This window comes from Coptis chinensis, chromosome 8, assembly GCF_015680905.1.
Source record: "Coptis chinensis isolate HL-2020 chromosome 8, ASM1568090v1, whole genome shotgun sequence".
NCBI lineage: Eukaryota > Viridiplantae > Streptophyta > Magnoliopsida > Ranunculales > Ranunculaceae > Coptis > Coptis chinensis.
In genome coordinates this window covers 36339170-36411258 of record NC_141463.1, presented here as the reverse complement: position 1 = coordinate 36411258, position 72089 = coordinate 36339170, and the positions used below count along the sequence as shown (strand labels likewise).

Genomic DNA, 72089 nt, shown 5'->3' with positions numbered 1-72089 from the left:
TATTACTTGCTATAAGATTATATACATGTTTTTTTTTGAAGCGTTGGATATGATGCTCCAGTTGGTTTTTGCTCCATTGAGCGTGAACTACCAATGCTTGTGAGAAAAATCTTGTTCAATTGTTCAGGTGTATTTTTGTGTCAATTGAGCAAATCATTAAAAAACACAGAACTAAGTTCCATGAAATGAAGGTTCTCATCACTCAAACGTTCAAAATCATAGTGTAGGATGCTCAAGTTTGTTGTGGCTTAACTAAGTTTGAGCATTAAAAATCGGTGAAATAATTCCAAAGTATATGTAGTGTATTGGGAAAGAAGGATCAAGGACTAGGAGAAGACTTAATGAAGGGTATAAAGCCCATAAGAAATAGGGTTTGAGGATGAGGGGTCGAGGAAAAAGGAGGCTAAGCCACAAGAAAGAAAGAGAAGAAAAGAGAGGAGAGAAAAGGAAAAACTACCGTGCGACTTGATTCCTCGGTAAGGGGGTACGTAGGTAAGAATGGAAGGGACGATCGGCTCGGCGGATCGCGGAAATTCACTTCTTTTCAACAAGAGATCCTTCAAAAGTGTGTTTTCTGCGATTATCAAGATGTTTGACGAAATAGTTGTGAGAGCGTGTTTACAAGTTGATTAGTTACTTTCAATCGTTATCACGGAGTAACAAAAGGTGTTCGAGCATATGTTTAAAAGGCCTTGGTCATGGATAGCCAATCATTTTTGTAGGAACCATTATGGTTTCGCCGAATGATTTACTACGAACCGCAAAACACCCTCGCGCAGCGGAATAAAGGGTGTCACGGTTTGGTTAGAAATTTACCTTTAGAATCGGCTTCTTGATATCTCTGAGAATCCAAGCTTTATGAAATCAACAACCTCTTGATCTTCTGTTGTATTCCTATGCACAGAGTGAACGTTGTGTGGGCAACGATCTTCCAACCTCGTTTTCTCTCTTGGCCTCTCTCTCTCTCTCTCACAACCTTATAACCGAATTTTGGATCTGTTTTTGCTTGAGTAAAATCTTGATAGCTAAGTGTAGAAAACGGCCAGAGAATGGAGGTTTCTATTTATAGGCTACAACAGAGACCATGAGGAGAAATTAGGGTTGGGCTTCCTGACGGGCTTGGGCTTCTCATGTTAAGCCCGAACAACACCTACGGCCAAGTCCGTCAACAAATGGCTTATTCCACTAAAGGCTATTGTTGCACTACCGCCCTAATCCTAAATTACGTGTTAGCGTTTATGGGCTCCATATTATATGCTCGTTGATCTCCTCGTGTTTAAGATATTGAATGTCCGTTGATTAAGTCAAGTTACTGACAACTACATTAATCAACTTCTTATGTCCTTGAGTAGTACCACTCAACCTCATTGTCATGTCGGATCAAATCCACCTGCAGGGTTTACATGACAATCCTTATGAGCTCCTCAAGGGGACATTATCAGCCCGACTTCTTGCGGGACACGGATTCCTTCTATAATCAACAACACACCTTACATACAATGTCATTATCCAATCCATCGAGTTTGTTGATTCACAAATGAATCTCACTCATTGATGATTTAAAGTAATATACTATGCACGTAAGTGCCAGTTATTATATCCGGATTAAGAGGACAAACATCCATAATAACAGAGGTGTTTGTTCTCTTATATAGTCAGTATAAAGATAAACAACCTCACTTGGTCTTGTTCAATACACACAAAGTGTACTAGTGTAATCATATGGTCAAGATAGACTAATACCAGATTATATTACAACCGTACCAATGGTTTGTCCAAATCCATCTAGGTTGTGAACGTTTATTTATATTTTATAAAGATCGATGATATATGATCTTACGTATTGTCACCACACACCATATCATCTACAACATAAAGTATTAGACAGATGCATATAACTAATAACATATATAATATGCATAACATTTGCCCATATGATTCTCATTCCAAATATAAAGAATTAGAGTTAATACAAAAGTAATGCTTTTAGTATATAACCCTATCAATTTTGTCACTACCTGGAATGTGTCGATGATTCAAGAATCCATGCCTGCCTCGAAACTAAGGTCAGTGCATAAAAGTGTTCGACGAAACGCACATGAAGAAGGTAACAATTTCTTTATTGAATGACAATCATTCTTTTTCATGTTTACTGATTTGTTTGCTTCTTTAGTTAACACTTGGGGCAAGCCTGAGGTACTATATACTCTATACCTCGAGATGGTGATGGTTGAAAACTGTTAATGATTAATATGTTGCACGCATCCAATCCATAGCGAATCTGGTCACTACATACACAAGGAGCTGTCTGCTCTAAGCCTTTGTTAGTCTGGCCAAGTTTAGGATTGGCCAAACTGGCCTGTAAGGAGTTAAGGACTAGCGGGGGTGGAAAGTAATGCAACAGTTAAATGGTTAATGGTTACAGTTGCCAATTAAAATTCTTGGGTGATTGTCTCCTTATCTGCCACTGTTAATCAGTAGGGATCTGCATATTAGTCTCGAAGATTTTGCTTCTGTCTATTGTTGACGTCACATGCGTCTTACTTGAATTAAAATTACATTAAATCTAGCATTGTGCAGCAACTTGTCACCTTGTAGTTGATATAAATTATAGGAGCAGTGTGATTACTGGGAGTGATATTATTTTGCCAAAGTTCCTCTTGTTGATAGGCCGGGTGATTCATTTTTTTACATATAAAGTGATAATCTGCATATGCCATCTTCTCTTTACTCCAAACTTAGTGAAGTTATGGATCATGAGTTGTAATGAAATGAGGTGCACATTGTTAGTCCGAGAACAAAATAGCTTAGATTATATATTATACTTTGTATTTGTATTACCTCTTTGTCAAGGATTTGAAGTTTGTCAGAGGTTTGGTGTTGTTTGAAATGGGCGGAAGCCTCTTATTGGCTAGCATGTATTCATTGGAAAACCCAAGGCGTGCACTTCTTGGTCATACATAATTAAAATCTGGCGTTACTTATATGTATGCTAGATCCATTAACTACCAATGCTTAATTAATTAGTATATTTTGTGCTTGCCACATGCAATCCTCGCAAGTGATTGATGTTGTACTACAACTGTTTGATTTTGATTTTACTCCCATTGTGGACTAGGAACTTTCCACTTTAGTTCCATAACATTTTTAGTCTTGCTGATTGCTAACCATTTGAAATGATCAAGGCCTAAATTTTGTTATATAGAAAATTATAAGATGTGATTATTCCTATTGGGTAGAATACTTTTGTTAACTTCGAAATTGCTAATCAGGTTATTGGAGTTATATTTTATCTATGATATTTAGATGATCAGATCCAATCATATATTCAACCTTCAACCAGAGTACTATTTAATCAACTTTGGAGCTTGAGCAAAGAAAGATGTTTTGATCGTTGATTGGCGTTATGCTGTTTAGTGTAAGTACTCTCCATTCTACACTACAGAGCACATGTCCACATGGCAGGACGTCTTACTTCAGCTCGTCCCACAACATCAGATCGTACCAACGACCCAGCATCCAGGTCGTCACCAGTAGCAGTTACAGCCATTCATGGAAAGATATAAACTAGCACAATCTTGGAGCTCAATCAACGCCACAATCAAGGAAACATTAATTTTGTAACAGCACATTAATGGCAAATCACCAAGATAGCACACAAGGTGGATCTGCAATCCATATCGGTTCAAGCACACATCTATAAATAGAAATAGATGAACTATGTAAGGCTGGATTCAAGTTTACCCCGAGAAACTTGATACGTAGGCAACTCTTATCCCAAGAAGAGTGCAGTCATTTCCTATCCAACAAATCATCAGGTCGTAGTTCCAAAGTAACCAACATCTACATTGGCGCCGTCTGCCGGTTCGTTTCCTTAAGAAAAGAACAACCACTCTTTTCTCAAGCCCACGAAACTGGTTAGAAAAACCACAATGGAGCCCAACCTACAAGCATTGGTAGACCAGATGAAGACACTCCAAGAAGTTTTCATCACTTTGCAACAAGAAAACCATACAATGCGAGCAGGCCAACTCCAACAATGGCACCACAGAAGTCGGGGAGCACAACACTGTTGTAGCCCTAACTAACATCTACACGAAGTATTGATCACAGGCCTCCGAATGGCACAGCAACTACAAGTCTCAAAGCTTAAAGCTTACAGCGATTCCCAACTAATCGTCAAGCAGATCACCAAAGAATATGTCACGAACGGAGCAAACTTGGCAAAGTATGCTCAAGTCATTTATAACATAATCAGCTCGTTCAAAACATTCTCCTTAGACCATATTCCTCGAGAGGACAACAGACATGCAAACAGCTTGGCTTTCCTAGCCTCCAAAATACAAGAGGCATGTCCGACCACAGTCTACATTGACATTCTGGAATGACCTGCTTACCAGAAAGAAAATATCAACAGCCTCACAGATTTCTAGCCCTCATCCGAAGAAGTGATCGATCAATCTTGGATGGGCCCATTCCTCAAGTTAATCTTACATGGTGAGATCCCATCAGAAACAAAGCATGCTCGTGCAATACAATTCCGAGCCCCAAGATATACAGTGATCAAAGGAAGACTGTTCCGCAAATCAGCAGGAGGACCCCTCCTAAGGTGCATAACTCCAAGGGAGGGACAACTCATTTTCAACGAAATCCACAAAGGTGAATGTGGCAACCACACAGGAGCAAGATCACTGGCACATAAAGCAATCGCCCAAGGGTATTATTGGTCAGGCATGCATATCGAGGCAGAAAGGTACGTTCTTAAATGCCTCCAATGTCAAACTTTTGGCCACAATCACCTAAGTCCAGCAAGGGAATTGATCAACATAGCCAGCCCATGGCCGTTCCACATGTGGGGGCTAGACATCATGGGACCGTTCATCCTACAAAAGAAATCAAGACTCAAATACGTCCTAGCAGCCACAGATTACTTCACCAAGTGGGTTGAAGCAATCCCACTAGTCCAAGTCAAGGAAGTCAACGTAATCAACTTCATCTGGACTAATATCATCACTAGATTTGGTCTACCCCACACCCTTGTCATGGACAATGGAACACAATTTGCTGGCACACAAGTCAAGGATTTTCTACAAAAATGGCACATCACTCAAGCATTTTCTACACCCAGATATGCACAAAGCAATGGCCAAGCAGATGCCACCAATAAGGCTATCAAAGAAAACCTCCAAAAGAAGCTGGAGAGCAAGAAAAACCAATGGCCAGAGCAACTCAAAAACATTCCATGGGCATACAGAACAACAACTAGATCCAGTACAAATGAGTCTCCTTTCACACTTTGCTTCGGAACGGAAGCAGTGATACCATCAGAACTCACAATCACAACTACACGGTCTGACATTGTTGAATCAGGAGCCAATGACAACATCTTAGCAAAAGAAGTTGTTCTCCTAGAAGATCGTAGAGAAACTGCCGCAATATCCCTCACTCAGTACCACCAAACAATCCAGCGTTCTTACAACAAGAAGGTCGTCCCAAGATCTTTCCAAGCTGGCGACCTAGTCCTCAAAAAGACTTTAGCACCAGCCAAGCTTGACCCAACATGGGAGGGCCCCTACATTGTTGACAAAGTCGTTGGAAATGGGCGATCTTGGATCAAAACCCAAATTCGGTGATAGGCTTCCCTGACCTTGGAATACAGCTCTCCTTAAACGCTTTTATCAATAAGTTTTTCTCCAAGTATATAAGTCAATATGAATCAAATCTCATCAACATTTTAAGTGCAGCTATCATTTTTGCATTACATGAGCACCTTGCATTTCACACTACGCAGCTCGACCTAAGACATCACAATGTCAGGTCGGATATCAAAGACGGAGTTCAGAACAACTCAACAACAACAGCCACATAGTGGTTAATTTTCAATCAATTCAAATCAAGGTCCCCCAAAAGAACTCTAAACCAACTTAACACCAACGCCAGGGTTAGGTATGGTTCAACTGTAATTGCCACTCAAAGGCCAATTATCAGACAAATTCAATCTAGGGGACCCCCAAAAGACAAATCAACTTACGACCTCACAAAGGGTTTAATACAGACTCAAATATAATGGCCACTCAAAGGCTAATTATATCAATCAGAAGTTCCTCCAAAAGGAACGAATCAGGGCGTACACCTAGGGACAAGACGAAGCTTAGGTGCCAATTGCGCAAATACATCAGGTCGTACTCAAACGCTCTACGACCTAGCAAAGGCAAGCAGTCCATCAGGACTAGTACTACGCAGCACAGGTCGTCAAACAACAAATCAATAAAAACAAAAGCAATCACATGCATACTTCAAGCCGACTTCAGCAAGTAAGTAATTTAAATATTTCTAATTACAAAGTCGGTTAGATACCGAGGCCCCTAGGTTATCCCGGGAAAACAACCTCAGTATTCCCATCAAAAATAATATTGTATCAGTATCAAGAACAAAGAGCTGTTTAAATATTGTTCAAAGACCTCCCAACCCAAGAACAAACACAAGACATTCAGAATCAATTCACACAAGAAAGATTATCCACATTCAAAGGGTCCAGATCACCACCCTCTACAACACCAGAACCGGTAACCTGATCAACAACAACTTCAGAAACATCCAAACCAGAAACAACAGAAGGAACAGTTGGAGCAACCGCTGGCACAACGACTTGGTTAGATGGCAGATCAGATAGTCTACTAGCATCAACACCAGCATCTGTAGCAGACATTGTTGCAGCCCCATTTTCAACAGACATCTTAAGGCGATCATACTTATCCAATGCCTCAATATAATCATCCATCAGCACGTAAATATCCCCACTCTCCACCGTGTCCACCAAGTCGTTATATGCAGTCTCAGCTCATTCAGCAATGGAGCGCATCCTCTTGCACTTATCGACCCATTGCTGAACCTCCAACTTTGCAGAATCCAGAGCAGGTTGCAACAGAGCCACTTTACCACCCAACTGTTGCACTTGATCCCTCAGCCCTGCAACCTCCGTTCTCTCCACTTGTTGTTCAGCCACCAGTCTGCTACAAGTTTCCTTGCTAACATCCAGCTCCTTCTTGTAACGGTCGGAGATAGACGTCATATCCTTCAGCTTCCTATACATTGCCAGAACCTAGCAAACGAGATAACAAATATAGACATTAGAGTGGATCAAAATCAACAAGACCCAAAAGGAGCAAGCTCAGAATGGAAGAATACTCACATAGCACAACGACCGTTCCATCTCCACCAAGTTCACTTCCAGGCCCTTATTATTCAGTTTGCGCCTATCCCCGACAAGCACAATACTCTCCAACAATGCCCCACCTACCAAAGGGGACCTGAAGCTACAGTCACCATTCACAACAAACTTCGGCAACAAAATGTAGGGGTCCTCATACGTAACCATTCTATCAAGGACAGCACTGTCACTCTTCTTACTTGGGTCCGTACTTCCTGACCCCTTGCCCCGCTTTCGATGAATGTGCTCGGCCTCACCAACTTTCTTCTTTCCACGGGCCTCAGCCGCCCGAGCATCAACAGCCAAATCAATCAGGTTCATCCTCTTGAGATGAACCCGACCTGAAGACGAACGACCTTCAACGGTGCATTCGATCTTGATCTTCGATTCGGGCCTTCTTAGCCCCCCGACTCAACCACTTCGAACGCCTTTCTAGATTAGGCTTTTCGGGCGAAGTAGAGCATCACCCTCCCCACCAAGATCGCCACTGCGGCACCACCAAAGACTTCCAAAGACCCGCATCTCCGGAGGGGAGAAGGTGGATCTGCGAAACGATCTGCATCACCAGAGAAGAAGCTGTTGGACGCAGAGCGCCCTCCACCACCCAACTCAGAACGTTGGGGTGTGAAACGATTTGCATCACCCAACTCAGAACGTTGGGATAACAAACGATTTGCGTCACCCAACTCAGGACGTCTAGAAGGCGTCACCCTCTAGTCATTCTCCTCACCGCGCGGAACGGCGTTCAAGAACCCCACCGGGCGCCCTAGTCGCACACTCGTGAGCGGTACCACCAACACCTCCACTCCTTTTCATTCCAGAAACAGGTGCTTTCTTTTGACTCTCCCTCTTCATGGCAAATTCCGAGCTAGAATTAGAAAGTTCAACCACTACCTTGCGAGCCCTAGCCTTTTGCTCCAGCCTCTTACGGTTGATTTTCTTCCCTCCACGCCTCTTAAAGTAATGTGCAACCTCCCCCAACAAAGCTTGCGTATCCTCCAAACTCAAACAAGCAAACCTTTCAATAACACCGTTCTTCGTATGAAAACGGATTGTAACCTCTGCAAAAACAAACCAAATAAATCAGAATGTCCAAATTATAATTTAAAACACACACACATTACGACCTACAACCAACAACCAACAACCTACCACGAGATTGTACAACACGTTTATCAATCTCTAAACTAGGCGGGCAATATCTACTTACATCCAACAACGGCTTACGCCCCCATTCCTCCTTACTCACCCCCATAATAATAGGAGACTTCCCTTTATAAACATGATAACTAAAGTTCACAGCACTCGACTTCCTCACAACAAAGTGCTCCATCACATCGTTTAAATAGATGTTGTAGCCCCTGTCATTCAATAAATCCAACACATGGAGAATCCTCCAACCGTTCCCCACGAGTTGACAGGGGGTTTTCCCCAAAAAGTTCAAAACCTCCACAGTAAGTCGGGAAAAGGGCAGCCTCATCCAAGCCTTCAACTGCCCATAACAAATAACTACTCCTCCACCCCAAAGAACGTAGTCGTTAGTATACAAATTTTTCTCCCCAGTCAGATCGTACACAGACAGATCAAATTTCACCCAACCAAACTCCTTCCTCAAAGCGGCATAACAATCCACCAACTTAGGCTTCCTCTCATCCACCGTCTCTAACAAAGAAGACGACGAAGCCTCATCACCACTACAAACCCTATCATCAACTTCTTCGTCACTTACCGTTCTCTCTCTCCATTTACCAACTTCAACCTTACCACTAAAACTATCACTAGTCATAGACATTGCACAATCAAAGAAAGAAGGAAAGCTCAAGTTTCTAAAGTTAAAAACACGAACCTGATGGCAAGGGATGAGAAGTTTTTTTTTTTTTTACTTTCTTTCCTTTTCTTTCGCTCTGGATTTTTTTCCTTTTTTCCTTTGGTTGAAAAGTAAACAAACAAAAAGCTTTTACAAGTCAAAAAACCTCTCAACTTCCCAGACACTTCGAGACAATCAAAGCGTTTCGTGTTCCCAAAACCTAAATCATTACTCGCCCACAAATCGTCGTAACTCTGGACCCACAAATCCAGCCCAACAGTTCCCACACATTCCCTAAAACCTAAATTCAAAACAAAACAGCTGTCAGACACGTGCTTTCCAACTTTACTTTTTAACCGTTCTCCTTCCACGCAATTGCTGTCCAATGAACGAATAAAAAATAAAGGGGGATGTGTAAGTACCCTCCGTTCTACACTACAGAGCACGTGTCCACATGGCAGGACGTCTTACTTCAGCTCGTCCCACAACATCATATCGTACCAACGACCCAGCATCTAGGTCGTCACCAGCAGCAGTTACAACCATTCATGGAAAGATATCAACTAGCACAATCTTGGAGCTCAATCAACGCCACAATCAAGGAAACATTAACTTTGTAACAGCACATTAATGGCGAATCACCAAGACAGCACATAAGATGGATTTTCAATCCATAACAGTTCAAGCACACATCTATAAATAAAGAGAGATGAACTACGTAAGGCTGGATTCAAGTTTACCCCAAGAAACTTGATACGTAGGCAACTCTTATCCCAAGAAGAGTGCAGCCATTTCCTATCCAACAAATCATCAGGTCGTAGTCCCAAAGTAACCAACATCTACATTTAGTAAGGACTATAAAATCAAACATTTGACTTTAGTTACACTACATATTATCCTTTATGTGTCATGGAATATTATAAGCTTGCCGTACTGACTAAGTTTATAAGTGAACTTGAGTACTACCTATGCATAACAATTGGCACTCGATAAACTCATTGTAAAATTATACACATCTCATGTATGGACATGAATTAGTAGAAATCAATGGCCATGAAGCTTGGATGTAGAGGAACAAGGATATCCAGAGTTTAGGACTGAGATCGACAGATTGGAGCGTCCGAATACGAATGGTAAGATGATTACAGAAGATATGTAGAGACATACCGTGACAGGTAACTTGTTTATTTGGTCATCATGAACATAATAGATGAACAAGTAGTAACTCAACCGTCAACCAGAGTTGCACTGGGGGCAGGCAAACCTTGTCCCCATCCTTGGCAGGGGTGTATGTGGTGGCAGAGTTGGGTGATAAGCACCCAAAAGTGTATTATGAAACCCCATTGAGACATATAAATTTGGTTAATTATGTGTTTAATAATCATGAAATAAATATGTTTTCATACTTTTGCGGGTATTTGCGAGAAACATGGAAATATTGGTTAAACTGCGATAAAGCACGAGGAATCGGCATATATATGAATTCTTCCAAATCCACACGTAAGCATCAAACTTCCAAAGCTCCTACCTCCCGGGACTCAGAATCGCGACAAGAGAGTTGCTTTCGGACAATCGTATGATGAACTCTACGCGATAGGCGGAAAGTTGTAAAAAAACGCCCCAATACCGGGACCGCCATCGATCGCATTATGGAGCCACTATCTTGCGGGCTACAAGATTGGATGAGTCATCAATCATGGAGCATGTCAACACAAAAATAACAAATTATTGGTGCAAAGTTGACACCTTGCATGTAATAAATTAGATTAGGTGTTAATAGTGAAAAAATGCAAGGTGTCACTTTGTTTTAATGTGGTGGATAAAAATGAATTAATGTGGTTTGATGATTCACGTGGGAGGAAATGAGATTTCTCTCAAATAGAAGAAAATTAGACAAGGGTGGGGACACTCCATTTACTCCCTTGACTTATTTTCCTTACATGGTATTATTTTTAGTTCCTTAGTGGAAAAAAAAAAAAAAGAGTTAGTTAGTTTTAGTTTTTATAAGAAAAGCTTGTAATAGTTTTAATGGAAGAAACACTTGTTTTCTTCTAGAAAATAAAAAAGCAAGTGAGTTTGATTGTTTATCTTCTTCCTCTTTCTCTCTTTTTTTTTTTCTAGTTGTAATTTCCTTGTCCCAAGGATCATGAGCTAACTTTCCTTTTGGGGAGTTAATCCAACTCATGTGAGGGAAAAACAATTGTTGTTGGTTTGGTAGGTTGTTAGGAAGAACAACTAGCTCTACATCCTATCCCAAAATGATAGTTGGTGTAGTGTCTAGTTAGGAATCAAAACAATGAGCTTAGAGATAAGTCATTGCTTGGTTCCACTTTCTAGCATGTATGAACTCTTAAGTGAGCCATGCATGCTAGGGATCAAGTTTTCTTCCATTAGGGGCTTGTCTATGAGTCTAGGAAGAATCAATAAACTTTTTCAAATCAACAACTAAATGATAGTTTCACATGAGGAGGATTAGCTCTCCACCTTTTCTTAGTAATTTGTATTTTTGTATTAAGTGCATGATTTCAACCTTTAATGCTTTTCTTAATGTTTGTGTAGGAAAGAAAACCTAGCATTAGTAGTATAACCTTACTCATTAGTTCCCTAAGAGTAATAACTAATTTGTAGTTGTCCTAGATTTTAGTTTGTTTGAATCCTTACTTTAGCTTTACGAAAACAAAAATCGTGAGTAAGGAACTTTGAGTTGCTTTTGTACCAAATTAGAGATTTCAATCTCTAACGTAAGGAAAAGCTAATATCAAAATGGCGCCGCTGCCGGGGTAAAGCCAAAGAACATGTTCTACAAATCGGAAGTTACATCAAGGGGGAACCCCCATTCTCTTCTTTTCTTTCCTTCTCATTCGTTATTACGTTTTTGTTATTTTTTCGGATTTTTCCCTCGCAATAGACCTGTTCGCTAAAAAAAAATTTGTTGCACTTCCAGGTACCAAAAGTTAGGACTGGGCGAGTACACTGCAGGAAATTATAAGAGTTCTGGAAAAATTTGAACTCATTATGAATTACTTGATCGCGGCGTCTTGGCGTGTGTGAAGTCAGCGTCTTGCGAGCTTCGACCAGCGTCCGCGGGTGAATTTCTTCCTTTGCCTCTCTGTTCAACCGCCAAAGATCCATCGATACACTCGATCCATAGCCAGCCTAATTATCGGACCCGATTACCTAAAAATTCAATATCTTTTGGGATTAATCACGTCGACGGATTGAAACGCCTGTTTCAATTTTTGGCGGACTAAGCGGGGAAGCTTCTGAGGTTTCAAATTTTCGTTATTTTTATTTTTCGTTTTTCTGCATGAATGTCATATGCGTAGTTATTATAAATTAGTTTATGGATTATTATTTACGCCTTAGGCTAGAAATATGCATGAATCATATTAATACCGTAAAATATTTATATCGCGATTAAGTGTGTATGAATTGCATATTAATGTATATGTACATACCAATGGTACTATTTTGCATGGTTATCTATATTTATATGTATAAGTGTCTATTATTGCATGTTTAGTATTCTCTACGTATACATACACGGTATTGTCTAATAAGTCGATTTTGTCAAGAAAGAGGAGAACATTCCAACGAGGGTTAAAATCTGAGTTGGGTAAGTTATTTCTAAACCTACGGGGGTAAAGGCTCTCTATATGACATTCAATCTCAATGAGTATTGTCGAAATCGGTTATTATGCAATACAAGAGTCGTATTTTAGTTTATGTATAATACCTTGCATGTTTAGTTTTGTCGTATTTATCTGCATGTGTATACTATCTCCGATGCTAATGTATTTAGATAATGTATGAGTGATTCAAATTTGCACATTCTTGTTGATATACGTTTACGTAATATCGATTTACAAATTAGCGTACATATACGTATTACTGATGTATATTTGCATGTACGTATGGAAGTATTTATCGATGACACAAGCTTGCCTATTTGTATAGCTATACATATGAGTAGAGTATCTTCACATGCTACTGCACCTAGTATTGTATGAGTAGATCGTATTTGCATGTTTGAATTGTAACCCTTGCATAAATCTCTAAAAAAAAAATTAATTAATTAATTAAAATTAAAATTAATACTGCCTTTGCATAAATTTTAATTCCATAAATCTTAATCATATTCCAATGGTGTTTAGGAAACTTGACAGATTGAGGTTACTTAATTAGAACCGTGCTTGCACAGAAATCCTCCCTCATACCTCTCTTGTGACATGGGTGTTGGTTTATGCACACGTATTCCTAGCTTCACTGCTACGTTAGCAGCAGCTTAGGCATATGTTGTTCAACTCTAATGCTTAAGCATACCTCTTATGCTTGCATGAGATTAAGGTCTGGTTCCTCTAAAGAAATTGAACATACCTATCGTCGAAAAAAATACGATAAGCAATTGCGTAAGTTCTCACCTAAAAATTGTTCTTCTTCTGCTAATTACCTTCATCACCATCAACTTCTGTCATTATGGCCAACGATCCTCCACTAGCAGAGAAGCCCCTCTCGGACTTCTATATCTTTGCATTCTGGGGGAAGGATCTTTTCCCCGCATCAAACTTGAGGACATTGTCGGTGATTTTCGTATCCCACCAAACTTTTTCAGTTTGTTACCTATATATCATGGTTTGGAGCACAAAAAACCTTACAATCATCTTTGTAGGCTTTAACAAGTGGCAACAACATTTCACCATCCAGCAGTCTCTAAGGAACAACTCTTGCTTCGACTGTTTCCATTCACTTTAAGCGGAAAAAGCGTCAATTTGGCTAGCAGACAATGTACCCACGATCCATAGACACACGGAATAAACTAGTTCAAGCTTTCATGCTTCAATTTTACACTCGAAGAAAAACAACCGAAATGCTTGAAAAATTCAATTCTTTTCGTCAAAATCCTCATGAATCCTTTACGTAAGCATGGAGTCGCTTTTATCGATCTTCTCGTTAGAATGTCCTCATCACTAACTAGACAAAGCCGCCCCTTGTTCGCTCATTCTTTAATGGTCTTTCTCGATCATCAAAAAGAAACTCTTGATATAATGAACGGCGTTTGGTTGCTTCATGGACAAAGGAGCTACCGAAGCTTATACTTTTCTTGAAAAACAAGCGAAAAAAGGTATACACCGGGTAACACCGAAGTCGCCTCGGTCATCAAAGGACAATGTTACAAAGGCCACATCTATTTTTGAGGTAAAACCCGATCCCGAAATAAAAAATTTGATAGAATCCCTAACTAAAAAAGTAGATGCCCTTGTAGTTCAAGTAAACGATCAACTACCAAAACCAAATCATGAACGCGTTGACACACCCGCTTGTGTCCTTTGTCTTAGTCTTGACCATCCTGATACATATTGTCCCTTGTTATATGCTTCCCCTACTCAACAATCGGAGGAGGCATTTGCATTCAACATTCCCAATGCACCGTGGAGACAACATCTGAATTTCGCTTGGCGCCAAAATAACCAACAAATGGGGGCTCCTCTAGGTTTCGCTAATCCACCTATTCGACCTACCAACAATTTTATTCCATACCGCCAAGGAAATAATCAACAATACCAACAAGGTCAATTTCAAAATAATTCCAATGCTAACTATCAAACCAACCGCAGCCTTGTTCCAGCTAATCCATATCCCAACTATAATCAACAACTTCTCAGCAATAATCGTGAACTACTACCTGTTGCACAACCTGCACAACCTGTTTCAGATAGGACAAACAAAACTTTCTTAGCTTACATGAACCAACAGTCTCAAATTTTAACGTCTATCCAACAATCACTTCAACAATTGGCGCAAGAAAAGAGTCAGAAAGGCGTGTTTCCTGCACAAGCAGTTCCAAACCCTAAACCAGCAAACACAGCCTTTGAACTCACCAATGCCCCTGGTACAAGCACCCCCAACCAAGGTGAGGTGCATGCAATCACTACTCTATGATCTGGAAAAACTGTAGACAATCAGATACGTATGCCAGATGATCAACCAAAGGAAAAAGAGGGTTCCAAGGAATCTATTTCTAATAATGAACCTACGGAAGATTCCCCAGATCCAACAAAGTCAACACCTCCGAATGTAGGAAAAAGCAAGTAGACCCTTTTGCCAAATTCAGCCTAAGGCACCGTTTCCCTGCATGCTTGGCAAAGAATAAACCTCGATGAGAATTTTTCTTTGAAATTCGAGACTTTTCAAAATTTAACAATCAACTTACCTTTTCTCGATGTCTTAAAACTATTACCAAAACATGCAAAATTTCTGAAAGATATGTGCACCACAAAAAGGAGAACTAATGTTCCTCAACAAGCGTTCCTCATCAACAATTTCCTCCATCACCAAACACAATGGTATAGTAAAATACAAGGACCCCGGGTAGACCAACGGTTCCATGCACCTTAAGTGACAAATACATCGGCTATCTTGACTTTACTAGACCTAGGAGCTAGTGTGAACTTACTTCCATATTATTTATTTAAACAACTAGGTCTTCATGAGCTCAAACCTACCACCATGACTCTACGGTTAGCGGACCGCTCCATAAAGTATCCAAAAGGAATTGTGGAAAACGCCCTTGTAAAAGTCCAAGATTTCTCCTATCCCGTAGACTTTGTTATTTTGGATACGAGAGTTGCATGTGATTCCATTCCTATCATCTTAGGACGTCCGTTCCTGCTCGCTAATGCTCTTATTAACTGTAGAGATGGTTCCATGACCATGTCCTTCGAAAATCTTTCGGTCGAGGTGAATGTGTTCAAGTTGATGAAACAACTTCCAGAGCCTGACATTGATGGTGAGGTCAACAGGGTTGACAGCATTCCGCAAGAGTATTTCACAAACTCTTTTCCTAAAGATAAAGTGTACCAATTTCTTTCCTTTAGCGAATCTGAGTTTGAGGACGATGATTATACACAAGAAGTAAATGAGTTATTAGAGTCAGTACCATTATTTGACCCTACAACAATGATGTCAAGTAACTTGGATGATCATCAATCTGTTTACTACATGGATGATGACCTTCCTCAAGAATATTTAATACCCACTCCGCCCACCCCTGATTTAAAACCTCTTCCTTCGGAATTAAAATACGTACAGCTTGATGCCGATGGTCGTCACCCAGTTATTATTTCTTCAAAATTGACTGACGATCAGGAAGCTCGTTTAATTAATGTCATTCAACAACATCGTTCTGCTATTGGATGGTCTCTCGATGACATTAGAGGCATTGAACCTAATGTGTGCACTCATCGCATCCACCTGGAAGAAAATGCTAAGACGTCGCGTGAACCGCAGCGTCGCCTAAACCCTACCATGAAAGATGTGGTCCGAGAGGAAGTGTTAAAATTACTAGATGCGGGTATTATTTACCCTATCTCTGATAGTATTTGGGTGAGTCCTGTACACGTGGTTCCAAAGAAATCTGGCATTACAGTTGTGCGAAATGATAAAGATGAATTCATTTCCGCTCGTATCCCAGTAAAATGGCGAATATGCATTGACTATCGCAAACTTAATGCCGTCACTCGTAAGGATCACTTTCCACTTCCATTCATCGATCGATGCTTTCGAGCGTTTAGCCGGTCATGCCTATTACTATTTTCTTGATGGTTATTCAGGTTATTTTCAGATAGTCATAGACCCTACTGATCAAGAAAAGGCAACATTCACCTGTCCATTTGGTACATTTGCATATAGACGAATGCCATTCGGCCTTTGCAATGCACTTGGTACTTTCCAACATTGCATGCTTCATATTTTCAGTGATATGGTTGAACGGTTTATAGAAGTATTCATGGACGACTTCTCAATATATGGAGATTCTTTCGATAGTCGCTATCAAATCTTGAAAAGGTCTTTACATCGCCAGTGAAGAGAAAACCTTGTTCTTAATTGGGAAAAATGTCATTTCATGGTTACTAAAGGAATAGTTTTAGGACACATCGTTTCAAAGGATCTAAATCGAAGTCGACAAAAGCTAAGATAGAAAAAATTGCTTCACTTCCTATACCAAAACAGTTCGAGACATTCACGATTCTTAGGACACGGAGGTTTCTATAGGAGATTTTATTCAAGATTTCTCAAAGGTTGCTAGACCTTTAACCAATCTCCTGCTAAAGATGTCATTTTTATTTCCAGTTTTAGTTGCATACAAGCCTTTGAGATATTAAAACCGCGATTAACTACCGCTCCCATAATTCAACCACCGATTGGTCTAAATCTTTTGAATTAATGTGTGATCGAAATTACTATACTATAGGAGCTATACTAGGGCAACGCCGCCGACGATAAGCCGGTTGTCATTTACTATCGCGAGTAAAACCCTTAATGAAGCTCAACGTAACTATACCACCACCGAAAAGAGTTTCGCCCGTTGTATATCGTTGGATAAGTTTCGTCCGTACATAGTGGGTTCTCCAACTATCGCCTACATCGACCATCATGGCACTTCGTTATCTATTAGCAAAAAAAAGATGCAAAACAAAGGTTGATCGATGGATTCTCCTTTTGCAAGAGTTTACTCTCGAAATTAGAGATAAAAAGGTAGCGAAAATGTGGTTGCGCACCATTTATCAAGAATTGTCGATGATGTTGATAATCGATACGAACCTATCTATGATTCCTTTCCAGATGAACACTTGTACTCTATTTTTTCGTCCCCTTGGTACGCCGACATAGTAAATTACTTAGTTACCGAGGAAGTCCCTTTATCTTGGTCTCAGAAATGACCGGAAAAAGTTTTTATCCACTGTGATATTCTATTTCGATGATCCTACCTCTTCAAGTATTGTTCGGACCAACTAATCCGGCCGTTGCATTCCCGACCGGGAACACAACGATGTGTTATCCTTCCGTCATGAACAATCTTGTGGTGGTCATTTTAGTGGTAAGAAAACTGCGCGCCAAGGTTCTACAATGTGGTTTTATTGGCCAACACTGTTTAGAGATGCACATGAGCATTGCAAAGCATGCAATCGCTGCCAACAGTTAGGTCGCATTACTCAACGCAATATGATGCCCTTAAATCCCATTCTAATTATGGAAATCTTTGATGTATGGGGCATCGACTTCATGGGTCCATTTCCAAATTCTCATGGCTTCCTATACATACTTGTAGCAGTTGACTATGTGTCAAAATGGATTGAGGCATTGGCATGTCGTGCTAACGATCATAAAACGGTCGTTTTGTTCGTAAAAGAAAATATTTCCTCTCGATTTAGTGTTCCAAAAGCTATAATTAGTGACGGGGGAAAACATTTCTGCAATAAAATTTTTGAATCATTAGTAAAGAAATATGGAGTCACGCACAAAGTGGCAACTCCGTATCATCCTCAAACCAGTGGTCAAGTAGAAGTCTCTAATCGAGAAATCAAATCCATTTTGGAAAAAAACTGTCAATCCATCTAGGAAAGATCGGGTCTCTACGATTATCCGATACCTTGTGGGCATCTGCATACGCTTTTTAAGACACCTATAGGGATGTCTCCGTGATCGCCTCGTTTTGGAAAACCTTGTCATCCGCCAGTTGAACTTGAGCACCGTGCTCTATGGGCCATCAAAAGCCTCAATTATAACACTAACGCGTGGCGGTGAAGAGAAAATTGCAGTTAAATGAGCTTGAGAAAATTCGGAGTGATACCTATGATCTCTCAAAATCCTATAAAGCTAACATGAAAAGAGTGCATGACAAGCACATATTGAGAAAAGAATTCAAAGTCGGTCAAAAAGTTTTGATGTACAACTCAAGATTACACATTTTTCTAGGAAAATTAAAAAACTCGATGGTCTGGTCCTTTCACTGTCTCTGTTGTCACCCCTTATGGGGCTATCTCTGTGAAAAACGTAAATGATGGTAGCGAATTTCAAGTAAATGGCCAGCGCCTTAAACATTATCATGAGTTGCGCTCTCCAGATGTCGAAGAGACTCTTCTCAATGATCTAGTCTACAGAGACTAATAGATTCACTGGTGTACTTCTTTCCATGTATTTAAACAGGAAAAGTATGCCATTAGGGTAGCCGGGCCCTCTTCTATTTTCTTTTCTAAAAATCCCTAGAGTGTGTGGTTGCAAGCGCCGGAACCTTAGTCCACAAAACTCTACTTCAGAACTGAGTATAAATGTCATCTGATAATCGAGCAAACGTGCCTCCTGGAAAACAATGGGTACCAAAAATTTCAAATTCTTCTTTCTCTTCCCTTTTCTATTCTCTTCCTCGCGAACTCCAACTCATCATTTGGTGTAAATCTCACCCATCTCGAATTGGTAATGGTCGTAGTACTTTTGCTCGAAAGCGACATGCGCGAAGGATGGGGTGGTGTATGAATTGTCAACTTTGTCCAAGTCTTGATCTATTATCCGAGATGAGCCGGTATAAGGTATATTATTGTCTGACACCGCAGCAGCAGGATAAACCTCGTCGTCGCCCCGTTATTCCCACAAGTTGGGAATCGTCTTGAGGATCTGACGTTAAAAGACTCACATTCATCTTGAGGATCTGACGTAAAAAGACTCAACATGTATATACTCGTTTTTTTTTTTAGCACCCAGCATGGTGCCCAAAGAGAGTCGTGATATGCACCATCGGACATTTCCTAGTTCGTACGGGCAATAGATTCCACCAGGCCAACCCCAATCAGTTTTCTATGTGACTGTTTCGGGGCGGTTTGAGGCTATACCATATGTACTAAGGGTAATATTATTATTAGACCATTGCACATTGGTCAGGGATGGTACCGTCCTGAACCCTAGGCCCCCAAAACATAAAGGTTAAGCCACAGTCTGGCTGGATTGGGTTCGCCCAGAGCCGACATGAAAGTTGCCTGAGTTAAGTTGTTGTGATGTGTTATTTTATTTGGACTTCCGATGTTGTTGACACGTTCCTCTCGACTTGTACATTTGTATATAAATGTGTACATAAATAAACACAAAAAAAAATAAAAATAAAAAATAATAATAATAATAATGTTGAATGTGATTTTGTCATATTCTAGTGGATGGCATTTTTAATGCTGATCATTTTGATATCTCATCCGTTCAATTTGGAGTTAAAACGAATTGAATTTCCACGTTTGAAATTTCGGAACATTTCGGGACATAGGGGAATTTTTGGACTTCATTTGGGCTTGGGCCAAATATTTGACCCGACCCAAAATCACGGATCCGTATACAAAACCCACGCGCGAGGCACCCACGCGTCCACCCCTCTCATTTCTTCCCCCTTAAAATCCGGATCTTGGTCTCCCCCACACACCCCTCAAACGCGACTTCGACAAATGCAGATTCGACAGCGACGCCGGCCAAAAGTCCTCCAAACTGAAACCCTTTCCTCCAAAGACCATCTCCTCCACCAATCCTAGCTATTTCCACCCTCAAAAGATCATCTACACCGCGCTATGGCAGCACGAAGGAGAATCACAGTTGAGCGAAATTTCGGAAATCTCTACAATTCCGGGATGTTTCACCCATTTTTCGATGAAGAAATTGCTAGTAGAGAGTGGGAATATCTATTGCACCGAATTCCAGCTCATTACTCCGAAGATTTAGTGTTGAAATTTTACAACAATGGAGGTTTCCGGGGTGACGAATTTTGGATTACGGCGGATGGGTTGGAACGTGAACTTACGCTGGAGTTGATTTCAAATACCGCACAGATTCCGATAAACTCTGATAGTCCGACCCTGTTATTGTCAGAGTATCCGACCACGAGGGATTTGATGTTTGACACGCTTCTTGAGGGAGAGTACAACACCGCTCGAATCAAGGCGTGTACCAAAGATTCGCCGTGACGTAACCAATTAGCCGCCACTAACGGTCGGGCGATAAACGCCATTGGAACTTCAAAGACGCCCCGACGCGTGAACAAGACTTTCTTGCACCTGGCCGTGGATCCTACAGAGAGGAAGAACACTTTCTGATGGTCCATTTCCCGGGCCATATTCTTCGACGCATCGTCAAGCGAAGTCACTCCTCTTGTTGTACTTGTTACTCAGCTTATGCTTAACTTAGGGTTCCAGTCTGCTACTCCTTTCATTGAAACAAGGTCTTTCGAGAATTTTGGAATTTTTTAGACTTGTGTTTTAGACCACTGGGACCCAATAGCTAGAGATGACATTGAGCATGATAACGTACCTCCTCCTCCTCCTTCACCACCCGACTGTTTTAATGAAGATACCATGCGCCGAATCAATACTCCTATGGAAGCCTTGAGGCACATGAATACTAGTATGAGCAGGATATTTCTTCGCCAGGAAGAGATGCTTACTTCCCAGAATGACTTCCAGCAAGAAATGAGAAATCGCCAAGGCCGTTTCCAGAGAATGATGATGGCAAATCAGCAGCAATTCCAAGATCGGTTACTTTCTGATCCTATAGGCCACATTCCGCACGAGTCACGGCTGAAGTTAAGTTCGTGGGGTCAAGACGAGAAACCCGGTTCATCTTATGCTAACTCGAGGAGGATTCCCAAGAGTCGCTTTATTTTCCTTGGCTTAGCAATGACTATGTCATTTATTTCCCTTATGCATTGCATTTTTTTATTTTTCTAGTGAAAAAAAAAATTATATATCGGTTGATTTCTCATAATTTTGTATTTCCAGACGGTTTGAATGAGAAATTATTTATGTTATGCACGTAGTGTACTTCCTCATATATTCCTTGATGCATGGGCCTACTCTCAAAGCCCAACAGTCAGACACCAACGGCCTGATCCAAACGGTCAGATGCTAAACGGTCAGATGCCCAACGGTCATAAATCTACTTATAAATACAACTCTCCTTTTCCACTTTCACTGAACCCCTTTCTCTCATTCTTCACAAATTCCTCTTCACAAATCCTCAATTTCTTTAACATGATGAATCCAATAGAGCGATGGGAAAAGGAGCAACGCGAATGGGTTATCACAATATTCGTGATAACAGTGTTTATCATTGTTCTGCTATCACTCATGCATAACATGATCCAGAACATCTAGATCTATGTAACAATCTCTTTGTCTTTTGTTTTGTATATTAGTATGGTGTGTTAAATAATTCTCACACATTTGTACGGGTTACGTATTAAATGGAGAAGTTCCGTATTAAATATTTGTGTATATTAGTTGTCTTTTCCTCTCTAAAAAAAATAAAAAATAAAAAATAATAATAATAATAATAATAATAATAATAATAATAATAATAATAATAATAATAATAATAATAAATAAGTAAATAAATAAACAAACCATAACAAAGAAAGGCCATCCAAAACTCACCAAAATAATTAATGGATACACATGGTGTTCAGAGAAAATCGCAAGACGCTACAAGGTAACGATAACACTTGTCACACATGCAGCTTCGATTATTCTATCCATATTCTATTACTGAGTTATGATCATCATTTATGAAATTACGTGTAAGTCTAACTACCCTGTGAAACTTTCCTCCGTATTTTCTAACATTCAACCATCTCATTAATTGTATTTGGATATCCGACATGACAAATACTTACTATGGATCCCCATTGATGCCGTTCATAATCACATGGGTCATTAACTACACTTGATTCCAGTTGGTACGGACTCATAGATTGGCTATAAATCTCTTCTTTTTTCAGCCATTCTTATTCAAACAATTTTCACTATCCTTCCCTCAAGAATGGATCAACCAAGAAAAATAACGGCAGAGAAAGACTACCTCAAAACTTTCTCAAGATGGCCGGTTTTCTCCTTATTTTGACACCAAAATCATAATGTCGCGATGGACGCCTCTTCTATATCATTCAGAAATTTGGTTATTCCCGAGAAATTGGTTTTGATGTTCTACCAATTTAGCGGATCTCAAGATGGAAAATTCTACTTCAATGCCTATGGACAACGATTGAATTGACTTAGGAAATGATCTCCGACATACTTCAAATCCCAATAAATACCTGTGAGTCCCTTTTTCAAGAGTCATCATTTGATTCCGCGAAAACTTTACTACGAAGCTACCGTATCTCATGACGAAGTCGGAAATACACATCACATTGTTCTTCAACGCTCTTTGAAACAGAATCAACGTGTTGTGCTCCACTGGTTGGGACATAATATGGTAGGTACATCACACCAATCAGAAGTCACAAAGCCTCAACTTCACCTACTTTGGATTTTGCAAACTCAAAGAGATGACTTTTGTCTAATCCAACACCTCTGGAACGTAATCACCAAGAAAACAAGAAGGTTAGCACCCCTACCCACTTTAGTAACGCAGATTATGATGCGTTGGGGTAATCCAATAATTTCTCCAGAGACACCCCTTCAAAGAGCACATATAAAAGTACTCCAAACAGACTATTCCGTTGGTTTTTGGACCTCTGATACTCTGATAGATGAGCAGAACAACCCAAGCTCAAATTCTGACCATTTATTTGATGAAAATGCCATGCTGAACATTATTAATCCCATGGAAGGCATTAAACTTCTTCATCAGGGTTTGAGGGAACTACACGCTCGTCAGAATATCATCATCACAACTCTTCAGGATTTCCAAGATCGTCAAGCAACGCATGATGTTGAATAGGAGGAGATCTCGAAAATCATTCTCGATCCTTGCAAAATCACGCCTCCTAATGGAAAATCAAACTGTATTCTCTCCCAAAAGGGACATTCAGATGCAGCGGCCAACAAATAGAAGACCTAAATAAATTGCAAAAATATGCATCTCCAAGATCAACATAAGAATCCATGATATTACTAAGTCAATAAGTATATAATCATATATGTTATTACGTTTTTCCGTCGTACGATGTATTTTGTCTTATCTTTTTGTCTTCTTTTGTATGCAATGCTTAGTAGGATTGTCATCATTTCCGTTGTGATTAATATAATTTTAACATGTGCTACAGGAGGGTCTATTTTCTTACATACTCATTTTTCCATCCAGTTGCCGATATCGTTACCCATTTTTTTTACTTCATCCACCATGGCATCTTCATCAAACATTGCATATTCATCATCCATGGTATCTCCCAAACTCATTCCTGAGCAATCCTTTCAGTCTATGATGGATTCCAATGCCTATGGCCATCTCTTCCATGATTACATCACAAACATTAGGTGGTCTTCTCTAATTCTTCAACCCGACCAAACTTATTCTCCGAAGTTTGGTCGCATACTTTTATGCTATTATGGAAGACACACCAAATTCAACCATGCACATGGTTTCTACTTAGACGGGTTCACAATCCGAAGTTGGTGACACACCTCATATCTTTTCTCGAACAACAACTTGCCCTAACTTTGGACCTTCCATACCACTTAACCTCGCTACATCTTGGCATTACATCTATCATAATTTTACCGCTCCTTTCAAAGGCAAGCGTTTAGCGACTCTTATGGTGATGGTCTTGAGATCAAACGAGAAGGAGATGGCCATGTGCCATGGCGCAACATCACCATTCCATTAGCAAGCATGACCATGAACATGGGGACTGCAATGTTATTTGTACTCGAACATTATGGGAGATTGGCATTTTTCTACCGCCAATGAGGTCGCTTTTTGTCGATTCAATGCACTAGCTCGGGGTCATGCATTATTTAACATTTTAGGTTGTGTTGTCTCCAACCTGAAATGAGCTCGCGACTTTTCGGATCGATATATACTTTTACCACCACCTTGCGGATCATGAAGACACATTTCCCACGTTTGCGCTACTTTTCATGATCGGGTCAAGGTGGATTCCATGTGCCCAAAGAAATGTAATCATTCGCCATTGAGGTTTCATTAATGGAAGGCGTCCGCCGATACACGAGGCATGTTCGATGTTACCCAAAGGACAAAAAGATGAAGACCAATTTGAGGGAATCAGGAGACAAAGAATGGGCAGAAATTTGGCATACTATTATCTATTGGTGCGATGCTAAGGAAATGCATTTCCTTAAAGAGGACGCCAGACCTTCACATCCTGCTGGATGGTAAACTTGCACTTGCCATTGTACATATATCTAGATAAACCTCATGTTTGGTGTGCTATTAGTTGTCATGTTTCGTATGCTATTATTTTTCATTATTTCGTGTGCTATGTTTAGTGTGTTATTGAACATTTTAGTGTTCTTTCTGAATAATATATTATGATCTCCAACCTCTCTATTCCAGCAATCTAGCCCTAATTTTGCTCATGGCTCTCAGGTCCTTTCTCTCTTTATTTATTGATCCTTCGAGGACTAAGCATCATTCTGTTTGGGGGTGCTTTAAACCTGTAGCAAAAATTAGGCATCTTGTAGCCTGTATATAGTTTTTATTTTCATATTAATAATTGTACTTAGTGACAAAGTCTTGTTTCCTTTTCAATGATGAAAATTGTCTAGAAATCTCACATTAGTATCCGAATTAGGATTTGTTTTTAAGAAACTTTAGATAATACGTATGCAATAGTTTATACATCTTTTCATGAATATTCATGTACTGAGTATCATCGATTGTACATAGCAGTAAGTTTCTGGAACCAACGGTTGGTTACTTAAACTATAAATCCTGTGAGAATCTAACCAAAAACCTTGACATGAGTGATTTGTGTGTGATGACACAGAGGAGTAGTTTTTCCGATTAGAGAAATCACGCGTCTACTTACTTGATCACCACCCGAACCCTAGGCGAGAATTTAGGCCTTCTTTGGATCGACATAGCTAAAAATTCTTACCTGTTACAAATTTTACCACTAGTCACTCCACTGAACCGTTCATCAAACCTTTCACTTTCACCAAAAATTCCTTACCCATTTATTAAACCAAATAAAAGAACCTACCTAAGTGATGAGTATGAGAAATAGGATGAAATGTGGAAATAATAAAGAGAAAGACTTGTCCCAAATAAAAGTTAGTTACTTGCTTCAGGAAATAAAAATAGAATCATGTTTTTAAGCCATCTAAAATATATATATATATATATAATAATAATAATAATAATAATAATAAAAATCCATTAGAGGCTTAAGAACAAGGTTATAAAACTCATTTAGAAGAAGGAAAGAAAACAAGGATTTCTCTAGTGTAAATATATGAAGGCCCTATTCTCTCATACTCGTAAATTTTGATTATCCATTTCCATTTTCTTGTACACTATCCACCTAAGCCCCACAATACCTAATAAAGACCTCTAGCTCAATTAGGAGTAGGGTGGTGTGATAATAAGTAGTAGACGTGATTGATCGACATCGGCTCCTCCGACCGGTCATTGAGATGTGAGGGAAACGTGTGCCCACCGCATTAATCGGAGTTAACAAAACCTCGAGTGGTAAAATTTTGAGTGGAATTGTTTTTCGACATACACCGAGAGAACCTATTTAGGTATGCGCTCTCCAAGGGATCCGTAAAACAACCCCGCTAGTATATTTCAATGAAAAGTTCACTACATGAATAATCATATGTAGATGTTTTAATTATTGAATACATATTAACTTGAGTTTCAAAGAAATCAATCCTCGCTCCCTCGCTAAGGAGATGTATGGATATCCGAGATTAATTTAGGAAACGAGTTTACATCGAAGTCGCCAGTAGTATAAATGAAGTTTGTGAGTATCTTTTCTCGAAAACTCTCACGAGGGCTATGACTCGGCCCACTAGGGAATTCCTAATGGTTTAAGGCCTTGTTGCATATGGTCAATGCAACCGCACTCGCTAAAACGAGAATTAGTTAGAACTACACATTTTTGGCCACTTATCTATTTTAGTGTCTCTTCTTTGCTTGAGGACAAGCAAAGTGTTTGTTTGGGGGTAGTGTGATAAGCACCCAAAAGTGTATTATGAAACCTCATTGAGACATATAAATTTGGTTAATTATGTGTTTAATAATCATGAAATAAATATGTTTTTATACTTTTGCGTGTATTTGCAAAGAAACATGGAAATATTGGTTAAACTCGCGATAAACCACGAGGAATGGCGATATATGAATTCTTCCAAATCCATACGTAAGCATCAAACTTCCAAAGCTCCTACCTCTCAAACCAGGGACTCGAATCGACAAGAGAGCTGCTCGCACAATCGGGGCAAATGAACTCTACGATAGGCGGAAGTTGTAAAAGCCGCCCAAATACTTGGACCGCCAATCGGATCGCACATGGAACCACTATACGGGGCCACAAGATTGGATGAGTCATCAATCATGGAGCATGTCAAGACAAAAATAACAAATTATTGGTGCAAAGTTGACACCTTGCATGTAATAAATTAGATTAGGTGTTAATAGTGAAAAAAAGGCAAGGTGTCACTTTGTTTTAATGTGGTGGATAAAAATGAATTAATGTGGTTTGATGATTCATGTGGGAGGAAATGAGATTTGTCTCAAATGGAGAAGAAATTAGACAAGGGTGGGGGACATCCATTTACTCTCTTGACTTATTTTCCTTACATGGTATTATTTTAGTTCCTTAGTGAAAAAAAAAAAAAAAAGGAGTTAGTTAGTTTTTAGTTTTTATAAGAAAAGCTTGTAATAGTTTTAATGGAAGAAACACTTGTTTTCTTCTAGAAAATAAAAAGCAAGTGAGTTTGATTGTTTATCTTCTTCCTCTTTCTCTCTCTTTTTGTTTTTCTAGTTGTAATTTCCTTGTCCCAAGGATCATGAGCTAACTTCCCTTTTGGGGAGTTAGCTCATGATCCTTGGGAGGGAAAAACAATTGTTGTTGGTTTGGTAGGTTGTTAGGAAGAACAACTAGCTCTACATCCTATCCCAAAATGATAGTTGGTGTAGTGTCTAGTTAGGAATCAAAGCAATGAGCTTAGAGATAAGTCATTGCTTGGTTCCACTTGCTAGCATGTATGAGCTCTTAAGTGAGCCATGCATGCTAGGGATCAAGTTTTCTTCCATTAGGGGCTTGTCTATGAGTCTAGGAAGAATCAATAAACCTTTTCAAATCAATAACTAAATGATAGTTTCACATGAGGAGGATTAGCTCTCCACCTTTTCTTAGTAATTTGTATTTTTGTATTAAGTGCATGATTTCAACCTTTAATGTTTTTCTTAATGTTTGTGTAGGAAAGAAAACCTAGCATTAGTAGTATAACCTTACTCATTAGTTCCCTAAGAGTAATAACTAATTTGTAGTTGTCCTAGATTTTAGTTGGTTCGAATCCTTACTTTAGCTTTACGAAAATGAAAATCGTGAGTAAGGAACTTTGAGTTGCTTTTGTACCAAATTAGAGATTTCAATCTCTAACGTAAGGAAAAGCTAATATCATTGGGTTGTCCCCAAACCTCATGATATTCTACAAACCTATTAGCTCTAGGTTATCTAGGTGTCTGCGGACCCGGATGGGTAACATGATCGTACACCTCTAGGTAAGATGGGTTGTACATAGTCTTGATCATATGATCGTTGTTATTTCTTGTATGCATATACTTCTACTGAATGTTCTTCATTATAACTCACGCGTTATTTGTAAAACACTCAAACATGAAAGTTTTAGGTTACAGAGAGAAAGACCCGCGGTACTACGGAGCCAAATTGAGATTGAGCTAGTATTGAAAGATGGATCCATCTTACCCCGTTTAATACTATGTTTGTATGCATTTATTGCCATCAATGAGCTTAATTTTAGCACCGAGTGTTTCAAACATTAATGATTGCATGATATCACATTAATAATAGATGTTAGCATAAATAGATGTGTCCTTTGGTAGGCCACGGTAGTAGATAGGGAAGACTTTTGAATCAACTGAGAAAGTTGTTTCTTCTCTTATCTGAGAGGTATATTCCACAGCTAACTTTAGTTGAGTTCTAGGAGTAGAGATGTGTTTAACTCCGTTTCAACCACACTTTAGGGCATGGTTGACCGAGAAAAGAAGTTGGGTTAGTTTTGTCTACCGAGGACAATTCTGAGCATTGGAGGTCGAAGACATAAGCAAGAGTTGCTTAGTGGTTTTACAAGAATAAGACCGATGAGGTCAGGCAAGTACAAGCTACGGGGAGCCTCAAAGGGTTGTCGTGTCTAAGTTGCGTGGTACCCAAAGAATAATACAACAAATGCAAATAGATAAAGCTATTGCACTTTCCGAAATAGAGCGGAGGGGTTTGAGAAGACCCTTCGTGGATATGCTATTATTTTTTCCGAATGAGAGCAGAGGAGTTCGAGAAGACCCTTCTATTGTTATGCTTTCTGAATGAGAGTGGAGTGGTTCGAGAAAACCTTTCGTGGATATGTTGTTGCGCTTTCCGAAACAGAGCGGAGGGGTTCGAGAAGACCCTTTGTATATATGCTCTTGTGCTTTTCGAATGAGAGCGGAGGAGATGAAACCATTTGCAAATACGCTGTTGAGTTTTATGAATAAGAACGGAGGGGATGAGACCCTTCGTGACTGATAGGGTTATATACTAAAAGCATTACTTTTGTATTAACTCTAATTCTTTATATTTTGAATGAGAATCATATGGGCAAATGTTATGCATATTATATATGTTATTAGTTATATGCATGTGTCTAATACTTTATATTGTAGATGATATGGTGTGTGGTGACACACAGAAGATCATATCATCAGTACCTTATAAAGTATAAGTAAACGTTCACAACCTAGATGAATTTAGACAAACCATTGGTAAGGTTGTAGTATAATCTAGTATTAGTCTATCTTGACTATATGATTACACTAGTACACTTTGTGTGTATTGAACAGGACCAAGTGAGGTTATTTCTCTTTATAATGACTATATAAGAGAACAAACACCTCTGTTATTATGGATGTTTGTCCTCTTAATCAGGATATAATAACGAGCACTTACGTGCATTATACATTGCTTTAAATTATCAATGAGTGAGATTCATTTGTGAATCAACAAACTTGATGGATTGGGTAATGACATTGTATGTAAGGTGTGCTGTTGATTATAGAAGGAATCCGTGACCCGCAGGAAGTCGGGTTGCTGATGTCCCCTTGAGGAGCTCATAAAGATTGTCATGTAAACCCTACAGGTGGATTTATTCCGACATAACAATGAGGTTGAGTGGTACTACTCAAGGACATAAGAAGTTGATTGATGTAGTTGTCATTAACTTGACTTAATCAACGGGCATTCAATATCTTAAACACAGGGAGATCCACAAGCATATAATATGGAGCCCATAAACATAACACGTAATTTAGGATTAGGGCGGTAGTGCAACAATGGCCTTTAGTGGAATAAGCCATTTGTTGACGGACTTGGGCCGTGTGTTCTGGGCGAACATGGGAAGCCCAAGCCCGTCAGGAGGCCCAACCCTAATTTCTCCTCATGGTCCCTATTATAGCCTATAAAAACAAACCCTTCTCTCCTGGCCGAATTCACTATTCATTGGTTGAAAAAGAGAGGCAAGAAAAGTAGATTTGAATTCGTTTCTAACTTTGTGAGTGAGATAGACCAAGAGAGAAAGAAGGGGGTTGGTAGATCGTTGCCTACACAACGTCCAATCTATTGATATGAATACAACAGAAGATCAAGAGGTTGTTGATTTCATAGCTATTGGATTCTCAGAGCTATCATAGCCGATCCAAAAAGGTATGAATTTCTATCCAAAATCGTGAGAACCCATTAATTCCGCTGCCATGGTTTTCACGGTTTGTAGAAATTTACATTCTGAAATAACAATTCCTACAGTGACATGATGTCGAGTTTTAAGAGTGCAAGTGATGAGGAAGAGACCCTTCGCGAAGATGTTGAGTTTACGAATGAGAGTGGAAGGGTTCGAGAAGACCTTTCGCAGACCCTCGTGTCCAAATCAAGCCGGGCAAAGCCGAAAAATGCCCCCCTCAATATATTTTATGCTTATCCGAATGGATGCTAGTGGGAGGAGCCATCCGTGGACCCTCGTGTCCAAAACAAACATGGTTTGGACACCCCCTTAAACTATCACATGGGTTGGACGTTCCCTTCAACTTGTATGGGCTAAAAACTTCAAGGGATGAGCTGAGAAACTATCAATGTGAGCCAAAATGACATAAATTGAGACATATTTAAACTATTAGACATTTCAAGTTGGCACACCTCCATTAAAAATTGCTTTCAAAAGATTTTATATCACAAAGCTACTGTCAGAGGAATACACAAAAATATGAGATCAACTCATATGATACCGCGAAGGTTTGGAATTCAAGTACAAATACAGGAGAGATCAAGGTCTTGTCGGGTCCACTGTCTTCGTCGACGAATCCAAGAGGGGGCATCTGTAGTAGCCATATTTATGACCAGTGACATCACATGTATAAATATATAAGAGGCCTAAAACATAACACTTGCATGAGATAGGAGCATAACACTTGTATGAGATTGGATCATAGGAACTTAACTCAAAAGGGGTAGAGAGAGACAATTGAGTAATTTTGGACCATGAGATGGGAAAGAAGGATCAAGGGCTAGGAGAAGACTTAAGGAAGTGTATAAAGCCCATAAGAAATAGGGTTTGAGGAGGAGGGGTTCAGAAAAAAGGAGGCTTAGCCACAAGAAAGAGAAGAAAAGAGAGGAGAGAAAAGGGAGAACTACGACACGGCTTGATCCCTCGATAAGGCTCGTCTCCCTCTCACAATTTTGAGGGTACACTCATCCACCTCGTTACCATACATGAAAAGGTAGGAATGGCAGCAAGAACACAGGAGAAGAAAATGGAAATGAAAACTTTAAATGAATTGGTGCATCTATTCTTCCTATTTTAATCTTGTCATATTTTGGGTTTCACTCTTTAAAACAGACTTGCCAATTAAAAAAAAGGTGGGGGGGGGGGGGGGGGGAGGGGTTCACTCTTTGGTGCAATGCAAGTTGGATTTCTTCTTTTCATTTTATATTGAATCTATATTTGGATTCTACTTCTTTTATTGCTTCTTAATTGCAGGTTTGAATCTTGTTTGGAGTATTCATCTTTTAAGAAAGATAATTTAAACATATGGCTATGGTATTAGTGTTACTATTAATCTGTTATTATAGTGAGTCTGACTTGTGGGTTTCTTGAGGTTGTGGGGTCTAATGATGGATATATTACCTTGGTTTAATTAAAGGGTTTTGCCGCTTTGCTTTCTTTGTATTACATATTCTTTTCTATAATTGCTCGGTATTAGTTCGTATTTACTTGTATTTGATTTGAGTAAATTAGGGACTGTATTTTGAATGATTATATCCCATTCTTGTTGATCTATTCTTGTTAGTTTGTTCTTAAGTGAGTTTCATCCTCTTATATTGAAGTTACGATTCTTTTGCACGAGTTTTCTATCCCTTGTGAACCACGTGTTCAAGTAGTATTCTAAAGTTGAACTGTCAGGTTCTTATGTAGAATTGTTAAGTTCTAAAGTTGAACTATCAGGTTCTAATGGAAAATTGTCGAGTTCTAAGGAACAACTACGTATGGCTTGATCCCTTGAATGGTACGTAGGCAGCCACTTGGCATTGTCACTTTATGATCAGTAGAATTGTTTGATTTTTGAATATTTGATTATCGTTTGATTTCGTGATAACGTGGGTTCATATACGTAATTGTGGAGACGTAGTAGTCTTATTGTGGATGATCTATTGGATGTGGATAGAGTCTTCATGTTAAACCCTTGTGGCTCGAATGATGTTATGTTGAACCCACTTTGACAAAAGTGGCGTGACCACGTTGAACTCATGGTGTTAGAATGGTGGTCGATGTATGTGACCATGTGGAACCCATGATGTTAGCATTGCGGTTAATGCATGCAACCAAGTTGAACCCATTAAGCACATGACGGTCTAACTCATTGAGCACATGGCGAATAATTTATGTTGATTTTGTCGAGTATTTCTTTAGAGATATTATAGTCCTTTACGAAAAATTATTTTATTGTAATGATCAGTTATGTTGCTTACCTTGACAACGCAATAGATTGCGTCTATTTAATAACGACGTTACTAATAACGTATAACTTGTTATACCTGTGCTGTGTATTAACTTTCTCTTCTCAATCATTTTCCTAAATTTTTTAATATTAGTTGGTAGATGTTATTTGCTAGGCGTGTGGTTATTACGCCCTTACGGGTTTTGCAGGAGTCTGTTGGTTAAAAGTACTAAAAGGTGACTAAGGTCTATAAGTGTTGTCTTTGTACCTCTTTTTGTTTCTCTTTCAGAAAGTTTTATAGTAAATATCATTTGTTAAGGATGTAAACCTTTCGATAGCTATGGGATTCAAATGTATGTATTTTACTTGTGTTTTTGGTAATGACTTTGTACAAGGTGCTTGGATGATCTGGCATTAGTCGAAACATTTAAGTACTTTGGCGTACTAAGTCCCAATGTTGAATTGATCTCATTTTTGTGAGCCGGTTATTTAACTGCTCTGGTATTGGTCGAGACGGTTAAGTAGCTGGGTTAACCAATGAGAAATATATTATTGTGATTTTTAGGTTATGACAAGTTTTATATTTATAAAATGTCGAAAATACAGAGGAGATGTTGCCAAAATTTTACCATAAAAACCATGTGTCATAGGTAGGGCAGGGATCGGGTCGGGTTTGGGTTGGATATGGCTATATCCGAATCCGAATCTAAATAGTTTCATAATATCCGAACCCGACTAACCCGATCGGATAACACTAAAAATTCAAAAAAAGCCCAAAAAATATATTCGAATCTGACAAACCCGACCCGAATAAGTAAACGGATATAAAAATCGACCCGAACCTAAACTATTCGGGGTCGAATTCGGGTCAAACCCGACCGATTCCCTGCCCTAGTCATAAGTTGGTAATTGTTTGAATTTTGGGGTATTACAACTGGAGTGAAATTCTCTGGCCAACTCCAGTTGACAACAACAATGCTTACTTTGTTCTCATGTTTTGTGATTTTATAATACTACTAAGAAGAATCTGTTTCATGATTTTGTCTTCAATATCTGCTACACTTGCTAGGATACGAGCAGCTTCTCGTAGCAATATATATGGAAATAGAGCTTCTTCTATTAGGTTATCAGGGTGTACACGTACAAGAATTCCATTCCTGTCACACCCCAAATTTCCAGACAATTAAAAACGGAGAATTATCCAAGATATAATTATCTCAATCATCACCCTATTCAATTATCTGAAAACCCAAGATGAAACAAAACCTTAATAACTCATTCTCTTACGCGACATTATAAAAATCTGAGATCAACTAGATCAAAATAACAACTCTTCATTCACGAATTCAAAAATAACTAACCAACTCTATTACATATGTTTCAAATCAAAACTTTACACTTCAGAAAACTTAAACCAGTAGGACTCCAAGAGCGAATCCAAATCAAACGTTTTCATCTACTGTATTCTACCATCTATGTTTCCAAGAACACACCCATGTTGCAAAAGAGAGCAAACATGGGTCAACAAATTGAATTTGTTGGTATGAGTGAAACTAAAATAAAATATACAGTACTACATTCAATCTTTCAAATAAATAAATATAACATTACCAACCATTTCAACTTGGAAGACAAGATAGTTCTGTTTTCCAAAACAGTGCGTAGTTTCTTCCAAACAAGCTCACTATACATAATTTCAAACTAGTAAATAAACAGATTATACCTTACCTTTAATCTATCAAGTCGTGTTAGGGTAGGACAACGTCTCTGCATAAAAAAGTTAATAAGTCCTACCCTCCTATAAAACAAGGTTAGATTTTCCAAACGTAATCATTTGCAGTATACATCTATTTCACTCTCACTGCAACCACCATGGGTATGCATAATCAGATTGAAAATATCACAAATATCAATATTCATATCACACCATCACATCATACAAACCAGATACACATCTTTTACTTAAAAACCACTCGTCTACTTATAAGAACGGGGAATATATCACAATTAGGGAGTATATTCATCCCTTGTGAGTATCAACTCACATAACCACATAACCATTTCCTTATAAGAAATCATGTACATCATAATACATAAATATTCATATGCAATAACTCTCTCATACGTAAAATCAATATTTTACTTTTCTTATTAATTATCTAGTTGACTCATTTATTAATAGACACAGCCCAATCACACAACCGTGTGCCTCATTCACATCGAGTACCACTACAAGACATACATCCCGAGCGGGGATATCGCCTCCAGGAAACATATTTCCATCTTATAAACTCGTAACTTGTGAGTCACAGCCATCTCTGGGATTTCCATACCCATAATCACAGCCTCTTTGGGCATAAAATCTCAGGTCATTCATGGCACATTCAATAAATACCTTAGGTCATTCCCGCTACATTCAAGGAATACCCATCATAACACTAACAGCTCATTCATGGCATATTCAATGAATACCTTAGGTCATTCCCGCCACATTCAAGGAATACCCATCATAACACTAACAGGTAATTCATGGCACATTCAATGAATACATTGGGTCATTCCCTCCACATTCAAGGAATACTCATCGTAACACTAACAGGTCATTCATGACACATTCAATGAATACCTTAGGTCATTCCTGCCATATTCAAGGAATCTAAACCTACATTCTCGTACATTCAAGGAATACAACCAACCCGCAAGGCGAATGTCTTAGTTCCTCTCTAAGGCGTCTTTTCACATGACATCATTAGTCATAAACATTTTATTTCATTTCTTTTCATCAAAGAGGCGTGGAAAGATCTAAAGATGTGGACGACACATTAAATTTTCACTAGACTTTTTTTACAACACTTTTTAACACCCAAGAGTTATCATTTATCATAATATTTTCATCATAAAATAAACATGTTCTCACACAGTAGAATCATTAATAAAGATTCCAAACACAAAAATCATTCAACTCGCCTCAATACCAAATATATAAGCCATATATATCAAAATTCTCAATTATGAGTAACGCGTTAATTAAATGGCTCATGAATACATTTTAAACAACCACAATCACGTACATAATTAAGTACTAACGTTGTACACATATAATTATCACAATAACGTTGTACATATATATATATATATATATAGTGGCTGTACTTTTGCTCAAAGCTGCCTACGTATCCAAATCTTTCAAATTTGGAATCAAGCATTCGTAGTTCTTATCAGCCACATAGTCAAAGTCAAAGAACAATAAGAATTCATGCCTTAAGGTTGTACACTTCATTTCTTTTTTCATTCCTCTATTATATATATATATATATATATATATATATATATATATATATATATATATATATATATATATATATATATATATATATATATATATATAATGAGATAAATGATTGTACTTAGACATATGGGAGTCTTAAATCTTGATTGCTTAATTTCACATTTGTATTATATTCCAAGTACAATTGTTGCATATGCACTAAATGTTAGTATAAATGCATGTCACGTGATATAACATACATCTATACTAACATTTAGTGCATATCTAACAATTGTACTTGGAATATAATACAAATGTGAAATTAAGCAATCAAGATTTAAGACTCCCATATGTCTAAGTACAATCATTTATCTCATTACAAAAAGAAAAGTTAACTAGAGCTCCCCTAAAAAGAAAACATGGTAGGTTATCTAGCTAACTTGCCAACGCAATAACTTTTCCTACAATCATCCAGATGATACACCACTTGATTATTTGACAACTAGGATATGTACACTTAAAGTTTCATGTAGAACTCGAAGTCCCAACCTCAGCCCATCTAGAATAAAACTTAGGTCGAAAACGGTAAAGATCCTAATTTTCAGCAAACTAGATTTCTGACAGACTATCTTCCGAATGACACACAACTCTTTCCACATGTATCCATATGCATCGAGGCTTTTTGTGTTGAAAAGCTAACACACAGAACTTACTTTCTTATATTTTACAAAAATCCCTAATTATACAGGTATGTCGCCATTGTTCATTCTCAGGCATCCATTCTAAGTAGGGGTGGGATGTTAGACGTACTGGTTAGAATGAAAGAGAAAGGGCCGCTTTGCTTGTGAGAAAAAGAGATGGAAAGACACACTATTTGGTGCCATAACAGATTTGTGTGTGTGTGTGTGTGTTTTTTTTTTTGTGTGTAAATGACCAGTATGCCTTTAGGCTTAAAGGGCAATTTGATTTTGAGTGGTGAAACTTGTCGGTACCCTTTTCTAAAAAAAGTTTGGTCAATTTTTTTTTTTCCGGGCAACTATTTAAAAACCGGGACATTCTAATTATATAGTAGAATAGATATGTAAATGTATATAGGTACCATATGTATATAGGAACATACACATATTTACAAATCTAGTCATTTATTATATGGATGAATATGTAATGTTTACAATTTATTATATGGATGAACATATTTATCTTTATAGTATAAATTTAAATATAAATGTATACATATTGAAAATGTACGCTCTACAAATGATTGGTTACTAAAAGTGCTTATAGAATCTAAATGCAAATTTCAATTTCATTACATGCTCATAGAATCTGTGCCCTACTTATTTTGGGCCTTGATTATTGTAAGGCTTGGTAGTGTTTGCTATCAAGATCCCCCATTTCACTTAACCTGGTGACCCATTTAACTGAGCCCACCATAGTCTTTCGGGAACTCGGGAACACTGAGAATAGAAAAGAGAGGGAGAGCGCGCATGCATCAAATTGGAGAGGATCAATTGAAGAAAGTGGAGACGATTGAGTACCTTAGAGCTAGTTATTTTCGTCCATAAGTTGAGGCAAGTACATCCACTCGTCATCTTCACTAGTTTAAGGGAATGTTTTAGTAGAAATCCCATTTTATGTGAATGTTGGACTTTCTAGCATGCCTATATGTTCTCTTACTCTCTTCTCACCATAAATTGCATGTTTAGTGTAACAATTATCTTCTAGAGATTGTTAGAGATCATTAGTATGTTGTGATATATATCACTCTCTACGGCTCTTCTAGTGGAATAGAATGGTTTTGTATCAATATATATTATTTGTTATTATTATTAGGAGTTGATGGAGTCGTAATCTCGAGTAAACTTTGTTGCGGGAAATCTAGATATGTCAGGCACATACTCTTTAATAATTTTGTAACGCTTCATACACAGTTCAACTATAACGTACTATCAAAAAAAAAAAAAAAAAACTATAACGCTTGTATGCATTATTTGTGTGCTTTATGGTGTTATCACTGCTCGCCTAATGGACGTTGTACTTGATGAATGAATGGAATTTTGAGTGTTTCTAGTAGTTTCTCATGTGTTTCCCATCTGAAAGAAGTTTGAGATGTCACCTCTCACCTCGTTAGTCCAAAATTAAAGTTGCCTATTTATTAGCGTAAAGTCTTCCGGTCTTATTTTCAGTAGGTACACCACAGTTACACTAGAAAAAAAAAAACCCCCCATCGTCAGCAACCTCAAATCAAGATCTGATTTTCCTCTCTCTGGCGTCTTGAATCAGGTTTGAAGAGATCACAATATCTATGAATAGCCCTTCCAATCTTTTCTGCAAGTGGAAGATTTTCTTATTTTAGTTTCAACAAAATTGCGGAATGCTATCAAACAAGAATCTCTTCTCCCATTGCAGGCCATGACTTTGTGACTCCTTTGCTATGTGTTGCATGCTAAACCAGGTTTGTCGTATGCTTAATTAGGTGGCGAAACACTTTCTTGGTTTACACACTAGTTCTCTTATTCCATAATGCTTACTGTTGTCGATACTATCCAATGGCTTGGACGGGTTACATACTTGATAATGTCTTATGTGTTTGGTATTGTTAGTAATTGAACTGTCGAGTTGTCATATCGAACTGTTGAGTTATGACATTGAACTGTCAAGTTGTTATATCGAAGTGCTATAGTTTGGGAAGAACTATGTATGGCCTGATCCTTCAAAGGGTACAATTCCAAAGATAAATAATTTATCTGTCGTTCGTGTCTCAAATTTTTCTTAATGTTAATTCATATAGCTATAAATGGTTTCATAGACGACCTACTGATTTGGCGACTTCTCGCGTATGAATTTGTCTAATTTACTTTGTATTTACTTTAGTTAGAAAGAAAAGAGAACTTTCTAAGTATAGTCACTTATTTTTTAAATCGTATTTTATGTAGATGACTGAATGCCTGTAATGTAACGTTGTATAGACTGGAGACACCAAAACTGTGGCATATGTAGTTTTGACCAAAATTAAGCCCGCTAAGTTCAAAAGGATACAGGTTTTGCAGGGCTTTCTGACGGGCGTAAATTAAAAAGTGAATGGCCTGATGTTGTTTGTTGATGAACGGGTCTTTGCGTTAATAGGTCCAACTTAGGAGAGAAAATAAAGAACGTGGTTCGTTGTTCTTGTGCACTATTCGCGTTGTGTTCATCATGGCTTCATTCAGGTGGATTCTGCAACTCCACAAAGACGTGCCAAGAGCAGCTCGTTTTTACTCGCAAGGATTGGATTTCAACATTAACGTCTGCACTCTCCGCTGGGCTGAACTTCAATCTGGTCCACTCAAACTGGGCCTTATGCAATCCAACAGGTTCCTTTTCTTTCTCTTTTACCTCCATCACTCTCTCTTCTCCGTTTTAACATATGTTGCAACCTTTCCATTTAACGTAAATCGATTCATGTTTAATTTGAGATGTTGCATAAATTGGTATGCCAGTTAGTCTATTGATCCATCAGTATCGTTGTGGTTAACTTGTGTTAGTCAATGCCTGCATACGAATATTAAGATGTTGGATTTGGTTATATGTATCAACGTTTCCCAGGATTTAAAAAATTACTTAACTGTCCTGCCTATTTCTTGACTAGTTGATACGAACAAGAAACTAGTTGAGCCCAAGACCAGCCCGAGTACTATAGGATATTGGAGCAGAGCTTAGTCAAGCCTGAGTATTTTTGGGCTTGACTAGTTTTTACACAAGCTGTAAATTTGTTTTTCAGGCTTGTCTCATATTGTGACAGGAGTTGATATTGAGGGAGCCAAAATCTAACCGAGCTTAAGTAGCTCTACTTATTTACAGGCCCTATTTTGCAACGTGCAAGGAAAGGAGTTGATGTTTGTCACTTTGTCTAGAGGTTATTCCTTGCTCATGCACAAATGTTCCCGTTGTTATGAAATGGGTTGGGCTACCATTTAAGATCTGTACTTATGCCCAACTTCGATCCATTATGGTTCAGAAATGTCAATTATTGACTATCTATGGAATGTATAACATAAAACTTAGTTTAATATTTAAATTGATAAGAAAAAAGAGGAAAACTGGTATTCCACGAATTAATCACTGACCAACGCTTGTTTCACAGTGACCATGTTGTCCAGAAGGGCTACTCTTCACTTCTATCCTTCACAGTGAAAGACATTAACAACACAATTACAAAGTTGATGTCATTAGGAGCTGAGTTGGATGGTCCCATCAAATATGAGATCCATGGAAAGGTAATATTTATATTTATTAATTCAATAGTCATTAATAAATTCTCGTTAGTTGGAGAATTTGATAGTCCAACCTTTCTTGGTTGGCTTGCAGGTTGCAGCAGTAAGGTGCATGGATGGGCACGTGTTGGGCCTCTATGAGCCTGCATGATAAGATCAAAAGACTTTGCGCCAATAAGTAGGCAACTTTAATTTTGGACTGACGAGGTGAGAGCTTCTATTGTGACATCTCAAACTTCTTTCAAACAGGAAACACATGAGAAACTGCTCCATTCTGTGGGTTCCCCTGAAAAATGGATATCGTTTGTTTGTCCAAATCAATCACCGTTGTACACAGTGTGTAGAGTGTTGGACCTGAAATTCTTTTGGCATTTAGAAGAGTTTGTAAGAAGCTTACTCTTAAGTGCTTATGTGGAGAAAGGGTCTTTAGAAAATACACTATACCAAAACAGCTATTTTGTAACAGTGGAAATTTTCAATAAGTAACGGATATAACTGTTACTTTTATATAACAGATATATCCGTTATTGCTACAACAATCGTTACTTAAGTCGAGAATTCATATTTAATAATGTTTCACAGTTATGTTAGCACTTATATCCGTGAGAAAAGGGAAAAACTAGGTAAAATAAATTAAAAATAATGTGGTTTTTTTACTTAACCCCCTACGGATGTACCCCCCTTTTGAGATAACCCCCCATTGTGAAAATCATTACTGATTGCCCCCCATTTTAGAGTTAATTTTTTATATTGACAATTTTGCCCTTACGTCAAATTTGTAAAAACCACCCATTTTTAATATACGTCTTTGAAAAATTCAAAAAAAAAAAAAAAAAAAAATCAAAACTCAAAAAATCCGGAAAATTGAAAAAAAAAAAACAAAAACTCGAAAACAAATTAAAAAATATGGTGATGTAGCTTCTAAGATAGAACAGCTTGAAATGACGATGGATTCTTCATCAGCAGCTCAAGAAGATGTTTTGGTATTCGTCTAGTTCACACTTTAATGGCTGCTGCTGAAGCAGTTCAACAAGATAACCTCAAACTAGCTGAATCACTCGTTAAACAGATGAGCCTACTTGCAGTTTCGCAAGGCGGGGCAATGAGGAAAGTAGCTACTTACTTTGCTGAAGCACTTGCTCGTCGTATTTACGGTTTCTATCCTCAACCTTCACTTGATTCTTCTTTCTCTGATATTCTTCAAATCCATTTTTACTGAAACTTGGCCTCACCTCAAATTCGCTCATTTCAATCGCAAATCAAGCAATTCTCGACTTCGTTTGCGATTCCAATCGGGTTCATATTATCGATTTCAAGATGAAACAAGGTATTCAATGGCTGCTTTAATGCAAGCACTTGCAATGCGTCCGATGGGCCACCTAGTTTTCGATTAACGGCATCGGCCCACCTCGGCCCGATAACACGGATGCTCGCAACAACAAGTTGGTTGGAAGTTAGCTCAATTTGCTAAAAAATTTACATGTTGAGTTCGAGTATAGGGTTTGTTTGTAATTCATTAGGCGATCTTGACGATCCATTTTGGATCTTCGACCGGGCGGTAGACGGTTCGCGGTGAATTCGATGTTTGAGTTGCATCGGTTACTAGCCCAAATTTCCCAATGCAATTGATAAAGTTTTGGGTACAATTAAAGAGATGAAGCCTAAAATTGTTACGATTGTGGAAGAAGAAGCAAATCATAATGGGCCGATTTAATTCGACTGATTTACTGAGGCACTTCATTATTACTCAACCCTATTTGACTCATTAGAAGGGTAAGCTACATCAGCCATATTTTTTTTCCAATTTGTTTTTTCAATTTTTGGAAAATTTCTGATTTTTTTTTTTGAATTTTCCTTTTATCGAATATTTTTTAATTTGTTTTCGAGTTTTTTTTTTTTTTTTTTTCAATTTTCCGGATTTTTTGAGTTTTCAGATTTTTTTTTTTTTTTTTTTAATTTTTGAATTTTTCAAAGACTTATATTAAAAATGGGGGGTTTTTACAAATTTGACATAAGGGAAAAATTGTCAATATGAAAAATTAACTCTGAAATAGGAAGCAATCAGTAATGATTTTCAAAATGGGGTAAGTCAAAAAACCCCAAAAATAATTGAAATATTAGAAGCGGACAATATTTCGTATTGCGCCTATCTTTCCCCTATCTGTTTTTATTTTTTGTTCGGCTAACACTTATTTAGCAGTTCTAATTTCGCCTCTTTTTTTCTTATGGAAAAAAAACCTAACTTCTGAAAAGTTCTTGGCTTTCTCTTTGCCATCTTCTCCAATTTCTCTTTTTGGTTAGTGAGGTGAGACATTACTGACGATCGAACCAGGTCACTCTCTTTACTTCGATTTCGATTTCCTCTCACAGTCTCACTTTATATTCTCGATTAAAAAAACTTGTTTTTTTGTTGATATCTCTCTCTATGTCATTTCTGTTGGTTGTTTGTAAACTTGTTTATTTGGTAAGGTCCTCAATCGCTTCTATTACACCTAGCTTCATAAACTTGTTTTGGTTACAAAAGCGAAGGAAACAAGCTAATAAAGAACACATGTTTAGCCTAGCTTAGTTTTCGTTAACAAGTTGGCTAGTTTTCTTTCAATTTTTCTGGAAATGTAATCGGGAATTGAGTTTATCCCATTCTTTAGATTCTCCTTAACTATCTCATGTGTTTTTAGTTATAATTTTTTATTATTATTATTGGTAAGCCTGTTTTAAATGAGACAGTAACTCTTTAATGCTGGCGGGGTTCGAGCCCCAGACCTCTGGTATAATCACCCAAAGGTTTTACCGACTTTGCTAGTCGGCACCTGCTTTAGTTATAAATTCATTTACTTTTTAGTTTTTTTTTCTCATATTTGTTTTGTTTGCTTTCTGAAGGGTCTACTGATTTTCTCAAAAGTTTCACCTTTTGTGGTTAAGTCTAATTTTGAGGTCAAATTTAAATCTTTATTGATTTAATAGATGGAGAAAACTATTACAACTTGATGATCATGAGCAAGATAACATGTTTATCTGTTACCTGATTAAGTTTCTGAAATATTACTAGGCTAAACTTTAAACGTAGAGTATGTCGAGTGTCAACATTATTCAGAAGAGGTGTATTTATAATATTAAGTTTTGGAAACATAACTAGGTTAGACCTTTAATTTTCTTTTAGGTCACTGCATATTTAATTGCATTTGTTGGCTTGCACTAGATTAAAGCAAATCAATAGGTAATGCCAAAGTAGCATCTGTATTGACAAGTACAATTTCCTAGTGCCTCTTTCAATCTGAAAATGTTGACGTATGACACTTATCCATTGTGTATTTGTTAGTTTTGATGTAATTGTGGTGGAACTTAAATGTTGCATTAAGCGACAAGAGCTATACACCTGCAAAATTTGTGACACTGCTATGCTAGTGGGATCAGTTTAGTGTGTTTGTAATATATAGATCAATTGTTGTTATAACTATTGTTGCACTTACGGACTGAAAACAGTGTGGAGAGACTGACACGGAAGACATCGACTTCGATGTGTTGACTGAAGTACTTGGCAAGGATAAGAAGAACCGTGTCCGTGGAGTTGGTTCTACTATCACCAGGAAGCAGCTACAACAAGCATCAATTGCAAACGCTTTACTGGTCTAGTAGTTATAATATAACTCTTTAGCTGTCAAATCTTTTTATTGGTTTTATGTCATGACTTGCCTTGTTGTAAACAAACCAAGGCCTTTTGTGTATTTAAGTTTCTGGTGCAGATCGATAGCAACATGGATTGAGATGACGAGTTGCTTGGACCAATTACTAGTCAGCCAGGGGATGCTTAAACCCCTGGTTAGTTTTTGTTTATTTTTTTCTTCTTCTTTCTATTAGATATTATAATTTGAAGTTCTTACTTTCGTTTATATCACTAATAAATGTGTAATTGTTTGATGCATGCGAGGTTCATAATGTTGGAGAAATGTTGTCAAGCGTCAACCTTCGAACACAAGTATAGTTTTTCCTTCTAAACTACTTCAATTATCTTGGGGTGATGGTAAAGTTACAGTCATTAAAAATATATATATATTGGTGAAGGGTGATGCAGGTTCTGTAGAAGTTTGGTTCATACTATCCTTCTAGGTGATTTTTTGTTATTAGTTTTGGCTTTCTAGTATGTGAGAACACTACTTAACTGGTACATCTTATCTGGTGAGCTTCGTAACAACATTGAGAGTTCTTTTGCAAGTTTTGTTCTTCTTTTGGTCGGATGCAATTTACCATTTAACTTCAGGTGATGACAACCAGACCTAGATCAGATATTTACCTTAGCCTTCTTGCACTGCAGTAGCTGGATACCATGTTAATAGTAAGAAAAACATCTTTGGCCGTAGCACTGTTTTCTATTTTTTTTTTTTTCTTAAACCTGTAAATTGCATTGAATTGAAGACACAAATTCATCTTATCCTTGAACCAGTAGTACTGATGCACTGCTGCTGATGTTATGCAGATCTTAATGAAATACTACAACTCTTCTACTGCTAACTTCACCAAAGGTAATGTATTATTCAGCCATTGGATCTGCACTCTCCACAACAGCTTCCCTTTATGATAACCATCGATTTGAACCAATCTCCAACAGCTCCCTTTGACACTGTTCTTAAGACAATGTTCTTTTTTTGCACTTCAACTTATGGTGACCTTTCAGGAATTACCTTTGTTGCAGGTTTTGTCACACTTCTTTGTTTAAGTAGCATTGTTTGACTGGAACCAATCAGGCTAGATGGAAGTACTGCAGGATCTGAAAGACAAGCTTGTGGAGATGTTTAATGGTTTTGCAATTACTTGTTTTTTTCTTCATTGGTTTGTTTCTGATTGTTTCCTCTTGATTTGAGTTACTACTGATGTGTGTCGTCGTATATTGTGAACCCTTTCCCCTATTGTTTATTGAAAAAGGTTTATACCGATACCTTTTCTTGATGGTATCTGTTGCAGGTATGAAGGAACTGTTTGGGATGACTTGGTTCATGGGAAGGGTGTCTATATTGCTGAAGAGGGAATCATTAGGTTTGTCTGTACCTTTATCATAGTGTGTAAACTGTTGTTATTAATTTCATATCCACGGTAGTGGCTAATTGATCTGATCTATCCCCCTTGAACTTAATTCGTCTGATTGTTTTGATGGTTCTAGAATAGTGAGGTCTTATAACTTAATCCATAGAAATGAGTCCAATGACACTTTAATTGTTATTAGAGATGAGATTTATGTGATTATTCGAATGTGGAAAATTTTAACTAGGGGCTGGGAGCTACAGTCCAAAATTTATTAACTGAGATATCCATTAAAAACCCTGATGAAACTCACTTTCTGTACTTGTCAATATATATTAGAACTTGTCTGAGATTCTTTGAAGATTAGTTGTAGGAGCTTAATGAGACTAGTACCAATGCATGTTATGACATTGATTGCAGACTTGCAGTAGTATGTAAATGCCATATCCTTATTTTATGTGATCTTAAATGTTCATGGAAGTTGCATGTGTTGAATAAGCTCTCTATATGGTGTTAAGCTTTTGGTAAGTCTTAAATATCTTTTTGGCATGGTTTTGCGTTTACCCAAGTTTCATCAATTGCTTATTGAAATGTTGATGTTTTGCTGCAATTTTTTTCATTTCCTTTCTCAAATGTCATCTATCATTTCTGCAGGTTGTTGTTTTGCCACAATTGTGGAGCCCCTCACTTTCAACTTGAACAAGTCGTTTTCTACTTCCAAGATAATACGGAGGAATGTTGAAAGGCTAGACTAGGCTAGACTATGCAACTTGAATTTGCTTGTTATGTTTGTCAATATATGTCTATCTGGATATGGTTGAAATAAATCTAGGAAGTAGGAAAGCTCATTGAGATGTAGTTTTTGTTTCTATGTAAATTGTGATTTGGAATGGAGGCTTTGTTTATGTGTAAATTGAGATTTGGATTAATGAATTTGTTTTATAAAGTTTGATTGGCTTGTTTTTGTTATTCATATGTTGCTCGAGTTGGTGTGGACTGTGCATTCTTTGTCAGATGTGGTATATGTGCAATTGAGCAGGGTGGCCGCTAGGAACTTGTTTTTTTTTCTCGGGACTAAACATTAGTAACGGATATTTCTGTTACATCAAATAGATGACTAATAGTAGTGTCACACTTCTATTACTAACGGATATTTCTTCTGTGACAAAAAAGAATCTTTTTTCCCGCTATTAATTAGAAAACTGAAGCATGCCAAACTTTACTAACATTTAAGTCCGTATTAATATTAAGGGACAATCAATGGTTAACTATCTGTTATAAATATTTTAAGTAACGGATATAATCGTTACTAAAATTAATTTAAGTAATAGATATAACCGTTAGTAATTTTTGCCTAAATGACTGTAACATAACCGTTAGTAATTTTTGCCTAAATGACTGTAACACCCCAAAGCTAACAGATATAAGTGTTAGTAAAAATATAAGTAACGGATATATTCGTTAGTAAATGCCTTTTCTGGTGTAGTGTTGGCTGGCTCAAAGGCTTAGCTTTATTCTTTTGACTTGTTTTATAGTTCTTTCCATGATGGGACCCGTAGTTTTTACCAGTGAGACCCGAAAGTTGATTTTCTGCAAAATCTAACATTGGATATAGCATGTTGTACTGATCTTCTGGGCAGGTCACTTACATAATTTGGAGTTCAGAATAAGAAGATATGAGCTCCAGAATTTGGTTGACTTTTTGGCACTATTGACCTGTTCTTGCCCATTGACATGAGCTTTATTTTGGCATCTGTGAGCTTTAAATGGTTGAGACGGAAAATTTCAAGACCAAGTTTTATTCGACCGTAAGGTTTTGAGTGTGTTTTATTGTTGATTGTCAAAACTTGTGAAAACGTGAAAATACAATTAATTTACATTTATTAAATACATAATTGACCTAAAGTAATGTCTCTACGGGGTTTAAAACACAGTTTTGGATACTTATCATGCAAGACGACATGTCTAGTATGCTTCTAACATTTCCATTAGGACAGACCATTGAAATCAAGATGCTACCCTTATCTCCATTATCACCACCATTATCGCTAGAATCAAAAATAAAACTGAGATAAGAGACACTCTGAGTAATCTTGTTTCTATCATGTTTTCAATGTGGACTAACAACAGGCAAACAGATGCAGTTAATATAATTCATAGAGGTTCAACCTTCATCACTAACAAAAAAAAATCTTATGCTAAAATCAATTACATAGACCGTTGCCCCTAGATAGAAAATGAATGTCACTACCTCATTACAGATGCCTCTTAGAATAGTAACTAACCAGGCAGGCCTCGGTTTTTCTATATGGAATAACTTTGGATATTGTATTGGAGCAGGACATGACAGAACTAGTGTTGTCGCTGACCCGAAAGAGATAGATGCACAAGCCATCCGAGGAGGAGTGGACTTGTGTCGACGTTTGCAACTCTAACGTGTCACCATTTTGACAGACTGCAAACACCCAGCTAAAGTCCTAAAGCAAAAAGGAACAAATTTATCCTGGGGAGCTAGATCAATCGCACATGATATTTACTATAGTATCTCTTTGTTTGATCATTGTAATTTCTTTTACATTTGTAGAGACTCAAACATTATTACTCATGTACTCGCGGCTAGGAGCCAGCAAGCCCTTCCGCATTTTACTTTGAACCCTGCTATGACAAGGTCGTTGATTAGTTTATATATGGATGTAACGACTGCAGGGAGCTCTTCCTAGTTTTGGAAGTGTCTTCCTTAAGAAAAAAGTGCAGGACGACAAGAAAAAAAAGAAAAAAATGCAGAACGACAAGAAATTGGTGCAATTTGATATGAGATATGTTGTAGGAGCATGGTCATGTACTTTCGAGCCTATAGAGTCCAGTTAAGCAATTAAGTTGTGTATTTTTTTAGGTTTGGTAACTGTGAGGGACATATATTGTCATCAATATATTTGCGACACGTGTCAGTGTCATTGATCATATCTTGAGACTAACTTATTGGATCATTATAATTGGTCATCTAAAAAATCATGATGAGTTACCAAATGGTTACAAAATGAACATTAATACGTACATAGAGCAACTTGCTTCAAAGTGACGAGAGAGCACCTTTCTCCCCAATGAAAACTATTTTGGACTCTACTCAAATTGACGGGGAGAAATGAGCTCACTTCAAAGTGACTCGAGTCGGATTGACGGCCTTGCCCAGAAACGACCTCCATAGCCATCTCTCGTCCCGTTCCATAACAGCTTGTAACATATGTCTTTATTATTGCTTTCAAATATCGTAGCGTCAAACACGCACCTTATTGATTCTCCATAACTCGCCATCATGGCTCGCCAATGAGGTGGAGACCTGAACTTGACCTGACGCTGGAGAGGAGGAGGCGCGAGCATATTGCCTATATGAAGAGGATGAGGAACTACATCTGACCTGATTCAAATTCCCCCAGAAAGAAAGAGCTTGATACGTAGGCAGTTCGTACATACGAACTTGGTCAAATACCATCCCAAGAAATGGGGCTCAGCCCCTTGGGTTGAATCCGGATGAGTGTAAACCCCTTCATATCGGCCCATACCACATAACCTCCCTATTTATCGGCTCATATCACAAAAACTCCCTATTTTCCAATATCAGCGAAATTCCAGTCCGATTTCTATTTCCTATTTTATTTTCTTACCTTTTTTACCCTTCTTCCATATTCATCATAAGTTCTACCCAGAAGAACTCCAATTCATCTGCTTGGACAACGATTTGACATCTTTTGTTTCTCAATTGAGAAAAACACCGATTCATCTGCTTGACGAAAACACGATTCTCAATTGACAAAAGAAGGTTAGACGCTGAAAAGATTCACCTCTTTTCCATCTTCTTTGCGATGAATTTCTGAGTTAAATTGCTTGGATAACATGATTTGGCCATGAAAATTTAAAAGTTAAATTCTTGAACATCTTGTTTTGTGGTGATATTGACTATGTAAAAATACATTTACATATGTTCATCAATTTGATTTTGTTGTTTTTGCAAATGCAGGATGGATGGGACTACTACTTTTTGCTATTATGTACGAGACGCAAATTATGAGTGTCCGTGTCGGGACTAACGGTATGATTTCTGATTTGAAGTATACGATTTCTGAAAAGTGGCCAGACCTTACTCCATTGTCTATAGAACTGTCTTTTGTAAGGGATTCAAAGTGTATTGTGATAGATACTGACTCGGAGCTTCAATCCCTTGTTTGCTTCAATTTGGTTAAAAGTCTTGATACATTTTTGATAACAGCATCATCAAGAGGATTTTTTTGCTTTGTGTGACACTGGTTCTAGTTCCAAAGTCTCTCTTCAGGCTTCTAGTTCTTGTACTTCTAGTTCTTCTATGTCTTCTGCTACATACGATGAAAAATATGTTAATGTCGCTTCTTTGCCTATTTTGACTGGTGTGGGACAGAAATTTCCTGGCGGTGCTGCCAATTTTCGTGTTGAGCTTTTACGCCATTGTCTTGTTAATAATTACAGAGTTCTTATTAAGAAGAATGATCCTGATAGAGTCACGACTGAGTGTTATTTGAAGACTAAAATTGGATGTCTATGGAGAGTTCACGCATCCAAGAAGTATAAGATGCCGAAGTTCTTTGAAATAAAGACAATGGAAGCAAAGCACACATGTGGAGCTGGATTCACTGATGTTAACAATCCCCCAAAGGAATAGTAAACTTGTAAAGAGTATTGTTTTAGATATGGTGAGAGACAAGCCTTTGATTAAGCCAGGTGAAATCATTGACTATTTTCTAAGGGTATATGGTGTGAACTTGAATTATTACTTTGCGCATACCGGCATAGATCTTGCATTGAAGGAGATACATGGGGACTATGCTTTATCTTATCATCAGTTACATTGGTATGTTGGAAAGCTGAAAGAAACCAATCTAGGAAGTCATATTGTTTTGGAAAAGGAATCAACAACAAGAAAGTTCAAGAGATTATTTGTTGCATTTGGTGCTTGTATTCACGTCTTTAACTTCTGTCGTCTTATGCTTTGTTTGGATGGAACTTTCGTGAAAACAAAATACAAGGGGTGTGTCTTGTCAGCTACTGCCAAAAATACAAATGGGGGTATGTCTTTTTGAGTTTGTGAATTTTTACATAGTAGTTCATAGTAGTTTGTAAAACTAAACAAGCATAAACTATAAAAATTTACGTTCACATCAGATGTTTAGCCTATGCATTTTAATATTTACATAATAATTTAGTATATGAAAATTTATTTTTATATATATGAGTTAAGTTTTCATAATGAGTATGGTACGCAAAACCAAATCAGTAATTGATGTTTATTTGTGTTCCAGGTATTTTTCCAGTAGCTATGGCGGTTGTACTTTCTGAAACTGATGATAATTGGGATTGGTTCTTGGAGCAACTTAGGTTGGTGGTCTCCAAAGATCGTAGGCTAACTTTTATATCTGACAGAAACCATGGTCTACTCGTGGGTGTCCCTCCCGTTTTTTCTGATTCTCATCATGGTTATTGTTTGTGGCACCTTAAAAATAATCTTAATTCAGCTATGCCCAGCAACCATTGCTTCCGCTTGCATACCCTTGATCTTTTTCAGACCTTGCCTATCTTTGGGGCGCACCATGAGTTTGAGAAAGTGATGGCTGTTTTTCGAGATGTTTGCGGCAGTCAAGTGAAAACATTTTTGTCCACCATAGGTTATGAGCATTGGTGTAATGCTTATTTTCAAGGAAATAGATATGGCGATATGTGTTCCAATATTGCGGAAAGCTTCAACTCTTGGATCCTACTAGAACGGCACTTGCCTATCACTGCAATGGTGGACAAGATCCGTGGAAAAATTATGAAAATGATGTCTGATCGGCGGGAGTTAGCTAGGAGCTGGACTACTATCTTATGTCCATCTATGGAAACTTTATTGGCTGAGAGGATTGAGGTGGGGAGAAGTTGGGTGGTTCTCAAGTCAAGGGAGGGTATTTTTGAGGTGCGTGCTACTCATACTCACTTGGTTGACTTGAATAGAAGTCACTGCTCTTGTAATTGGTGGAGAATTGAAGGATTCCCTTGTGCACACGCACTGCGCTCCATTTTGGCTGATGGATTGAATGTGTATACCTACTGTGATAAATTCTTCTATTCTCAGACATTCCGTGATAGTTATTCAAGAGCTATAGTACCTGTGGAGAACAGTAAATTGCCTGCTAAGATACCAAGTGTGCCTGATTTACTACCTCCGGATCTGAAAAAGAAGATGGGGAGACCAGACAAGAAACGGAAACACAACACGGGTGCTACAAGAGGTAGGAAGAAGAACAAGGGCCCTTGCTATGGCCATCGCAACCCAAGAGTGGGCTCCACTCCTACAACATGCTCTGTACCGGTTCAATGAATTTTTCATCTATTCTTTGATGTTGCTCGTATATGAAAAACAAGATGTCGATGAACTTGTTGAATTTTATAGTTTGATGTTGGATTTTATATGTTATGTTTTTTAGTTGGAGAATGAAAAGATAGTTTTACATAGTAACTTTTGGGGATGAAATTAACCTGACACCTAACAACTTTATGTAAATGTACTTTTACATAGTCATTATATATGTAAATATATATTTACATAATACCTTTTGGGATTGAAAAGTTCCAGAGAGACCAAATATATGTAAATCTAGATTTACATAGTCATTATATATGTAAATCTATATTTACATAGACACTAAAGCTTTGCTTTGCAATTTAGTAGATATTTGAGCTAGCTTTGCTATCCAATTTAGTAGATGTTTGAGATGAAATGGTGATCAGTTGGATTCATATATACTAAATATGTCCACTCCAGGAGTTTAGTTTGTCGTTTTCCCAATTTGCACAACATGTCACCTACAATCCAAAATCACCTAACCAGTAATTTATAGCAAGCATGGTTCCAGAAACTTGATTTGCTGTTGTTAATGTTTTGTGCAGTTTGCTAAATGCATAACCTACTTTCAGTTGCACATTAAAAGATCAAGAAGCACATATTACATTTAAAAGAGCATAACGACCTAAAGAGTTGAAAAACAGATTAAACAGAATTGACAGTAAATATAAATGCATAAAGAACCACATTATATATAAACGCAATCTAAAGTTAGTTGCAGAATATGCAGAACAATACTAAACAACTCCAACACATTAACAGTAACATTACATCATAATCGAACACTCCCGAGTTAGAATGGTTCTAATGTTTTAACACAAATAAACACATCGTAATCAACTAGAAATACGGAAAATCAGTTCTTCATTTCTTGCATTCTTCTTTTAGATCCCATTTTTCTTGTTGGTTTGATACGATCTCATATGTCAGGTTAACCCTCAATTGTTTCGCGGCTTCTAGCGTTATATCTTAGATAGCTTTTCCACATATTATAGCCTTCACAAACAAAATGACGAAGAAACCACAATCTGAACTGAAAATGCAAAAAAAGAAGTTTAAGATAAGAGATAAGAGATTAAAAAGACATTTAAGTTTGGAAAGTTAAGTTCTTACGATTCTCCTTGTTGTGGGCATGCTCCAACTGTGATATCTTTCATCAAATCCACATCTGGCAACCTTAGCTCCTGACGCCTACATCTAATAGCTTCCACCACCCTCTCTTGCTGCATTAAATTGAACAAAAAATTACCAAAACTATGTAAATATATATGCAAATCTATATTTACATAGTAACTGACCTATGTAAACTTAAATTATCCATTGAACATTTGATGTAAAGCTAGACCAATATTTTCTCTCAAGCTTAGATTTTCTAAAATGAGTATCTACAGTTAAGGTACGAAATATACCAGACAAGTAAAGTGTCTTTTCTGACATTTTTGTATTATTTCAATACTATAGAAAAATTGACATTGTGATTTGTGAGGGGTCGATTTCCCCCTTGTCGTGTTAAATATGTAAACAACTGCTTCTTCAGTCCGTGCCCTCTGGTGATTAGAGGCTCTTAAACTCGATCTTAATACTAGAAACTATAAAGAGTCAACAACAACAACTTGCGCCATGCACCTAAGTCAAACATCATGCATGTATGCAGTGACTTTATATATGGAACGTCTGAGCACTCATGCAAAAACAACGAGACCACTACTAAAATTTCTAACAAAATTGCTAGGCCAGATAATCTCAAAACTACTCATTTTATCGAACCCAAGAGTGAGTGACGCTAGTGAGTGAAGCTATTCTTTTGTCTGCCCGATGTCTATGCAAAACTCCTCCGGTATGCAAATGCCAAGCATATAACAGGAGAGAAATTACTGCTAATTAGATTTTATACAAAAACATCATTAACCCAAAGGCTCACCTTTCACCAACAATCCAAAATCACCTAACCAGTAATTTATATCAAGCATGGTTCTAGAAACTTACTTTGCTGTTGTTAATGCTTCTGCAGATTGATAAATGCATTACAATAGTCCCATTGTAAATATATTGTAAACTGACCTATGTAAATATAGATTTATATAGTAACTAACCTATGTAAATATAGATTTACATAGTAACTTAAAATAAAATTTCACTTACCAACTGATAAACATAAAAAGATAAAGTTTACCTACGAAATGAACGATGAAACTCAAAACGTAAGTAAACTAAAACTTTATTACGTGGCTAAGTTTATCAAAGATTGTCCTACTCTCGATCTATTGAACAGATATAGTGGAGTAGGAAGTTCGTTCTACTTCTAGTCCTTCCGCATGCTGTGTTTTCTAGTCTAATTACTCTACTCTAAGTCAAATGAGAGATTTACGAAATGATAACTAGACTACGATGCAACTACCCACAAGATGCAACTAGTCGACTATTTAAACAACTATGGGAATACTACGTCGATCCTATGATAAGGAATTAGGGGGGGATTGATTCCACCTTAGCTCAACTTAATTTACTAACGACGAATCGTCATAATCCGAATTGAACTGCTACGCAGAACAATTGGTTCTTCCTAATCCCTAGTGTTCATGGTAATCTCTACCAACTAACATCTAGCATGTGAAGTATTCAACCCCATTCTCATGGTGGACTAATTACTTCTAGAGTTGAATGGGAAATTACAACTATTCTACGCTAATCGAAATCAAGCTTCATCAAGGTTTTTCAACCCCCGCTAATGGAGGTTTAGCCAAGAATCATAAGACTATCATTTCTCATGGAATCTAAACAAGACATATATAAAGATTTGAACTTTACTTGTTTAAACTCAATTCGAAACTACTCATGTAATAATTGAATTAAACTAATAATGACAAATAAGTAAATCTAAGGATTTAAGCTAATAAATAAATGAACATGAAACTAGATTATGGAGAGCTAATTAACTTTATTTATCTAATGAATAGCAATAACAATAATTTAATACTGAATTTAAGGCAAGAATAAAAACTAATTAATTAATCTAAAACTAGATCTAGAACTAAAGTTTAATGGCTACTTTTCTTATCCTAACCTAATTTATTTTTTAACCTAACTAACTACCATTAACAAAGAATCAAGCTTTTGTTTTTATACTTTCAGATCCAAAAATCGTGCATGGGCTTGGAGCCATGTTTTGGGCCGGAAAATCGGGCCCTAAACCTAATTTCTTTAGTCCAAAATGGGCTCTTCAGCTACAATTGGCTTCGACAAACGTTTTGTCTACTTTTGCTCCTCTGATTGGGTCAAAGCTTGGACCATTGAAAAGCTCTTTCCGAGCCGGTCGTTTTGATGTAAGGTAGGCCCAATTCCGAGGTCTGAGTCCAAAGATATGGTCTTCTAAGTTCTATCGACTTTGTGCATGCTTTTTACGCCCGCGTGAACTTTGACTTTTCATCTTTTGACCGGGCTGTACAGAGGCTTTGTCTTCTTGAAAATTGGCCTTTAATCACATAACTCCTTAGCAACCGACCTTTGCTCCTTTATCTCGCTAAAGTGGCACATTTCTGCACATAATGGACTTTGAAGCCCGAAATGCATAAAAACACGTAATCGTTAATTAACTCTTACTTATTATTCACATAATTGGTCTAAAAGTACGATTGTTAAGGGGTTAAAACTACAGTTTTGGGCTCTTATCAAACCACCCCCAAACAGCATTTTGCTTGTCCTCAAGAAAATATGAGAAATTAGAATAAGTGACCAAAATGGAGTTCTAACTACTCTCGTTTTGCTGAGTGCAATTGCATTTACCATATGCAATAAGGCCTTAAACCACTAGGAATTCCCTAGTGGATGAGTTATAGCCTTGTGAGAGTTTTCCAGTGAAGGTACTCACAAACTTCATCTATACTACAACGACTAAGAAATAAAACTATTGTTTCCTCATTCATGTCTCAACTATCTATACATCTCACTAGCAAATAAATAAGAATAACCAAGTCAAAAACCTAAGCTAATAAATGCATAATAATCAATCATCTATGATACAAATATATATACTATAAGTAATACTATGAAATGCCTAGCAGGTTCATTTCTGAAAACTTGGAATAGCGTCCTTAAGTAGGTCCTCACATAAATGTCAAGACAAAAACCACTCTGATTTTTCCGCTCAAGTTTTATTACTCCGATTAATGCGATGGGCACACTTTACCTTACAATCTCAATGACAAACAAGGAAGCCGGAGTCGATCAAACACATCTGCCACTTACTATCACACTAACCTATTCCTAATTGAGCTAGAGGTCTTTATTAGGTATTGCGGGGATTAGGAGATGGTTTAAGAAGGAAGGAAATGGATATTCAAAAGGACAAGTCTGAGATAATAGAGTCTTCATATTATGTAACTTTGAGAAAACCTTGTTATTTTCTTTTGCTTCTATACTTTGTTTCCATCCTTAGCCATATTTTTCATTTTCTTTCCTTTGGCTTTTGACTCCCTTTTATTCTATTTTTGGAGTTTTTATTTATTTCTATTTTTTTTTCTTTTCCTTGGATGGAAACTTCTTTTCTTTTTGAAGCAACTAACTAATTTTTGTTTACACGGGTTTTTCTCTTCTTCTTTCTTCACTCATTCTATTCTCGGACTTATTCTAGATTGGATAAGTTGAATTTTTTTATTTTGTTTTGTTTTTGTAACGGGGGTAAAGGAATTGTGGTTTATGGAAGGTCAAGAAAGGCTCGAGGGGCTTACTAGCGGAAAATAATTCATAGGTTTGAATTTAAGCTATATCGATCCAAAGAGGGCCTAAATTCTCGCTTAGGATATGGCATAGTGATCAAGCAAGTGGGCGTGTGATTTCTCTATCCGGATTTTACTTATCCCTTGTGTCATTTCTCAAATGTTTCGCTCATATAAGGTTTTAGGCTATATTCTCACAGGATTTGTAGAATAAGTACTCTAGCCTAGATTTCATAAACTTACTGCTAACACTCATAGATACTCATGTAATATATTTATAGATAGATGCAAAGATTATTACCTACATATTAACCTAAGTTTCTAACAATTATTCTGATGCAAAAGCTATGTGAGACTTCTAGATTGTTAAGAGCATAGAGAAAGAAAATAATACCAATATTCCTAAGTGTATAGCATAAACTTATTTATTTATATTTTTGAAATTTCTAACTTGAAAACAAATGCATATTATACATATCTTTATCCTAACAGATGCCTTAATTACACGTGTTTCTTAAGCCCCTCCCAAACAAGAAGCATGCTTTGTCCTCAAAGCATTTAAATAAATAGGGTAGAAAAATACCATAGAAACGCGTGAAATTCTGGAACATCTGCAAAACAAGGTTAGAACATACTAATATAGGAAATAAAAAAAACTGACGCAACTCTATAAGAGTTCCACCCATTATGTGGTTAACAGAATTAAATTGCTTGGGACATAAGCAGACACTAACTGAAACTAAAAACTTATCTCCACTCCAGTGTTTACTCATCCTCCTCCTCTTCTATAAAGAAGTGAGGTTCCTTCGCATCCTGCCATGCCATTATAATTTGCCAAGCTTGCCGCCATTTATCATCTACGGATGCTAACCTGTTAAGCGCCACTTGGTCGGATGGGGTGTAAGGTGCAACCTAATGAGGTTGTATCCTCCACTTTTGCCAAGTCATTGCACGGAAAGATTGAATAATAGAATTGGTGGGTCTCACAATGTCGACCCCAACCCAGTCCGTGAAACGGGCACAAAAAACAGGGAAGAAACATAGCATAATACGGCAAACTAATATAGGCATAAGAAGATACTTATGCCTCATGCTATGGGCTTGTGCTAAACTAGACATTAACGTCTTAGGAAGGTCATATAGCAGGCGTTCCTCAGCTAAAGCAAGGAAAACATCACAAGTGGCATCATTCGCAGAAGAAAAATGCCACTCCCCTAATATGTTTAGCATGATAAAGAACATTACCGTATCACATTAAGGGACAAGCTACCAAGGGCTACGTTATATGTCCCTTGGTCCTCTACACGGAAAATGCCGGACCCATAATTCTCATGTAAAAGCTCATAGTTGTAGGCAGAGAAATTATCAACTATGTTGCCCCATGGGTCTTGAATCTTAGCAGGCATAGGAATCTCAATAACAAAAGCCAACAGGGACTTAGTTATCTCCATTGTTTTGTCATCAATGTTTTGTCATAGGGACTTGTTCTCCATCCATCCAATAAAAGAATGTACAATGGTTATAAAAATACGAGACAACTGCAGGGGAGTAAAGTTCATCAGAACTTACCATTAAAGATTGCCATCCTGCTTGTATGATTACTTCGCGAAACCAAGCACCATAGGTGTCACTTTGGAACAAGTCTTCGAAAGACTGTTTCGGTATGTTACGTGGGGGATGTCATCACAAAAATACTCTCTGAACAATTTGCAACTATCTGGAACAACCCACGCAAAAAATCGGAAATTTCGCGTTTCGAAGTTCGGGCGTGGAGTGCGCTTCCACTTAGGCGCAGAGTCTTGCTCAGTGTTTTGGATTTTTCTGTGTTTTGAAGTCGCCAACTTGGGCGCAGGTGTGCTTAGGGTAGAATTTCTGATAGTGATTAGATTGCGCAGTGCACACTCGAGTGTCTTTGTAGTGCTTAGAAGTGCAAAGGAAAATTAAGCGAAAATTGGGAATGAAAAATGAGGGATGGATGTGAGAGATGTGTGTGTGTGGAGAATGAATGAAGTTTATATAGGGTTAGGTTTCCAAAAACGAATCGGGAAATTTCCAAAACGTTTTAAGGCAATTGCCGGAAAACGTAAAATTTCCAAAAACGAAACGGAAACAACCCATATTCTTGATTCTATAACAACCCTAATATCTTTTATACTGGATTTAGACTAGTAACTTCTAAACTCTCTTAGATTTCATCCTACCACCACATCTAATCATAGGTATGCCAATTACGGCAATATTCTCAACTTTCACTCCAAAACAAACTCTAAAATGGAGGATCTTCTACAAATCATGATAGAATAAATAATACCACCCCCAAACAATTCGGGAATGTGGGATTAACAATAAAATCCATGCACAATTTGAAAAGAACCACATTATATTAAAATTGAAATTCAAACAACATTTAACTACCAAATTCAAAGTTAACTATACGGAATTTAACAACGTAACATCCTATCCACTAAAAATAATAAAAAACAACATCAAAACAACAAACAAGAAGAAATCTAGCTACTCTTCAAGGGAGCGAGGTGGGGGTAAGAATATGAATTTGAGTGATCAAGAATGGAAAAACCAAACACCCCACCCTTAAACAAATTTTTGAAAACAGGTTTGTAAAAATTTGTTTTAAAACGTGGGTCTTTTAAAGTCAAATTCCCGAGACTTAATGTGGGGTCATTTTACATCGATTCTCTAGATCTGTGCACCCCCCAAACAAGCATGAAACCTGGGTGGCACAAAGTGGATGATCGTGGTCAACTATAAACAAATAGTCGGAAGAGTTGGGGGTCTAGCCATAAAACATGATACTAAATGCACCCCAAACGGAATAATGTTGTATAATTGGAAGCAAACATGTAAGCGAAGGAATGAAAACTTATGCATCCTATCAAAGAACATATGCAAACCATCATGTTGTAATTGTTTTAAATAGTTGGAATGACCAAAAAGATGAATTAGCGATACTTTAGGTGAGAAGGGAATGAAGTGTGGATCCTGATGTCTTTCATGAAGCTCAGATGAGGAAAAATAAGACAAACTAGGTTTCTCACTACACTCGGTCAGAGCTTGTTTCTCAATTACCGGAATGGTGTACTCATGGGATTGTGTGCTAGGCAAACACTCTTCACTGTGAGGGTTGAAAAAATTATAGATGGTCTCTGAGGCAATTGGCTCAAGGGCAAAATCGAGGTTCCTTTTAAATGGTGGGTGAATGGATGGCTTAGTTGTGGTAGATAGTTGGATTATAGGAGGTGGTAACTCAGGTGGATGGTGGTTGGTTGGTGGTTCATCGGGTGGTGGATCCTCACATGCTCTTAAGAACTCTACATCTGGCTTAGCTGAATCCACAAGGTTGTGGTTCGTGGCTTTATCTTTAAGATTTTCCTCTATTTCTTTCCTTGTTATTTCCTCACCGCCAAACCTGAATTGAGATTCACATTGCTCTAAAGATGTAACTTCCTCGTTTTCTTGCACATTAACTTGTTCATGCCTTAGATTTGAATTGTTAATCTCCATGTCCTCACCCTCTTCCTCTAAAACACTACAAGTATCCTCAATGGCCTCATTCGAATGTGTCGAGACATCATCCAGCCGAGTTACGGTTAGCAAACTCAAAGGCCTGGACATGCTCAACAGGAGGGTCCATATTACGAGAATGCCAATAGTTATCAAATTCTTCCTTCGTCACACCTTTATAAATATCTTCTAAAGTGTCATCATTATATTCATCGTCCGTGGATCGATTGGGAAGTTCCTCGGAGACATCGCTTCAAGTTTGAGTGGTCATCCCGAACTAGTCCTAAAGAGTCGCCTACAAGAATTTCTTCATCCAGTGGGGTGTGGAGTTAATATCATGGTTAATGGGAGGGTCTTGGAAGGTAATGGTTCATGAAATGTAGGGTAGGTGTGAACTAGGTTGACCGGGTTAGTTATGAGAATAGTGTCGATCTCGGCATGGTAGAAATGTCCGGGCGTGGGTGAACCTAGTATCTTTAGGTTTCGGTTTATTTCTGAAGTATTATTTTTTTTTGGGCCATTATTTCATCGAATGTTGTTAGGGAGGGAAGCTTGGTGGTGTGGAGTCCGGTTTGGTATGGTGTTTGATAGTCATAGTTATTGGCGTTTGAGTGACTTTGGTTGATGTCGATCGTGATGGGTTAGGTTAAAAATTTGAATGGTGGTTGATTGTTATTGGTGGAATTACATGAATAGTTTGGATGACTAGAAAACTCTTGATTGTATGAGTCACTATAAAAATTTGAAAATTGAGGCTCATAATTATTATTATATCCTATAGTAGGCTCAGACTCTTGATATGATGGGCATTGAGAAGCCCAATGGTCAAGACTACCATAACATGAATATGGTGAAGGGTTCCCATAATAATTACAAGATTGCTCTTGATATGATGGGCATTAAGAAGCCCAATGATCAGGACTACCATAACATGGAAATGGTAAAGGGTTCTCATAATAATTACAAGATTGCTCTTGATATGATGGGCATTGAGAAGCCCAATGGTCAGGACTACCTAGCATGAACATGGTCTAGTTAGGGTCCCCGGCAGCGGCGCCATTTGATAAACATAAAAAGATAAAGTTTACCTATGAAATTAACGATGAAACTCAAAACGTAAGTAAACTAAAACTTTATTACGTGGCTAAGTTTATCAAAGATTGTCCTACTCTCGATCTATTGAACAGATATAGTGGAGTAGAAAGTTCGTTCCACTCCTAGTCCTTCCGCATGCTGTGTTTTCTAGTCTAATTACTCTATTCAAAGTCAAATGAGAGATTTACGAAATAATAACTAGACTACGATGCAACTACCCACAAGATGCAACTAGTCGACTATTTAAACAACTATGGGAATACTACGTCGATCCTATGATAAGGAATTAGGGGGGGGATTGATTCCACCTTAACTCAACTTAATTTACTAACGACGAATTGTCGTAATCCGAATTGAACTGCTACGCAGAACAATTGGTTCTTCCTAATTCCTAGTGCGTGTTCGTTCATGGTAATCTCTACCAACTAACATCTAGCATGTGAAGTATTCAACCCCATTCTCATGGTGGACTAATTACTTCTAGAGTTGAATGGGAAATTACGACTATTCTACGATAATCGAAATCAAGCTTCATCAAGGTTTTTCAACCCCCTCTAATGGAGGTTTAGCCGAGAATCATAAGACTATCATTTCTCATGGAATCTAAACAAGACATATATAAAGATTTGAACTTTACTTGTTTAAACTCAATTCGAAACTACTCATGCAATAATTGAATTAAACTAATAATGACAAATAAGTAAATCTAAGGATTTAAGCTAATAAATAAATGAACATGAAACTAGATTATAGAGAACTAATTAACTTTATTTATCTAATGAATAGCAATAACAATAATTTAATACTGAATTTAAGGCAAGAATAAAAACTAATTAATTAATTTAAACTAGATCTAGAACTAAGGTTTAATGGCTACTTTTCTTATCCTAACCTAATTTATTTTCTAACCTAACTAACTACCATTAACAAATAGTCAAGCTTTTGTTTTTATACTTTCAGATCCAAAAATCGTGCATGGGCTTGGAGCCATGTTTTGGGCCGGAAAATCGGGCCCAAAACCCAATTTCTTTAGTCCAAAATAGGCTCTTCAGCTGCAATTGGCTTCGACAAACGTTTCATCTACTTCTGCTCCTCTGATTGGGTCAAGGCTTGGACCATTGGAAAGCTCTTTCCGAGCCGGTCGTTTTGATGTAAGGTAGGCCCAATTCCGAGGTCTGAGTCCAAAGATATGGTCTTCGGAAGTTCTACTGACTTTGTGCATTGTTTCTGCCCGCGTGGACTTTGACTTTTCATCTTTTGACCGGGCTTTACAGAGGCTTTGTCTTCTTGAAAATTGGCCTTTAATCACAGAACTCCTTAGCAACCAACCTTTGCTCCTTTATCTCGCTAAAGTGGCACATAATGGACTTTGAAGCCTGAAATGCATAAAAACACGTAATCAGTATTAACTAGGGGTGGGAATTTGGCCCTAACGACCCTAACCCGGCCCTGACCGACCCGACCCTAAGCCCTATAAAGCCCTCACAACTAAAGCCCTCACAGAGTTTAGGGCCGGGCCGGCCCGGCCCTAATGCCTTCTAGGGCAGGGCTAGGGCTAAGATTCTAAAACATAGGCCCGACCCTAACCAAGCCCTAACCGGCCCTGTTTCATACTTTTACTATAAATATACATACCATAATTGTCCAACTCTTTGTTAAATATTTTCAATTAAAATAACATTGTCATTTGTAATTTATCACTTACACCCAAGGGTACTTCCAATAACTTGTTTTATATAACAAAAACTTGTCAACTTAGCAGTCATGAATAACAATGAGCACTAGCCTAATAAAAAATAAGACTTTATTCCTTTGATCATCAAGTCAAAGTCCATAACTTATTATTCTCAATTTCTTTTCTCACTTATTTCTTATAAATTATATTTTTATTCACATCCAAGCCAAGTCTAAAACTAAAGGTTTCCTTCCACACCATTAAAGCAAAAAATCTGAGGCGGACATTTGTAACATAGAAACCAAAAAACACCCTTTGTCAGAAAAATGACATTTGTAATCTCAAACCTTTCTCCATCACTTGTTCAAAAGCCAATATTTTCATTTCCATATACAAAGCTTGAATCACTTTTAAATTAGAAGAAAGGTAATATTATATTTGTTTGAATCTATTATAAAAATAATTTATGATATTACAAATAGTTTAACAACTTCCATGACCCTTAACCAAAACTATTATGTTTCTTCTTTATATCTATTACTTCTTCCTTTAAAATGATAATATAATTATTTGTCTATGTATTTAAATGTTAAATATAATTTTAGTGAGGTTTGAGTACAAGGAAGAACAAATTCCGAACTCTCGATGTACTTCAGTTCATTAGATTGTGGATGTGCATTTTAAATTTTTGGACTTATACAGGATTATTACTAGATTGGTTGGACTTTGAGTTTGTAGATTATTATTCATTTTTGTAATATAAATGAGTTTTAAAACTGATGTAGTAAAAAAAAAAATATATATATAGGCCCGGCCCTAAAGCCCGACCAAAAGCCCTTTAAAGAGGTGGTCGTGGGTGAGAATTTAGACTTGTGACCGACTTGTGACCCGGCTTTAGGGCCGCCCCCGCCCCCTATATCTGAAGGGCTTTAAATGTTTAGGGCCGGGCTAGCCCGACCCGGTCCATTGCCCACCCCTAGTATTAACTCTTACTTATTATTCACATAATTGGTCTAAAAGTACGATTGTTAAGGGGTTAAAACTATAGTTTTGGGCTCTTATCACCAACATTTCAGCATCTTCTAATGGAATGTATTTCTTCTTCTCGTAGTTCCTTGGCCTTAAAGAGTCATAGTGCGTCCATTCCCAATTCAAAGTATCAACATGAAGCAAAGTCCAGTGATAACCATTTTTGAATTTTCTTAACTTGGGACTATTTATGATGAAAAATAGATGAACGACCTTGTTGTCGAACTGTTTTAGGACATCTGTGACATAGACTTTCATGCCTTGTTTCTGGTTATCTCTTAAAGCCAGCTACAACAAATAAGAACAACAACATCTTCATGCCTTGTATGCATATTCAATTGAATTTACATATTCAACTTCAGTAATTAAATTACATGGAAGATATTTACCCATGCAAATGATGAGAAATGGAGACACTTTGGTGGAGAAGATCTAATTAGCTTTTTCACTTCCTTAGAGAGTTGGAAGTGCACGTACCAATCAATGATCTACCATAAACAGTACGAAAAATTACTAAATTGCAAGTTTTTTCATTTCAAAAGATTTGAGTAATCAAAAGATTTACCTTGTCACTGATAAAGAAGTTCAACATTAGGTGGTTCACGTGTTCCCCCTGTATTTTCAAGTGCATTTGAATGTCCATCCACGCAATTGTATGCTTTTGCAATATGCGGAACCACGATCAAAACAATTTGTGCAATTACATAGACGATAAGAAAAAACTTACAAATATTTATGAAAAGTAAATTTTACTTCGGTTTGCTTTTCTGAAAAAAACTTTCCACCAACGGCAACTTCTTTTTATCAAGTAGACTCCACGGCTTGGTTGAATGTGGTTTTGACATAGGCTTTCCCTACTGGTGGGGGGGGGTGGAGTCTCGAAATCATCTGCATCAATCACTGGTTCATCATCCAATTCAACAACTTTAGTATTCCTTTTTTGCTTCTTAAGATTTCCGAACCCATATATTGTTGATGTTTTCTTCATCCGCTCCCTTTCTTTCACTTTCTTAACCATCGAGTTAGGTTTTCCCTCACCTTTTTCCTCCTCCTCCTCATCTGACTTTGTCTCGCTGCTTTCCTCTTCTCCATCCAACTTGGATTCTTTCTTTTCAGCCAACTCTCCACATGTCTCTTTCTCAGACAACTCTTCCTTTTCAGCCAACTCTTTCTCGGACAACTCGGATTCTTCCTTTTCAGCCAACTCTCCACATGTCTCTTTCTCAGACAACTCTTCCTTTTCAGCCAACTCTTTCTCGGATAACTCGGACTCTCTTTTGCCCTCCTCTTTTTTGGATTCTTCCTTTTCAGCCAACTCTTTCTCGGATTCTTCCTTTCCAGGCAAATCCACATCTCTGTTCTCTACCCCTTCAACCATATCTACATCTCTATGTTCGTGATTTTCAAACATATCTTCTAGACTCTCTTCACAAACTATTCTCGTCAGTCTACCAATTCCACCCCTTAAATCTTTACTAAGTTTCCTCAACTCTTCATTCTCCCTCTTCAACTCGGCATTTTCCCTCCTCAAAGCTTTCACTTCACTTTGGTGGTGTTCAGGGTATAATGCCTCTTTCTCTTCCTCGGCCAGTTCTAATTTTACTTTGATGTTGCAATTAGGAACATTTTCTAGCTTGAAAGTTTTTGGTACTTCATCCGCTAGTCATTCCATCGACCACTTTGCAATCCGTGGGAAGCAAGTCTCATGGATCGGCTCACAAAGTTTCACATGCTCACACAAAAAGTACTGCACATAACATGTGAATTTGTATTAGCAACATTTTCATATAATTCTTTTTCCAACATATGACATATGACATCTGCATTGGATATGTAAATTTCAATTTTCATATGCAAATATAGATTTTCATATGTAAATTTCTATTTTCATATGTAAAATTGTAGTTTCATATATATAGTAATGTGGTCGGTCATCCCTAACTAACTCTCTAATTACCCGACTAACATGAATTCTGTCAAAAATAATGTTATGCTAAAAGTAAAACTAGATCTCCACCAAAAACACTGATTGACTGATCAATGATAAGTTTATAATTGGCGTTGTACAAACTAGATTTTCAGGAATACAGACCCAGTTAGGTGACAAAAATTTTAGATTTCATCTACAAATTTGAAGGACCAATCCAGAAAACATCCCTCTAAGGTTGTGATATAGACTATGAAAACATGACTATGCATATGTGAAAACAAAATTACATACGAAAACAGACATGTTATTATATTACCAACATATGACATATGACATCTGGCACATGCATATGCAAATGCATATTCTCTTTTATCATGTGAGGTGATATATGCTATGAAAATATAACTACGCATATGTTAGAAAACAAACTAAACTTACCAAAAGCTGAATAATGCATCCTGAAATTTTTGAACGGACTCTTTGCTATCCCACTTTTGAATTTTTTCAATCGAGTTAAAGTGAACCGAGGGGAAGCCCATGACACACTCCAAATAGCTTCCAAAGTCTCAACATGCTTTGGGAAGGACCAAGCTATTCCACTCGCACCACTACTTACAAATACTATCATCACCAGAAAAATGACAAGTAGTCTCACCACATCTTCAATGTCCGTAGGGTCTGTTGAATCTATAATCTGGTTCAAGATTTCTTTTACAACCGTTATTGTTATCTTGTTAACTCCAGAGAAACGTCTCAACAGGAATGATGATCCAGAAATAGCTTCGTCTATTCTCGTTCCTGACTGGAAAACAACAACTTTCCCCATCACCGGAAGCCCAAAAGTTACAGCCACATCAGATGGACATAAAGACACAAACTTACTTCCTATCTTAAACTTTTGCCTCTCCTTGCACCAAGTCGCTAACAACTTTATAATGATGTGGCTTGGTTTCTCTAACATTCTACTATCGACCTTTCCATCGACAAAAACCATAAACAGATGACCAAAAGGAGTTTCTTTCAACTTGGTGATATGAATATCCCTAATTCTTCCCTTCAAATCTTGTACAAGCTTTAGCATTAGCAATGCAGAAGAACGAAATACCTTGTTAGAACCAGTAAATTTTACGTCCTGCTGCAATACAAATTTCGAATATGTAAATACAAATTTCGTATATGTAAATACAAATTCAAATATGTAAATACAAATTTCAAAATATGTAAATACAAATTTCAAAAGATGACCAAATTCAAATTTCAAATATGCAAATACAAATTCATACATGAAAATATATATATATATATATATATATATATATATATATATATATATGAGAAAATGCATATTTATATCATAAATTAAGCATTTTCACCTTAGATTTCGTTAATTTACAAACAAAATTGAAAAAAAAATTATGATTTTTACCTTCGATTTGGTCTTTTTTTTATTAGTAGTTGATTTCGATTTGGAAACTTTCGATTTTTTTGTTTTAGTGGGTGTTTCTCTCTTATTTTTTGGTTGTTTTTCATTTTTGCGGGATAATTAGGGTTCTGAGGAATATAGAAAGCGAGAAGAAAGAGAGAAGGTAAGTTTGAGATCTAGGGTTTTATGTGTGGGGGGTATTTTGGTCTGTTTGGGTATTTTAAAAAAATAGGGGGTTTTTATGGGTTAGTAGGTAATGAGGGGGTTTTTATGCTGGTCATGTATCAACCAGGGAGATTAAACTCAAAATCTGAATACCATCCACACCACCTTTCTCCCCAAATCAGCCTACATTTGTAAGGTTAAACAGATTATAACATTTACAGTAACCATGAACAAATTCAATGGAATTGCATAAATTAAGTTAGTCTCGTTTGGTGAAATAATCATATTTGACTAGTTACCCAAAAAAAAATCATATTTGACTAAGCATACTTAACTTCCATCAAAACAGAAAAACGACTTAAATATCATACTCAATATTTAACATTTGTATGTTGCGGACTTGCGGCTACCAAACAAACTTTTGACTTTTTGAATAGAAAGTCAATGGCTTAACAGTTTGAGTAACTTTCTGAGAGAGGAAGAAACACAAAACTTGAAAACCATATAATCTCGCATTATAACTAATAAAACTACTTCATTCCCGCCTTTCTTCAACCGCCGTACATGAAGAAAACCCAACCGTTTAAACGGTCACCAAAACCCAAAAAACAGACCTCCTCTAGAAAAACGAACAACAACAAGAACCAAATTACTGAATCGTCCTCCTCAATGATTTCAGTTTCCAACTCCACTAAAGTCATTAAACCCAAATATAGTCCTACTCCAAACCCAATTCCTTTCAACACTTGTTCTACAATCTTGCATGCTTCTTTCTTTCAAGTGGACGCTCTTGATCTTGCGCCGCGTCTACTTGGCAAGTTTTTAAGGAAAGATGATGTAGTTCTTCAAATCACTGAGGTACATTTTCATTTGTTTTGTTGTTTTTAATGATTCTACATTTCTACACTGTTGGGAAGCTAGTTATTTACTAGCTTAATTTGTTTGGAAATGGTTTAAGGTGGAAGCTTATAGGCCTAATGATAGTGCGTGTCATGGTCGTTTCGGCATTACAGCAAGAACTGCCCCAGTTGTAAGCCCTAAATTATCACAACCTCATTTATGATTGCTTATGCTGTTATGATATTAGGAATCTGATTATTATTGTTTTTGTAATAAGTTTGGACCAGGAGGGCATGCTTATGTGTATTTATGCTATGGTCTCCATATGATGTTGAATATTGTTGCTGACAAAGAAGGTGTTGGGGCAGCTGTATTAGTGCGTTCTTGTGCGCCTGTCCTTGGTATTGTATTTTACTCATTTCTCAGCGTGTTTAACTATGTAACCCGTTATTATGGTTGCAATTTTGAGTGAAATAGAAACCGGATGTGAACTGTTAGAATGTGATCCTTACATGGTAAAAGATCTCACTTGATTGTTATACCATTATTTGAAAATTGCAACAAAATTTTGGTTGTGTTGCATCTTCTTTAATAGAGATTTAGGTAGTGGAATCTCCTACCAAGTTGACCAAAGCCCTCAAATCAACTTACTACTTTGACTGACAAACCTTGGCTTTATCGATTGTATACTATGCAGCCTAAATCTCATTTTGCTTGTTAAGAGATTGGGAATATTTAGATGAGCAAGTGGGGGTTTTGCAAAAAACTTTGTGATGCCAATAAATGCACCGGTGAACTTTAGAAACAAGAAAAATGGTGCATCCCTTTTAAAAGTTATTTACTGTTGATACTTATATGCAGGTTTAGAGACTATCCAACAACGCCGTGGTCAAAGTACAGAGAAGCCCATCCTCCTCTCAGGGCCTGGGAAGGTCAGATATAGTTATCTAACTCTGAATTGATTTGTTTGGTAGTGTTACAGAAGTTAAGATTTCGTGGATAGTGAAGCATTTGTTTCTAAGCCATACTTATATTGCATGTTTGAATGTTAGTGACAATTAATAGATATCCCATTGAGAATGGGCTATTGTTTGCCTGGCTTGTGATTTGATAAAGGATGATCCCGTTATACTTAAACACAATCTGTCTTGTGTAGTTATTACATAATCTGGCTTCAATAGTTTGTAGAAGAATACATTGTAGTTCAGTGTAATAAGCACTATTCATCCCCTTCCATGTTGCGAATAAGCATGAGGCCTTGCAGTTGGCAGCTCCTTTTTACTCGGTCACCATAAGTAGGAGTGTGGGCCCAACAGAAAATTGTTTTGGAGGCCATGAGGTGGATAAGGCAGTAAGCCAATACGGCATGTGGTGACTTGTGTTAAACGATAAACGTTGAGTGCCCAATGGCAACCAATTTGAGAAACACCACCAAGCATTTAACAGGGATGTTGTGTTACTGAAAATACCATTGGGAAACAGGGATCTGCATGTCAAAGGGTCACATTGGACAGTTTTCCCAGTTCATCCCCTCCTATGATCAGCCTACCAGAAACCGCTCAATGTCACTCCTAATTTTTCCATAAGGGCTTCTATGGCTATAACCGACTGTGTAAGGATCGTTAATATACACCCAAGTGACCCAACTCCCTCCATAGTAAAGCTTACTTCTTTGGTTATCTTGATTCATGCTTGTCATATCAGACATTACTTCTTTCCGTGATCTTGCTATCATACAGTAGGACCTGGCATCACCCAAAATAGTTTCCTTCGTTTCCATGTCAAACCAAAGTCCTTATCCATGTTTACATTGAGAAATTATTGGGTGCCATTAATATTCAGGGCCGAATATGAATCTCCATTTTGTAAGAGCACTTGATTGTTGGATTATTCAATCAGAATTGTTGAAAACACCATTCGCGAATGCAAGATCATTAGAATGACTGACGTGCTGTTAATTTAATGTTGGAAGTGTCCGAATTCATCCATCTATAACACTTTAATGGCTCCACCACTAGTGTTACTGTCACACATTCCTTACACCTAATTCATGGCAGTGTCGATCTGGAGATCTTTACAATGCTGTACTTGTCGGTACATCATGGAGTAAATCTTTACAAGATTATGAGTTGTGTCAGTTGGGTGTATAATATCATTATGTGCCATTTGCATCTACGTTCCTCATACCTGTGGTACCCCATTTGCTCTACTTCATTCTTTGGGATCCATGTCTGCTGAAGTTTCATGTATTATGTATTTTATCTCTTTTGTTTTGTGAATTTTCATTTAAAATCATCACTGGAAATAATGCATTCCTTTGTTGGTCTTATTCTTTTTCTTTTTAAAAGGAAAAAATATCAAAAACGAAAAAACAAATCAGTACTTTATTTCTCCATCATGATAAAAAAAATGGACTGCATCAGTGTCAAGAGCTAGTCTTTGTGGTGCAATGTCAGACCGTGGTGGGTGCTTATCGGGCTGTAATTGCAGAACAACAGTCCCTTCCATAAGCCCTGCTAAGGTCGTGTCTGACGGTGTTTACTTTCCACAAAAGAACACGAAGTGAACCACCACCCTATTGGCAGGACCCTCTCATTAAATGACCTATGTGATGGCTCACTTTTTTGAGCTTGCTTCTAGAGTGAAGAGCAAGTGAAGTTGTTGAATAAGTCGTTTATTGAGAGGTATTATTTGAACTTTATTGGTGTTGCTTTGCCAAAATGTAACTTTCGTCAGCTTTTCCAATATAATGGAGTGCTAAAACATTCCCAATATTGCCATGAAGGAGGTGAAACAGAAATGGTTTCTCTCTGATAAGTAATATTTGGTTTTATTAGTCATAATGTGGCCTCCGGCCAACTTCCTTATTCTCTGCCTGCTTTCACTTGCTAGGTTGGTCAAGCACTTGGAATATCAACAGAATGGTCTAACCATCCTCTTTATGCTCCTGGTAAGCATCCATTTCGGCCTTTCCAATATTACCATCCTCTTTGTTTTAGGCTATTCTGATCAAGTGGATGTGAGCATTCTCAGGTGGTTTAGAAATTCTAGATGGGCCTGAACCGGAGAAGATACTGGTTGGTCCTCGTGTTGGCATTGAATATGCTTCTCCTGAGGATGTAAGTGCTTTATGGAGGTTTGCTGTGGCTGGAAGTCCATGGGTAAGTGCTCCTAAAAACACTCTTAGGCCACTGTGATATGAAACTTTGGAGAATAAGCATAGCAACTAGCGGGATAAACGGGAAAGGAAGTAACGAAGAAAAACAGAGAAGTTATGGGCAAGTGGAATATATCTTTTGGATGATATATGTTGATCCTCATATCTTTATCGTTTTCTCAACTCCAAATGTGTATAAAATTAGAAAATACTTGGTTGTGACCTTCGGATGGCTTGTCTTTTGACCTTCAGGCTTCATCAGTGCCAACTTTTAGGTAACTATGGAGCAGTTGTTCACTTTTGTAACCTTCTTGTACTCCTTGTAAGTGATTATAATATCAATGGACATGATGTGGACTTGTTTTTAAGGTTGTGAGAGGCTTCTCTTTACATAATCTCTCAGGTTTATTGATATCAGTAAGCTTGAGAAGCAGCCCTAGGCAAGCTGAGACAAAAACAAATGGGTTTCTTGCCTTTCAAGGCTATGTAGAGCCAAAGTCTTGCACAGACTAAGATACTATAAATAACCAGTCCAAATTTAAATATTAATAGGCCATTAGGCCATTATAATTTGATAAAAGAAAAATGTATAGCAGGTGCTGTGAAGTTAAATGTGTATATATTATGAAGCCATGGGCAAACCAATATCTAAACTAACCCTGACCAGTCCCTTCTAAATCTCCATCCCAACTTTTTATTTTTCAAGAACCCAAAGCTCCTACCCACCAATGAACCAATTACATGGATGTTGAGTTACTTAAAGAAAAAAGTGTTTATAAAAGGAAAAGTATTCAATACAAGAGGGCTATTACTTC

At 37.5% G+C, this 72089-nt stretch overlaps 4 protein-coding genes and 2 long non-coding RNA genes across 29 annotated transcripts in view; 4 read left to right on the top strand and 2 right to left on the bottom strand.

The window, feature by feature from the left end:
* LOC147481332 (uncharacterized) overlaps nucleotides 1-124 on the top strand; it is a 2185-nt gene extending 2061 nt beyond the window's left edge. Inside the window, exon 2 of the long non-coding RNA XR_015206383.1 lies at nucleotides 1-124. This exon is cut by the window's left edge and continues 260 nt beyond it. This is a non-coding gene — a long non-coding RNA (uncharacterized LOC147481332).
* Nucleotides 125-37460: 37336 nt separating this feature from the next.
* On the top strand, nucleotides 37461-46286 carry LOC147481331 (uncharacterized). 24 transcript variants are annotated; one of them, XM_086577684.1, is made up of 13 exons: nucleotides 37462-37619; nucleotides 38332-38503; nucleotides 39175-39401; nucleotides 40172-40304; nucleotides 40396-40508; nucleotides 43785-43928; nucleotides 44045-44120; nucleotides 44230-44277; nucleotides 44364-44634; nucleotides 44776-44821; nucleotides 44992-45128; nucleotides 45261-45332; nucleotides 45972-46286. In XM_086577684.1, the coding sequence occupies exons 2-5, from the start codon at nucleotides 38483-38485 to the stop codon at nucleotides 40450-40452; spliced, it is 438 nt and encodes a 145-aa protein (XP_086433810.1). In that variant the 5' UTR covers nucleotides 37462-37619; nucleotides 38332-38482; the 3' UTR covers nucleotides 40453-40508; nucleotides 43785-43928; nucleotides 44045-44120; nucleotides 44230-44277; nucleotides 44364-44634; nucleotides 44776-44821; nucleotides 44992-45128; nucleotides 45261-45332; nucleotides 45972-46286. The 24 variants fall into 24 exon arrangements, 22 of the variants coding, with proteins under 22 accessions (XP_086433823.1, XP_086433824.1, XP_086433821.1 ...); XM_086577685.1 differs by having other exon boundaries at nucleotides 44033-44120; XM_086577691.1 differs by having other exon boundaries at nucleotides 43785-44120; nucleotides 44364-44408; nucleotides 44574-44634.
* Nucleotides 46287-50035: 3749 nt separating this feature from the next.
* On the top strand, nucleotides 50036-51699 carry LOC147481330 (uncharacterized). Its single transcript, XM_086578903.1, has 2 exons — nucleotides 50036-50411; nucleotides 50645-51699. The coding sequence occupies exons 1-2, from the start codon at nucleotides 50036-50038 to the stop codon at nucleotides 51697-51699; spliced, it is 1431 nt and encodes a 476-aa protein (XP_086435029.1).
* A 775-nt stretch (nucleotides 51700-52474) lies between these two features.
* Nucleotides 52475-64145, bottom strand: LOC147481329 (uncharacterized). The gene is made up of 3 exons (XR_015206967.1): nucleotides 63796-64145; nucleotides 52837-52946; nucleotides 52475-52756 (listed from the first exon to the last, which is right to left on the bottom strand). It is a non-coding gene; the product is annotated as an uncharacterized LOC147481329 (long non-coding RNA).
* A 3596-nt stretch (nucleotides 64146-67741) lies between these two features.
* On the top strand, nucleotides 67742-71642 carry LOC147481328 (DNA-3-methyladenine glycosylase (MAG)). Its single transcript, XM_086578259.1, has 6 exons — nucleotides 67742-68135; nucleotides 68236-68307; nucleotides 68395-68518; nucleotides 68979-69049; nucleotides 71010-71067; nucleotides 71151-71642. Exons 1-6 carry the CDS (start codon nucleotides 67842-67844, stop codon nucleotides 71312-71314), a joined length of 783 nt encoding a protein of 260 aa, XP_086434385.1. The 5' UTR covers nucleotides 67742-67841; the 3' UTR covers nucleotides 71315-71642.
* A 299-nt stretch (nucleotides 71643-71941) lies between these two features.
* Nucleotides 71942-72089, bottom strand: part of LOC147481327 (germin-like protein 5-1) — a 1159-nt gene continuing 1011 nt past the window's right edge. The window contains exon 2 of the mRNA XM_086578260.1: nucleotides 71942-72089. This exon is cut by the window's right edge and continues 532 nt beyond it. Within this exon, the coding sequence (XP_086434386.1) occupies nucleotides 72083-72089 (7 nt within the window). The 3' untranslated portion in view covers nucleotides 71942-72082.

Coding starts and splice junctions, on each gene's coding strand:
- LOC147481331 (XM_086577684.1), top strand. CDS start 38,483: ATGTGTTGCATGCTAAACCAG. Junction 38,504..39,174: donor TGTGTTGCATGCTAAACCAG/GTTTGTCGTATG, acceptor TTGCGTTAATAG/GTCCAACTTAGGAGAGAAAA. Junction 40,305..40,395: donor AATATGAGATCCATGGAAAG/GTAATATTTATA, acceptor GTTGGCTTGCAG/GTTGCAGCAGTAAGGTGCAT.
- LOC147481330 (XM_086578903.1), top strand. CDS start 50,036: ATGGTGAGAGACAAGCCTTTGATTAAGCCAGGTGAAATCATTGACTAT. Junction 50,412..50,644: donor TGCCAAAAATACAAATGGGG/GTATGTCTTTTT, acceptor TTTGTGTTCCAG/GTATTTTTCCAGTAGCTATG.
- LOC147481328 (XM_086578259.1), top strand. CDS start 67,842: ATGAAGAAAACCCAACCGTTTAAACGGTCACCAAAACCCAAAAAACAG. Junction 69,050..71,009: donor TCCTCTCAGGGCCTGGGAAG/GTCAGATATAGT, acceptor TTCACTTGCTAG/GTTGGTCAAGCACTTGGAAT. Junction 71,068..71,150: donor CCATCCTCTTTATGCTCCTG/GTAAGCATCCAT, acceptor GAGCATTCTCAG/GTGGTTTAGAAATTCTAGAT.